Source organism: Loxodonta africana, chromosome 13 (genome assembly GCF_030014295.1).
Source record: "Loxodonta africana isolate mLoxAfr1 chromosome 13, mLoxAfr1.hap2, whole genome shotgun sequence".
Lineage (NCBI taxonomy): Eukaryota > Metazoa > Chordata > Mammalia > Proboscidea > Elephantidae > Loxodonta > Loxodonta africana.
This window is the reverse complement of record NC_087354.1, coordinates 87165047-87237135: the sequence shown is the minus strand read 5'-3', so window position 1 is coordinate 87237135 and position 72089 is coordinate 87165047.

Here is a 72089-nt window from a genome sequence, read left to right as displayed (position 1 = left end):
TAAATAAAACAAAAGATAAGAACCACATGACCTTATCAACTGATGCAGAAAGAGCATTTGGCAACATCTAATACCCATTCCTGATTTAAAAAAAACTCTCAATAAAACAGGAATAGAACGGAAATTCCTCCACATAATAAAGGGCATTTATACAAAGCCAATGGCCAACATCATTCTAAACAGAGAGAGTCTGAAAGCATTCCCCTCAAGAATGAGAACCAGGCAAAGACGCCCTTTATCTCCACTCTTATTCGACATTGTGCTGGAGGTCCTGGCCAGAGCAATTAGGCTAGATAAAGAAATAAAGGGCATCCAAATTGGTAAGGAAGAAGTAAAACTATCCCTATTTGCAGATGATATGATCTTATACACAGAAAACCCCAAAGAATCCACAAGAAAACTACTGCAACTAATAGAAGATTTCAGCAAAATGCAAGAATACAAATAAACATACAATAATCAGTTGGATTCCTCTACATCGACGAAGAGAACTTTGAAAAGGGAACCACCAAATTAATACCATATACACTAGCCCCCAATAAGATAAAGTACTTAGGAATAAATCTAACCAGACATCTAAAAGACCTATACAAAGAAAACTACAAAAGGCTACTGCATGAAATCAAAGAAACCAACATGAGTGGAAAAGCATGCCATGCTCATGGATAGGAAGACTCAACATGTGCAAATGTCAATTCTACCCAAAATGATCTACAGACACAATTCAATCCAAACCCAAATTCCAGCGGCATTTTTTAATGAGATGGAGAAACAAATCACTAACTTCATATGGATCTAATTAGCCATTACAGAAATACAAATCAAAACTACAATAAGATACCATCTCACCCCAACAAGACTGGACCTAATAAAAAAAAAAAACACAAAAGAATAAATGTTGGAGAGGTTGTGGAGAAATTGGAACACTTATGCACTGCTGGTGGGAATGTAAAATGGTATAACCACTTTGGAAAACAATTTAGGCTTCCTTAAAAAGCTAGAAATAGATGTACCATACAATCCAGCAATCCCACTCCTAGGAATATATCCTAGAGAAATAAGAGCCGTCATGTGAATAGACCTATGCACACCCAGGTTCATTGCAGCATTGTTCACAATAGCAAAAAGATGGAAACTTATCAACAGGCAAATGGATAAGCAAACTATGGTACATATGCACAATGGAATACTACACAGTGATAAAGAACAATGATGAATCCATGAAACATCTCACAACATGAATGGATCTGTAGTGAAATTAGTCAGTCACAAAAGGACAAATATATATGAGATCACTATTATAAGAACTCAAGAAAAGGTTTAAACACAGAAAAACATTCTTTGATAGTTATAAGAGTAGGGGAAGAGGGGAAGGGGGATTCACTAACTAGAGAGTAGAAAAAAAAATGATAGTAGACAAGGGTCAAATTCAGTGAAGGGAAGGACAATACACAATACAGGGGAAGCCAATACAACTGGACCAAAACAAAAGCTAAGAAGTTTCCTGGACACATCCAAACACTTTGAGGGACAGAGTAGCTGGGGCTGGAGCTCAGGGACCATAGTTTCAGGGGACATCTAGGTCAACTGGCATAACAAAGTTTATTAAGAAAATGTTCTGCATCCCACTTTGGTGAATGGCATCTGGGGTCTTTAAGGCTTTTGAGCAGCCATCTAAGATGCATCAATTGCTCCCATCCCACTTGGAGCAAAAAGACACAAGGAAATTATTAGCCCAAGAGACTAAAAAACAAAAAACCAAACCCATTGCCATGGAGTCAGTTCTGACTCATAGTGACCCTACAGGACAGGGTAGAACTGCCCCATAGGATTTCCAAGGAACACTTGTGGATTTGAAATGCTGACCTCTTTTGGTTAACAGCCAAACTCTTAACCTCTATGCCACCAGGGTTTCCCAAGAGACTAAAGGAACACATAAACCAGAGACTTCACCAACCTGAGGCCAGAAGAACTAGATGGTGCCCAGCTGCCACCAATGACAGCCCTGACAGGTAAGACAACAGCAAGTCCAGGATGGAGCAGGAGAAATGTGTAGAGCAGAACTTAAACTCATGTAAAAAGACCAGACTTAATGGTCTGACAGACTGGAGGAATCCCTAAAAGTATGGCCCCAGGACACTCTGTTAAACCAGAACTGAAACCATTCCTGAAGCCCACTTTCCAAAAACTAGACAAGACTATAAAGCAAAAAGGAAACCCTAGTTGCCTAGTGGTTAAGTGTTATACCTGCAAACCAAAAGATCAGTAGTTGGAGTCCACCAAATGCTCCTTGGAAAGTCCATGGGGCAGTTCTACTTTGTTCTATAGGGCCACTACGAGTTGGAATCAACTTCAGGGCAACGAGTTTTGTTTATAAAACAAAAAATAATACACGTGAGGAGTGTACTTCTTAGTTCAAGTATCCATTACACGAGACCAAATGGGTGGCTCCTCTCTGGAGGCGGGATGGGAAGGCAGGAAGGGACAAGAGCTGGTTTAATGGGCACAGGAACTCGGCGTGGAAAAGGGGAGTGTGCTGTCACATTGTGGGGATTGCAACTAACTTCATAAAACAATACGTGAATAATTTTTTGAATGAGAAGTTAACTTGAGCTGTAAACTTACACCTAACGCACGATAAAAATAAACAAATAAAGAGGTCTTTTGCAGCAAAAAAAAAGTTACAAAGTAAGTGCCACATAGTTGTTGCTCAACATAATTTGGCTATCGAAAGAGCAAGGCATTGTGGGTACAGCTTGGGACCCTAGGGTCTGATCACCTGGGAAGGAATTAATTCTAGCTCTGCCATCTTTGGAGGAGAATGATCTGAGGCAAGTTACCAACTGAAATATGTGCAATAGCCTCCTTATCTGTCTCGCTGCTTTTCCCTTTTCTCTCCCCTCTACTCGCCCCATAGAGGCTATGAGTCGCCACTGACTCCAAGGTACTGAGTTTGGTTTTTTTCTACTTGCCCCAGGAATCCTTGTTGGTGCAGTGGTTAAGCTGGGCTGCTAACCGAGAGGTTGGCAGTTTGAACCCACCAGCTGTTTTGTGGGAGAAAGATGTGCCACTTTGCTTCCACAAAGATTACAACCATGGCAACTTATGGGGTAGTTCTATTCTTAACTAAATCGCACCTGCGAAGTCCCTAGTACCAAGTAAGGTAGCACATGTGTACGTCCTGGGGATTAGGACATGGGCTTTTGTTTTTTTTTCCAGGAGTGGTTCATCATTAAATCTACTACACTAACACAATGGAGCCTGGGTGGCACAGTGGCAAGAAGTTTGGCTGCTAACCAAAATGTCAGCTGTTCAAATCCACCAGTCGCTCCTTGGAAATCCTGTGGGGCAGTTCTAGCCTGTCCTATAGGGTCGCTATGAATAGATAACTGACGTCTCCTTAGTTTGATCTTCAGCAACTTCCAAAGTGGCTGGAAAATTGTAGATAATAAATAGACGTTGAGTGAATGAAGTCTTCCCTTCTCTGGTGGTACAACCGTTAGCATTATCCCCTGCGATGGAATCCCAGCAGAGAAAGGAATTGGACCAACAAGTGTCCTTATTAGAAGACCCTGCTACGTGAAGAAGAGCTAGATGGAGCTCATATCACAGCAGCCCAACCAAAGTGGCACTCCCTGATATGGAAAGGTAGAACACAATTTATGCAGCCTACCTCAGACTATGAAAAATGATAATAAATATGTTTTTTTTGTTTGTTTTTTGTTTGCCTCAGACTATGAAAAATGATTATAAATATAATGAAACAAGGTAGCAAAAGAAAGGACTATGCAAGCAATCAATTTTCACTTTCCTGGGCATGATTTCTTTATTTAAATTGCTTTATTCTTTTTATGGCAGAAGTTTTGAATTACAGAAATATTAGAATATAGAACCAAGTTTGCTCACCCAAAGAAAACCACATTTTCAATATACAGGAGTATATCCTCCAAGACCAATTCCTTTTATTTATGTTATTTTTCAATATGAATATTAATGATGCTTGTTTAAAATGGAAAAGAGTAGAAAAGTATATAAAGTAAAAATATTGAAGCCCCTTATTTTCCTTTAGACTTCTTTTCACTGTTGTTTTTGTTGTTTGAGGCCATCAAGTTGATTCCAACTCTTACAATAGAACGAAACTCTGCCCCGTCTTGTATCATCCTCACAATCGTTGTTATGTATGAGCTCATTGTTGGAGCCACTGTGTCAGTCCATCTCATTGTGGGTCTTCCTCTTCTTCACTGACCCTCTACTTTATCAAGCATGATGTCCTTCTCCAGGTACTGGACCCTCCTGACAACAATGTCTAAACTATATTAGAAAGAATATCAGCATCCTCACTTCCAAGGAGCACTCTGGCTGTACTTCTTCCAAGGCGGATTCGTTTGTTCTTCTGGCAGTCCAAGGTATATTCAATATTTTTGGCCAATACCAAATAATCCATAATCCAAAGGCTCAACTCTTCTTCTGTGTTCCTTACTCATTGTTCAGCTTTCGCATGCACATGAGATGACTGAAAATATCATGGCTTGGGTCAGGTGCATCTTAGTCCTCAAAGTGACAATTTTGCTTTTGAACACATTAAAGGGGCCTTTTGCTGCAGATTTGCCCAATGCAATACATCCTTTAATTTCCTGTCTTCTGCTTCCCTGAGCATTTACTGTGGATCCAAGTAAACTGAAATCCTTGACACTTCAATCTTTCCTTTGTTTATCGTGATGTTGTTTATTGGTCCAGTTGTGAGGATTTTTGTTTTCTTTATGTTGAGGTGTAATCCATACCGAAGGCTGCAGTCTTTGATCTTCATTAGTAAGTGCTTCAAGTCCTCTTTATTTTTAGCAAGCAAGTTTGTATCATCTGCATATCTCAGGTTATTAATGAATCTTCCACCAACCCTGATATATATAGTCTAGCTTCTTGGATTATTTGCTCAGCATACAGATTGAATTAATATGGTGAAGGAATGCAACCCTGACACACACCTTTCTTGATTTTAAACCATGCAGAATCTCCTTGCTCTGTTTGAGTGGTTGCCTCTTAGTCCATGTACACGTTCCTCATGAGCACAACTAAGTGTTCTGGAATTCCCAATCTTCACAATATTATCCATAATTTGTTAGATCCACACAGTTGAATGCCTTTTGCCTTTGCATAGTCAATAAAATTCAGGTAAACATCTTTCTGGTATTCTCTGCTTTCAGCCAAGGTCCATCTGACTTTCATACATTCCATGTTGTGATTATTAATAGATGTTTGCTGCTGTTTCTTCTTATTTTGAGTCATGCCATACTAGCAAATGAAGATGTTGAAAGCTTGACTCCATCCACGTCATTAAGATCAACTATACTTTGAGGAGACAGCTCTTCCCTAATAGTATTTTGAGCATCTTCCAACCTTAGGGGCTCATCTTCTGTCACTATATCATACAATATTCTGCTGCTATTCACAAGTTTTTCACTGGCTATTTTTTTCAGAAGTAGATTGTCAGGTCCTTCTTCCTAGTCTGGAAGCTCCGCTGAAACCTGTCCACCATGGGTCACCCTGCTGGTATTTGAAATATCAGTGGCCAAGCTTCCAGTATCATAGCAGCATGCAAGCTACCACAGTAGGACAAACTTACAGATGCATGGTGATTTTTTTCACTACCCAGAGAAAAAAACACTTTTAATTATTTGCTGAGTATTCTATAAAATGTTTTCCATGTATATACACAGAACTTTTTAACCTTTCTTTTATAATATAATACATTCTATTTTAAGCCTTTCATTTTGCAATAATCAGTTGATCCTGAATATGTTCCCTCTCTAGGAAACTGAAACTACTTTTTCTATTTAATAGACACATAGAATTGCATTATATGAATAGAGAATGATATACGTTATTAGGTGATTTTGCTTGCCTTTACAATATTCCCTCTTATACTGAATATATTTGCATTACAATAATACACTTTATCATGCATTTTATTTCTTTAATTATCAGAAAGTTTGAACATACGTGTTTGTGTGTGTATGTTGTTCATGTGTGCATGCATACTTTCGGTATAAAATAAATAAATACAGGCATTAAAAACTTATCAATTTTGGTAAGTAATGAGAATGGAATCTTGTGGGAAACATAGTTTGCTGGAAGAAAAAGTGAAATGCTTCACAATAATGCAAATGAGTAATGGATATAGTGACAAAACTGTTTCTGCACTTTGTTGCCTGTTAAGGAATAATTGGGATGATGGTTGTTAGCAGAGGACTGGAAAGTAAAGTTGCGATAAGGAATCTAAATAGTTCCTTTCATTTTTCATCTCTCCTCTAGGAGAGAAGGGAAAGGGCCTGAGAGTTCTCAAAGCTAATGTGGGGCTTTGACTTTCGGAAGCCTAAAAACTGTAGAAGGTTCCATTGTTCTCTGCTTTAAGGCAAGGAGAAATGGTCCAAGAACACCCAAAGTTGGCTTTGGTGGGGCCAAGAACATGAGATGTGTGTTGCTCTCTTCTCTAGATGGAAGGAGAAATCATTCATTCATTCTCAAAGCTGAGCAAGACTTTGGGTAGAGCAGCCTCTATGCTTCTGAAACCTAAGAGGATATGTGTTCTGCTTACTGGCATGAAGACAAACTCTCTGGTCCCCCTGATTTCTCCCTCACCTTCTACCCTGACCTTAACTGCCTTATAGGCCAAGATCTCCCTGTCCCCAAGGGGATACATCATCTGAATATGTTGGGAACTTCAGGGAAACAAGGTATTAGAAATATTATATCTCTGTTGCAGCCCTGGTGGAACAGTGGTTAAGAGCTTGGCTACTAAACAAAAGGTCAGCAGTTCAAATACACCAGCTGCTCCTTGGAAACCCTATGGGGCAGTTCTACTGTGTCCTACAGTGTCACTATGAATCAGAATTGACTCCACAGCAATGTTTCTTGTTTTTTTTTTAATACCTCTGTTGGATACGGACATCCATGTACCTAGTCCCCTGGAGGGAAGGGGTGCTGGGGGTAGTGCTGGCCCAAAGTGCTGAGAGATGTAGGATAGAACCACAGTGGCAAGTGATAGGGCAGAAGGAAAGAGCCCTGGAGCCTTGAACACTCTCCAGACTGGCGATGAAGTGGACTCTGTGCAAGAAGCCAGAGGGGAGAAAAAGAAACAGAATACAAATTCTCCAGCCGTCCTAACCTCTGCTGAAGGCCCGTCCCTGCATTCCCAGACATGCAGCTGAGACGTAACAGGCAGCTGTGCTTTTAATCTTTGAAATGAAAGTTTAACAGCTAAGAGTTTGAGCAAATGTGCATTGAAGAAAAGAGGTTAAAAATGATTTTGTATTATTGTTGTTGCTTCTGCATATGAATGTATATTAAAAAAAATGATGTAGTGTGTCATATGCTTGCAATTCCCCAAGTGCCAAAGGGGACCATACCAATTTGGAAAAGTTACAGATGGATAAGTGTGTTATTAGGATAAACTCCCTGCTGTTTGCCACCAGTAGGTGCATTAGGAATTAGTTTGTGTATCTCTAACCTTTGAGGTTCTGGCAGTCAGAGAGACTGTTGCCTTGTTGACTGCTGGGAATGATGGGTCAGGTCAGTTGGAGAATTCTCACCTTCCATGCAGGAGACCTGGCTTGGATTCTCAAAATGCATCTAATATGCAGCCACTACTTGTCTCTCAGTGGAAACTTATGTGTTGTTATGATGCTGAACAGGTTTCAGCAGAGCTTCCAGACTAAGAAGGACTAGGAAGAAAGGCCTAGAAATCTGAAAATCAGCCAATGAAAACCTTATGAATCACAATGGTTTGATCTGGAACCAATCATGAGGATGATGCAGGACCATTATGCATGGGGTTGCCATGAGGGACCAAGTGGAGGGCAGCTAACAACGACCACTGAAAAGTGAAAATGGTATATAAAGGGAGACAGCATGTAAAGGAAGTCAGCTTCCAGGAACAGGTACTTTTTGGAGCACTTAACAAGGGATTTTGACATGGTTGCTCTTTTGTAAACCAGTTCACAGCCTGCACTGAGCTCTTGTTGAAATCAAATGCCAACCCATAGAGGCCCAGGACCTCCTCGGCCTGAATACCCATTTTTAGATGGGTAAATGTGAATTTTCTGACTGAAAAGGTGGGGAATGATTAAAAAAAAAAAAAATAGCCTTGCTTGCCAGTTGGACTCGTATGTTGAAAAATGCATCATTTTTGTCCCAGCATTTTTACATTAGAATGAGATAACTGTCCCCATGGGAAAAACTTTACCTCCCACTACATTGCCTAGAACAAAACAAAAGCCACTGGCTACCAGGGAGGCTTCATGTCACAGGAAGTGCCTGGGTGGTGCAAATGGATAATGCATTAAGCTGATAACCAAAAGGTTAGAGCTTCAATTTCACCAAGAGAAGCCTACTTCTGAAATATTCATCATTGAATACACAGTTTCTGAGGGAGCACACGGGGTCACCATGAGTCAGAGTGGACTGGAAGGCTACTCTGATCATTTTGAATTTAACTCACTGTTGAGTTGGCCAGAGTTTGCTGAATAGCTCAGTCTACAAGACAGCAGGGGTGGGCCCAGCTCCTACACCTTCATGCAAAACACCTCAAGATGTGCTCTGTACTTCATTCTGGGACAGATGAATTGGTGGACAAACAGGACAAACTGAACCAACTGCTCTCTGGCATTTCCTCTGAAGACAAAGACCAGATGGCATTACTGAGCATGAAATGGGGAACTCAAAGGTGGGGCACCGCAAGGGAGGATTCCTTGGGGACCCCATAAACTTATCCTGCCTGACTAACGTATGTGCCCCTGGGCGGGGGGGAGCAACAATTTTAAACTCTTTGTTTCTATGGGCACCATGTGTGCTCTTTGGTATTGCATTTCTTGTGTGAAAAGTGGACATCAACTTGTCTCTCTTGGAAAAGCACTGAGATTCGTAACTAGGCGTGATCATCAGAAATACCCAAGTGTTTAAGAAAACACCACAGGTAAATCATGGTGCTCTGCACAAATATTCTGTATGCAGTTTAGTCTACAATGGAAGTAATTTCATTAGACTAGCTGATATAAAATTTGTACCAGATTTTAGCTGAAGTGGTCAATGACATCACCTTGGCCACAGAAGGTATTCAGGTAAATCTCAACTCGCTGGTGAGACATGTTATGGATGATACAATTGCCCTAGACTTTGTAGGCCAAAGTGAAGCGTGTACAAATAATATACCCTGTTATACTCAGGCCACGTGGACAAGTCAAATTATTCTAAAATGGATTGTAGTAGTTAATGTAATTTGTTTAGCTACCCAAATCCATAAACCCTGGGGACATGACTGAGGTCAACACCCCATGTTGGTCTCACCCTGCTGCTCCAATAACAGCCTTGGTAAGTGCTGTAAAAGAAATGTGGTCTTAGAGCACGCTGATGAGAATAATCAGATAAGCTAATGGAGTATCGTTGTTGTTTCGTGCCATCCAGTCGGTTCTGACACATAGGGACCTGTGTACAACAGAATGAGACACTGCCTGGTTCTGCTTCATCCTCATGAGAGTTATTATGCCTGAGCCCATTGTTGTAACCACCCTGTCAATCCTTCTCCTTGAGATCTTCCTCTCTTTCACCGGACCTCCAGTTTACTAAGCACGATGTCTTTTTTCAGGGACTCGTCCTTCCCAATAACATGTCCAAAGAACATGAGTTGAAATATCCTCACTTTTTTTTTCCTCTCCCTTTTTTAAATTGCGCTTTAGATGAAGGTTTACAGAACAAGCTAGTTTCTCATTAAGCGATTAGTACACATACTGTTTTATTACTGTAGTTAACAACTCCAAGACATGTCAACAGTCTCCCTTCTCAACATTTGGTTCCCTATTACCAGCTTTCCTGTTCCCTCCGGCCTTCTAGTCCTTGCCTCTGGGCGGATGTGCCCCTTTTAGTCTTGTTTTGTTTTATGGGCCTGTCCAGTCTTTGGCTGATAGGTGAACCTCAGGAGTGACTTCATCACTGAGCTGAAAGGGTATCCAGGGTCCATACTCTCAGGATTTCTCCAGTCTCTGTCAGGCCAGCAAGTCTGGTCTCTCCTTTTGAGTTAGAGTAAGAAGTTTTTTTCTACATTTTTCTCCAACTCTGTCCAGGACCCTCTATTGTGATCCTTGTCAGAGTAGTCAGTGGTGGTAGCCAGGCACCATCTAGTTGTGTTGGACTCAGCCTGGTCCATTAGTCCTTTGGACTAATCTTTCCTTTCTATCTTTAGTTTTCTTCATCCTTTTTTGCTCCTGAAGGGGTGAGACCAATGGACTATCCTGGATGGCTGCTCACAGGCTTTTAAGACCACAGGCACTACTCACCAAAGTAGATTGTAGAACATTTTCTTTATAAACTGTTATGCCAATTGAGCTAGATGTTCCCCAAGACTATGGTCCCGACAGCCCTCACTCAACCCAGTAATCTGGTCCCTCAGGGAGCTTGGATGTGCCTATGGAGCCTCCATAACCTTGCCTTATACAAGTTATTCTGGCTTCCCCAGTATTCTGTACTGTCTTACCCTTCATCAAAGTTACCACGTATCTATTGCCTATTTAGTATTTTTCCATCCCCACCCCTCCGCTCCTTGGTAACCATCAGATTTTTTCTTTTTGTGTGTAAACCTTTTCAGGAGCTTTTAGAGTAATGTTCTCATACAATACCTGTCCTTAGGTGATTGGCTTATTTCACTTGGCATAATGTCCTCCAGATTCATCCATGTTATGAGATGCTTCACAGATTCATCGTTGTTCTTTATCATTGCATAATACTCCATTGTGTGTATGTACCACAGTTTGACTGTCCATTCTTCTCTTGATGGGCGTCTAGGTTGTTTCCACCTTTTTGCTATTGTAAATAATTGCAGATAACGCTGCAACAAACATGGGTGTGCATATGTCTTATTTCTCTAGGATATATTCCTAAGAGTGGGATTGCTGGACCATATGGTATTTGTATTTCTAGCTTTCTAAGGAAGCACTATATTGTTCGACAAAATGGATGTATCATTTTGCATTCCCACCAGCAGTGCATAAGGGTTCCAATCTTGAATGTCTCCTCTGGTGAATCATCTGTTCCTTTCTTTTGCCCATTTTTTGCTTAAATCATTTGTCTTTCCATTATAGAGGTGTTGGATTTTCTTGTAGATTTTAGAGATTACACTATTGTCTGATTGGTAATAGCCCAAAATTTTTTCCCAGTCTGTAGGTTCTTTTTTTACTCTTTTGGTGAAGTATTTTGATGAGCAGAAGTGTTTAATTTTTAGAAGATCCCAGTTATCTAGCTTATCCCCTGCAGCTTGTGTGCTGTTGGTTGTGATTTCAGTCCTGTTAATAATGCTGTGTATTATGGCCTCTAGAGTTGATCCTGTTTTTTCTTCTATGAACTTCATAGTTTTTGGCTTTATATTTAGGTCTTTGATATATCTGGTGTTAGTTTTTTGTATGTGGTGTGAGATAGGGGTCCTGTTTCATTTTTTTTTTTTTTGCAGATGGACATCCAGTTTTGCCAGCACCATTTGTTAAAAAGACTGTCTTTGCCCCATTTGAAGGACTTTGGGCCCTTGTCGAAGATCACGTAACCACAGGTGGATGGATTTACATCTGGGTTCTCAATTCTGTTCCACTGGTCAATGTATCTGTTGTTGTACCAGTACCAGGATGTTTTGACTACCGTAGCTGTATAGTAGGCTCTGAGGTCAGGTAGTGCAAGTCCTCCTCGTTTTTTTCTTCTTCTCCAGTAGTGCTTTTCTTACCTGAGCCCTCTTCCCTTTCCATGTAAAGTTAAAGATAAGTTTTTCCATTTCTTTAAAGAATGTTGGTGGTATTTGTATGGGTATTGCATTGTATTTGTAAATCACTTTGGATAGAATTTTCATTTTTATGAGTCTACCTATCCATAAGCACGGTATATTTTTCCATTTATGTAGATCTCTTCTGGTTTCTTGCAGTAGTGTTTTTTAGTTTTCTTTGTGTAGGTCTTTTGCATCCCTGGTTAGATTTAATTCCAAGTATTTTATATTTTTAGGGACTATTATAAATGGTATTGTTTTCCTGATTTCCTTTTCATCGTTCTCTTTATTGGTGTATAGGAATCCAACTGGTTTTTGTATGTTGATCTTGTATCCTGCTACTCTGCTGAATCTTTCCATTAGTTCCAGTAGTTTTTTGGTGGAGTCTTTTGGGTTTTCTATGTATAGCATAATATCATCGACAAATAGGGAGAGTCTAACTTCTTCATTACCAATTTGGATTCACTTTATTTCTGTTTCTTGCCTTATTGCACTAGCTAAGACTTCTAACCCAATGTTAAATAGGAATGGTGATAAAGGGCATCCTTGTCTTCTTCCTGTTCTCAGGGGAAATGTTTTCAGCCTCTCTCCATTGAGAATGATCTAGGCTTTTGGTTTCACATAGATGCTCTGAATTATGTTGAGAAATTTCCCTTCTATTCCTATTTTATTGAGAGTTTTTATCAGGAATGGGTGTTGGACTTTGTAGAATGCCTTTTCTGCATCAATTGAGATGATCATGTGATTCTTTCTTTTTATTTGTGTGGTGAATTACATTGATTGATTTTCTAATGTGGAACCATCCTTGCATACCTGGTATGGATCCTACTTGGTCATGGTGCATTATTTTTTTGATATGATGCTGAATTCTATTGACTAGAATTTTGTTGAGAATTTTTGCATCATATTCATGAGATATATTGGTTTGTAATTTTCTTCTTTATGGTGTCTTTGCCTGGTTTTAGGATCAGGGTTATGCTGGCTTTATAGAATGAATTCAGATATATTGCTTTCTTTTCCTTGTTCTGAAGTAGTTTTAGTAGTGCTAGTGTAAGCTCTTCTCTGAATGTTTGGTAGAATTCTCCAGTGAAGGCATCTGGGCCAGGGCTTTTTTTGGTTGGGAGTTTTTTTTAATTACCTTTCCAATCTTTTTTCTTGTTATAGATCTGTTCAGATTTTCAATGTCATTATGTGTTAGTTTGGGTAGGTAGTGTGTCTCTAGAAGTTTGCCCATTTCCTCTAGGTTTTCAAATTTGTTGGAGTGTAGTTTTTCATATTACTCTGTTATTATTCTTTTTGTTTCAGTTGGGTCTGTTGTAATGTTCCCCATTTCGTTTCTCATTTGGGTTATTTCGTGTTCTCTTCTGTTTTTCTTTTGTCATTTTGGCCAGTGGTTTGAGATTTTGTCGATTCTTTCAAAGAACCAGCTTTTGGTTTTGTCGATACTTTCTATTGTTTTTCTATTCTCTATTTCATTTGTTTCTGCTCTGATCTTTATTATTACCTTTCTTCTGGTGGCCGTGGACTTCTTTTACTGTTTTGTTTCTATTCGTGTAACTAATGTTTTTGTTTTGTCCCTTTCTTCTTTTTTGACTTGTGCATCTAGTGCTATAAATTGACCACTGAGCACTGCCTTTGCTGTGTCCCAAAGGTTTTGGTTTGATGTGTTTTCATTCTTTTTTGATTCTAGGAACATTTTGAATCCATCTTTGATTTCTTCTATTACCCAGTGGTTTTTAAGCAGGATGTTATTCAGTTTCCATATAATTGATTTTTTTTTTTTCCTTGCTTTTCCCGTTGTTAATTTCTACTTTGATGGCATTGTGGTCAGAGAAGATACTTTTTATTATCTCAACATTTTGGATTTGGTTGAGGGCTGCTCTGTGGTGTAAGATGTGGTCTATTTTGGAGAATGTTCCATGTGCGTTGGAAAAGAATGTGTACTTTACAGCTGTTGGGTGGGGTGTTCTACATATGTCTATAAGGACAAGTTAGCTGATTCTGCTCTTCTGTATCTTTGTTGAGTTTCTTTCTAGATGTTCTGTCCTTTACTGAGAGTGGTGTGCTGAGATCTCTTACTATTACTGTGGAACTGTCAATTTCAGTGCTGCTAGAGTTTATTTTGTGCATTTTTGAGCCTTGTCATTGGGTATGTAGGTGTTTATTATAGTTATGTCTTCATGTTGATGGAGTATCCCTTTAATTATGATATAGTGCCCTTTTTTTACTTTTATGGTAGATTTTGTTTTAAAGTCTATTTTATTTGAGACTAGTATTGCCACTCCTCCTCTTTTTTGGTAATTATTTGCTTGATTTTTTTTTTCCATCTGTTGATTTTTAATAAATTTTCGTCTTTGTTTCTAAGGTGTGTCTCTTGTAGACAGCATATTGATGGATCTTGTTTTTTTTTTTTTTAATCCATTCTGTCACTCTGCATCTCTTTATGGGTGCATTTAGACCAATTACATTCAGTGTAAATATTGATAGGTATGCATTTATTGCTATCATTTTGTAGTACCTTTTTTTTTGTGGTTCTAACATTTTCTTTGTTCTTACTCTCCTGTGTTGAGTTCCTTTTGTTTGTGGATTACTTTTGTTTTTGTAGATTTTGTTTTTATTGAGACTATATTTTTCTTCTTTATTTTGATGAGCAGGCTTGTTAACTTTCTTTGTGGTTACCTCTTCCTCTCTTTGAACCAGACTGTTATTACTTGGTATTGTCTTGCCTTTCTCTCCCTTAGAAAGTTCTATACTTATACCATTTATTCCCACTTTTATCGTTCTGATGTTGTTGTCATTTACATATTAATCTCTCTAGTTCCCTGTTGCGATTGTTTTGGTTTTGGATAGTCCTTGAGAGTTCATTTCCTAGGTTGATATCTGGCTGGTACAATCTTGCATCCTAAATTCAGGCTGTGGTCTGATGTTGTTTATTCTCAGACCAAAGTACTCCGTTTAATAATGCTTGTAAGATTGTTTTGGTTTTTATATAGTCCATTAATTTCTGTTTATTAATGTCATAATTTCACCATCATATTTGAATGAAAGTTTTGTAGCATATATTATTCTTGGTTGGAATTTTTTTTCTTTCAAGGTTTTATGTATGTCATCCGAGGGCCTTCTTGCCTGCATGGTTTCTGCTGAATAATCAGAGCTTAATCTTATTGTTTCCCCTATGTATGTGTCTTTTTGTTTTCCTTTAGCTGTTCGCAGGATTTTTTCTTTGTCTTTGGTTTTAGTAAGTGTGATTATGATACGCCTTGGTGTTTTTCTTTTGGGGTCTATCCTATATGGAGTTTGTTGAGCTTCTTGGTTGGTCAGCTTTTCATCATTCATGATATTAGGGAAGTTTTCTGTCAGCAATTCTTCAATGATCTCTGTGTTTTCTGTTTTCTCTCCTTGTTCTGGAACTCTGATCACTGGCAAATTTTTTCTTTTGACTGTGCCCCACATAATTCTCACTGTTTCTTAATTTTTCTTTCTTCTTTTTTCTGATTTTTCCTCAAACAGAGATTTTCCAAGTGTTTGTTTTCAATTTCGCTGATTCTGTCTTGCATCGTTTCAAACCTGCTCCTCAGCCCTTCTATGACACTGTCCATTTCTGAAATCTTGTTGTTTATCTTTTCAATTTCTAATTGGTGTTTTTGTGTGATTTCTAGTTGTCAGTTTATTTTGGCATTTTGTTCCTGTATTACTTTCCTGAGTCATTGATTTTTTTGTCTGTGTTTTCCATGTATTTGTCTGCCTTTTCCACTACTTTGTCTATTTTTTCCTTAATTTTTCCCCTTTTTGTTTCAACTCTTGGATTACTCCCAATATTAGAGATTTGAATTTCCAGTCAGGTAGTTCTAGTGCCTTTTCTTCTACTGGAAAGTCGCCTGGTGTTTTATTTTGGACGCCTACTGGAGCCATCCTGTCCTTTTTTTTTATGTTTTGATATTGTCTGCTGTCTTCAGGACATTCAGTAGTTATTTTCTTCATTTCTTGTTTGTAGATTTGTTTGTTTCATCCTGTTTTTGTTTTATTTGGTTATGTCTGAGCAGGCGGGCTGTGCATTCTTTGTTGTTTGCTCAGCTATAGTCACAATACTTTTCACCTCCTTGTCCAATGGACAGGTTCAGTCAATTAGCTATGGCGTAGCAAGGAAGTTCGAGCTGAAGGGGAAGCCCTGGGCTGGGTTCTTAGTGGCATGTACTACAGCTGACAGGGCGGACTAGGAATTAGTCCTGGGCAGGTTCCAGGAGGCCGTGCCTATGCTGCTTGGGGGTGTGATGTTCAGTACACTGTACAGGTAGGCAGGAAAGATGGGGGAGGTTGTGACATGTGGAGTTAGTAGAGGCATGGGAAAAGGGAGAGAGAGGAGAGATAAACAGGAGCTAAAAACAAACAAGCAAAGAAAGAAAGAAAAGGAGTGCTAAGCTAGCTTGTCATTGGAGTGGAGAGAAAAGAAACCAAGAAATGGAGAAAAGCAAAAAGGTAAAGAAAAAGGGAAAAAGAAAAAAAAAAAAACTTGATAATAACTTGGAAAAGAAAAAAGAGAAGATAAGCCCCCAGGGTCCTCAAGTCCCTCCAGTGGAGCTTCTAAGACCAGGGAAGTGGCTCCCAGGCTTCACGGTATAGCTTGGCTAGAAGGGGTATAGATGTCACACAGCACCAGGTATTCAGGAGAAAGAAAAGAATGTGAGTGTAGAGAGAGGAGAACTGAAAAATGAGGAAAGACAGAAAGGAAAAAACACAGAGAAAAGAAAAAAAAAAAGAAATAAAAATAGAAATGCCCCAGGGATTCTACCAACTGGGCTGCACAGACTGGGGGAGTGGCTCCTAAGCTGTGCAGTGCAGTCCAGCTAGAAGGAGCTCCCAAGCCGCAAAAAGAAAAAGTAAACAGGGCAAAGCAAAACAAGGCAAAAAAAAAAAAAAAGCCCCAGGGATCCCACCAGTGTGGTGTCCCAGGCCAGGGGAGTGGTTCCCCAGTCCGGTCTGGTTTCACAGCCTTTCAAGAAGCAGCAAAGACAGCACACAGAGCCAGGTGTTCCAGAGAAAAGAGGGGGAGGTGACAGGAGGCACAGAAGAAACCAAAAGAGACAGAAAGAACCAACAGCAGCTCAGGAACCCAGCCAGTGTGGGCAGGGTGAATTCATGCAGCCTGAGGCCAAAGCAGTTGCCTCCTGGCCAACAGACTGTGGCTGGTGGGAAGCAGAGGCCGCCAAAGGTGGGAGAGGAGGGGAAGCCTAGGTAAGTGTATATCGCTCCTTACCAGGTGCTCTGTCTCCCGCTGGGAACTTCATGAAGCTGCTTTCCCATACTCCCTGTGCACCTATCTTTGATGTGGTTGGGGAAGATCCAAGCAGCACGGATGCTGCACTTCCCACCTGGTCAAGCCATTGCAGCCAGCCAGCAAGCTCGGAGGTAGAGCAGTGGGGAGAGAATTGGGGGTGGGAAACGTGTATTGCTGGTTAACAGGTGCTCTGTCTCCTGCTGGGAGTTCCACGAAGCTGCTTTCCCATGCTCCCTGTCTGCTGATCCCCAGCGAGAGTCCAAGATGACAGATCTGTGCTGCATTAGCGATGGGGCCCTCTGCAGGTATCTCTCGTTGCTCTCTGTCCTCTGTCAATTTCTTATTCCTTTTGTTGCTTGGTTGAGTTCTTTATTTCTTCATTTGACACTTTAGGTTCCAGGAATGACGTTTGTCTGTTTTAGTTTTTCAGCTCTTTGCTGTAGAGGGACAACATGGTCCTTCTGCATATGGTGCCATGTTGGCCAGAAGTCTCAATGTTTTGGATTTTGTTAAGGGTTGCTCTGTGGCATAAGATGTGGTCTATTCTGGAGAACGTTCCATGTTCACTGGAAAAGAAGGTACTTTGAAGCCATTGGCTAGAGTGTTCTACGTATGTCTATGAGGTCAAGTTGGCTGATCGTGCCCTTTAGCTCCCCTGTGTCTTTGCTGAGTTTCTTTCTAGATGTTCTGTCCTTTACCAAGACAGGTGTGTTGAAGTCTCCTACTACTACTGCGGAACTACCCGCTTCTCTTTTCAGTGCTGTTAGAGTTTGTTTTATGTATTTTGGAGCCCTGCCATTGGGTGTGTAGATGTTTATTATGGTTATGTCTTCATTATGGAAGACTTATACATATACAGTGCCCTTCTTTGCCTTTTATGGTGGATTTTGTTTTAAAGTCTATTTTATCTCAGATTAGTATTACCACTCCTGCTCTTTTTTAGTAGTTATTTACTTGTTATATATATTTTTTTCATCCTTTGATTTTTAGTAAATTTACGTCTTTGTTCTAAGGTATGTCTCTTGTAGGCAGCATATTGATGGATCCTGTTTTTTCAACCATTTTGTCACTCTCTGCCTCTTTATGGGTACATTTAAGCCATTTGGAAACCCTGGTGGCATAGTGGTCAGCAGTTCAAATCTGCCAGGTGCTCCTTGGAAACTCTACGGGGCAGTTCTACTCTGTCCTATAGGGTTGCTATGAGTCAAAGTGGACTCGACGGTGCTGGGTTTGGTTTGGTTTTTGGTTTTAGGCCATTTACATTCAGTGTAATTATTGATAGGTGTGAGTTTATTGCTATCATTTTGTAGTGCTTTTTTTTTCTTGGTGCTGACATTTTCTTTTTTCCTCATGCTCTCCTGTGCTGAATTCCTTTTGTTTGTGGATTTCTTTTGTTTTTGTAGATTTTGTTTTTATTAGGACTTTAAGTTTTCCTTCTTTGTTTTCAGTAGGTTTGTTAACTTTCTTTGTGGTTACCTTGAAGTTTACGCTTATCTTCCTAGGTTTTGAACCAGTCTATCATTACTTGGTATCGCTTTGCCTTCCTCTGCATTAGAAATTCTATACCTCCACTGTTTATTCCCTCTTATATTGTTCTGATGTTGTTGTTATTTACAGATTAACCTCTCTGGTTCCATGTTGTAGTTCTTTTGGTTTTGGATAATTCTTGAGATTTCATTTCCTAGGCTGGTATCTGGCTGGTACAATCTTGTGTTCTATATTGAAGCTGTGTTCTGATGTCAGTTGTTCTCAGACCAAAGGACTCCCTTTAATAATTCTTGTAAGTTTGTCTTGGTTTTTACGTATTCCCTTAATTTATGTTTATCTGGAACTGTCCTAATTTCGCCATCATATTTGAACTAGAGTTTTGCAGGATATATCATTCTTTGCTGGCAATTTTTTTTTCTTTCAAAGTTTTATATATGTCATCTCATTGCCTTCTTGCCTGCATATTTTCTGCCGAGTAATCAGAGCTTAGCCTTATTGTTTCTCCTTTGTATGTGACTTTTTGTTGTTCTGGAGCTGCTCTCAGGAGTTTGTCTTTGTCTTTGGTTTTAGCAAGTGTGTTTATGATATGCCTTGGTGATTTTTTGGAGAGAAACCCTGGTGGCATAGTGGTTATGTGCTATGGCTGCTAACCAAAAGGTCGACAGTTCAAGTCCATCAGATGCTCCTTGGAAACTCTATGGGGAAGTTCTACTCTGTCCTATAGGGTCGCTATGAGTCAGAATCGACTCGATGGCAGTGGGCTTGGTTTTTATCCTATATGAGGTTCATTGAGCTTCTTTGATGGTCAGCTTTTCATCTTTCATGGTATTAGGGGAGTTTTCTGTCAGCAGTTCTTCAGTGATGCTCTCTATGTTTTCCTTTTTCTCTCCCATTCTGGAACTCTGATCACTCACAAATTTTTGCTTTTGATTGTATCCCATATGATTCTCAGGGTTTTTTCATTTTTCTTAATTCTTTTTTCTGACTTTTCCTCCAACAGTGTTGTGTCCACATGTTTGTCCTCAGTTTTGCTCATCCTGCTTTCCATCATTTCAAACCTGCTCCTCAGGCCTTCTATGACACTGTCCATTTCTGAAATCTTGTTTATCTTCTGTATTTCTAATTGTTATTTTTGTATGATTTCTAGTTGTGAATTTATTTTGGCATTTGTCCCTGTATTATTTTCCTACATTCTTCCGTGTTTTTTGTCTGTATTTTCCATGAAAATTTCTGCGTTTTCCATGAGTTTGTCTATTTGTTCCTCATTTTCATCTGCTTTTTACTTCAACTGTTGGATAGCTCTGATTATTAGGGACTTCAGTTCCCTATCAGGTAGTTCTAGTGCCTTTTCTGCTGCTGGAAAGCCACCTGGTGTTTTATTTTGGATGCCTACTGTAAACATCCTGTACTTTTTAAAAAAACATGTTTTGATATTGTCTGTTCTATTCTGGACATTCAGTAGTTAATTTCTTCATTTATTGATTGTAGATCCATTTGCTCCTGCTTTCTCGTTTTGTTTCGTTGTGTCTGAGCAGGCAGGCTGCGCATCCTTTGTTGTTTACTCATCTGTGGTCACAATACTTTTCACCTCCTTGTCCAATGGCCAGGGCCAGCCATCCAGCTATGAAGCAAGCGGGGCAGGTCCAGCTGAAGGAGAGGGACTGGGATGTGTTGTTTGTGGCACATACTGGGGCTGACAGGTAGGGCCACTACTGGGCAGGTTCCAGCAAGCTGTGACTGTGCTGCTCGGGGGTGTGATGTTCAGCTGATAGTGCAGGTAGGCAGGAAAAAGGGGGAAGGTTGTGATGTGCGGAGATAATGTGGATATGGGAAAGTGGAGAGAAAGGAGAGAGAATGAGAAGACAATAACAAAGAAACAAACAAAAAGAGTACTAAGATAGCTTACCGTTAGAGTGGAGAGACGGGAATTCGAGAAAAACAAAAAGGAAGAGGAAAAAAGGGAAAAGGAGAAAATGTAAGTGGATAAAAATTTAGCAGAAAGAAAGAAAACAAAAGCCCCCTGGGGTCCCACCAGTGTGACTGCAAAAACTAGGGAAGTGGTTACCAGGCTGGGCAATATATCCTGGATAGTGGGTGTATAGATGTCACACACCACCATGTAGTCAGGAGCCAGGAAAAAGATTCTAAGTATAGATAAATGAGAACTTAGAAATGAAGAAAGAAAGGAAAAAAGAGGGGAAATAAAGCAAGCAAAAAAGAAGAAATGCCCCCAGAGATCCCACCTATGTGGCTGTGCAGATTGGGGGAGTGGCTCCTAAGCCATGCAGTGCATCTTGGTAGAAAGGGCTCCCAAGCTGTGAAAAGAAAAAGAAAACATACAAATAAAACAGAAAAAGCCAAACAAAAGTCTCAGGGATCCCACCAGCATGGTGTCGTGGCCCGGGGAGTGGTACCCCAGTTGAGTTGTGCTTCACAGCCTTTGAAGAGGCAGCAACAATGGCACATGGAGCCGGGTGTTCAGGAGAAAGGAGGGGGAGGTGGTGTGAGGCACAGAAGAAACCAAAATAAATGAAAAAAGCAACATCAGCGACAGACAAATCATACTCAGGTAGCTGCCAGTGTGTAGGGGGTGAATCCAAGCCACCCGAAGCAAAAGCAGTTACTCCGTGCTAAGAGACTGTGGCCAGCAGGGAAGCAGAGGAGGCTGGGGAGGCGGAAAAAGGATGGAGAGCTAGGAAAGCATATATCGCTGGTTACCAGGTGCTCTATTTCTTTCTGGGAACTTTGTGAAGCTGTTTTCCCATACTCCCTGTCTGCTGATCTCTGGTGCAGGTGGGGTGAATCCAAGTGGCACAGATGCTGCGCTTTCCAGACAGCCAAGCCACCACTGCCAGCCAGGAAGCATGGGCGTAGAGCAGCAGGAAGAGGATGGGGGTGGGAAAGCACGTATTGCTGGTTACCGGGGGCTCTGTCTCCTGCTGAGAGTTTCATGAAGCTGCTTTCCCATGCTCCCTGTCTGCCAGTCTCCAACAAGAGTCCAAGATGATGAATCTGTGGTGTAAGAGGCAATAAGAGACCTCCACATGTATCTTTCCTCACTTTGTTCTCTCAGTTTATTATCCCATTGGGTGTTTGGCTGAGTTCTTTATCTATTCATTTGACACTTCAGGTCCCAGTACTGGCGTTTGTCTCTGTTTTGCTTAGTTTTTTCAGGTCTTTGCTGTGGAAGGATGGTGTGGTGCTTCTGTCTATGGCGCCATGTTGACTAGAAGTCCTCATCCTCACTTCTAAGGATCATTGTGGCTGTACTTCTTTCAAGGCAGACTTATTCATTCTTTTGGAAATCCATGGTGTACTCAATATTCTTCACCAACACCACAACTCAAAGGCATCAATTCTTCAGTCATCATTATTCATTATCCAGCTTTCATATGCATTCAAGGCTACTGAAAACACCATAGCTTGGGTCGGGAGCACCTTAAGCCTCAAAATGACATCTTTGCTTTTTAACAGTTTCAAAGAAGTCTTTTACAGCAGATATGCCCGATGCAATGTATCTTTTGATTTCTTGACATCTGCTTCCGTGGGTATTGATTGAGAATCCAAGTAAAATGAAATCCTTGACAACTTAAGTCTTTTCTTTATCATGATGTTGCTTATTGGTCCACTTGTGAGGATTTTTGCTTTCTTTATGTTGAGGCGTACTCCTTACCGAAGGTTGTGGTCATTGATCTTCATCAGTAAGTGCTTCAAGTCCTCTTCACTTTCAGAAAGCAAGGTTGTGTCATCTGCATAATACAGGTTGTTAATGAGCCTTCCACCAATTCTGATGCCATGTTCTTCTTATATAGTTAAATTTCTCAGGTTATTTACTGAATTAGATTGAGTAAGTATGGTGAAAGAATACAAGCCTGACACACACCTTTCCTGACTTTAAATCACGTTGTATACCCTTGTTCTGTTTGAATGAATACCTCTTGATCTATGTACAGTCTCCTCATGAGCACAATTAAGTGTTCTGGAATTCCTATTCTTTGCAATGTTGTCTGTAATTTGTTATGATCCAGGCAGTCAAATGCCTTTGCATAGTCAATAAAATACAGGTAAATACATTTTTGTCATTCCCTGCTTTCTGCCATGATCCATCTGACATCAGCAATGATATCCCTAGTTCCACGTCCTCTTCTGAATCCAGCTTGAATTCCTAGCAGTTCCCTGTTGATGTACTGCTGCAGCCCTTTTGAATGACCTTCAGCAAAATTTTTCTTGTAAGTGATATTAATGGTATTGTTCAATAATTTCCACATTCAGTTAGACCACTTTTCTTTGGAATAGGTGAGGTAGCTGTCTTCCAAATTTTGGCATAAGAAGTGACCACTTTCAGCTTTGCATCCATTTGTTGAAACAACTCAATTGGTATTCCATCAATTCCTGGAGCCTTGTTTTTCACCAATGTCTTCTGTGCAGCTTGGATTTCTTCCTTCAGTACCATCGGTCCCTGGTCATATGCTACCTCCTGAAATGGTTGAACATCGACCAATTCTTTTTGGTATAGTGACTGTATGTATTCTTTCCATCTTGTTTTGATGCTTTCTGTGTCATTTAATATTTTCACTGTGGAATCCTTCAATATATAGCAACTTGATGCTTGAATTTTTTCTTCAGTTCTTTCAGCTTGAAAAATGCTGATCGTGTTATTCCCTTTTGGTTTTCTATCTCCAGGTCTTTGCATGTGTCATTATAAAATGTTACTTTGTCTTCTTGAGCCAACCATTGAAATCTTCTATTCAGCTCTTTTACATCATCATTCCTTCCTTTAGCTTTAGCTACTTGACTTTCAAGAGCGAGTTACAGTCTCTTCTGACACCATTTTGGTCTTTTCTTTCTTTCCTGTCTTTTTAATGACCTCTTGCTTTCTTCATGTGTGATGTTCTTGATGTCATTCCACAAGTCGCCTGGTCTTTGGTCATCAGTGTTCAACCCATCAAATCTATTATTATTTTTTTAATTTTCATACAAAAATTTATACGCATATTGTTGTGTGACACTAGTTGAAATACATATAATGTGACAGCAAACTCCCCCTTTCTACCCTGGGGTTTCCCATGTCCCTCCAACCAGGTCATGTCCCTTCCTGCCTCCTCAACCTGCCTCCAGAAGGAAACCTCCCATTTGGTCTCAAGTATCTGCTGAAATTAAGAAGCACACTCTTTGTGAGTATTATTTTTGTTTTATAGTCCAGTCTAATCTTTGTTTAAAGAGCTCCAGGAATAATTTTAGTTATAGGTTAACAGAGAGTCTGGGGGCCATAGCTTGGGGGGTTCCCCCAGTCTCAGTCAGACCATTAAGTTCTGCTCCACACTTTTCTCCTGCTTTGTCAGAGACTCTCTGTTGTGTTCCGTGTCAGGGTGGTCATTTGTTGTAGTTCCTCGGGACTCAGGCTGATGAAGTCTCTAGTTTATGTGGCCCTTTAGTCACTTGGGCTAATATTTTACTTGTGTCTTTGGTGTTCTTCATTCTCCTTTTTCCAAGTGGATTGGGATCCATCTTTGATTATCGTTCACAAGCTTTTAAGACCCCAGACAACACACACCAAAGTGGGGTGCAGAACTTTTTCTTAATAAATTTGTTAGCCAGTTGACCTATATGTCTCCCAAAACCATTGTCCCCAGACTCCAACCCCTGCTACTTTGCCCCTCAAAGTGTTTTGTTGTGTACAGGATACTTCTTTGCTTTTGGCTTAGTCCAGTAGTGCTCACTTCCCCTGTATTGTGTGTTGCCCTACCCTTCACCTAAGACGATTCTTGGCTACTATCTGGTTAGTTAATTCCCCTCTCCCTCCCTCCCCACCCTCTTAACCATCAAAGAGTGCTTTCTTCTGTATTTAAAACTTTTCTAGAGTTTTTTTATAATAGTGGTTCATACAATATTTATCCCTTTACAACTGACAAATTTCACTCAGCATAATGCCTCCCAGATTCATCCATACTGTGAGATGTTCCACAGATTCTTCATTGTTCTTTATCAGTGCATAGTACTCCATTGTGGGTAAGTGCCATAATTTGTTTATCCATTCATCTGTTGATGGGCATCTAGTTTGTTTCCTTCTTTTTGCTATTGTGAACAATGCTGCAATGAGCATGGGAGTGCATGTATCTATTCTTGTGACAACTCTTATTTCTCTAGGATATATTACAAGGAGTGGGATTGCTGGATCATATGGCACTTCTATTTCTAGCTTCTCAAGGAAGCATCAAATTGATTTCCAAAGTGGTTGTACCATGTTACATCCCCACCAGCAGTGCCTAAGTGTTCCGGTCTCTTCACAACCGTTCCAACATTTATTTATTTTTGGAGGTTAGTGCTAGCCTTGTTGGGGTGAGATGGTATCTCATTGCACTTTTGGCTTGCATTTCCCTAATGCCTAATGATCATGAGCGTTTCTTCATGTGTCTGTTAGACATCTGTCATAGATTAAACTATCCGTCCCCCCAAAATGTGTGTATTAACTTGGTTAGGCCATGATTTCCAGTATTCTGTGGCTGTTCTCCATTTTGTGATTGTAATTTTATGTTAAAGAGGATTAGGGTGGAATTGTAACACACTTACCAGGTCATATCCCTCATCCAATATAAAGGGAGTTTCTCTCGGGTGTGGCCTGCGCCACCTTTTATCTCTCAAGAGATAAAAGGAAAGGGAAGTAAGCAGAAAGCTGGGAAACTCATATCACCAAGAAAGCAGCACTGGAAGCAGGGTACGTCCTTTAGACCTGAGGTTCCTGCTCTGAGATGCTCACAGATAAAGGGAAGACTGATGACAAAGATCTTCCTCCAAAACCAACAGAGAGGGAAAGCCTTCTCCTGGAGCTGACACCCTGAATTTGGACTTATAGCCTACTAGACATTGACAGAATAAATTTCTCCTTGTTGAAGCCATCCATTTGTGGCATTTCTGTTATAGCAGCATTAGACGACCAAGACACCTCCTGAATGCCTTCTTTGGTGAAGTGCGTATTCATATTCTTCACCTATTTTTTAATTGGGTTATTTTCTTTTTGTTGTTGAGGTGTTGCTATATCTTGTAAATTTTAGACAGACAGAGCCTTCTGGGCTATGTTGTAGCCAAATTTTTTTTTTCCTAGTCTGTAGGTTGTCTTTTTATTCTATTGGTGAAGTCTTTTGATGAGCATAAGTGTTTGATTTTTAGGAGCTCCCAGTTATATAGTTTCTCTTCTAGTGTTTGTGCACTATTAGTTATGGTTCTGAAATCTATTCTTAAGATGGTGTCTAAAGTCAGGCAGAATATACTCAAGGTCATGCTTTGGCTCTGGGACACTTGATTAATTTTCTTCAGCTTCAACCTGAACTTGCCTATGAGCAATGAGGTCTGTTCTGCATTTGGTCCCAGGCCTTGTTCTGACTGATGATATTGAGCTTTTCCATTGTCCCTTTCCACAGAAGTAGTCATAAATAGACCTTGTCACAGAAGAGATAGGAGCAGGTTTGAAACATTGGAAGATAGGATTGGCAAAACTGAAGACAAACAACTGGATTCTATTTTGTTTGAGAAAAAATCAGAAAAAAAAGAACAAAGAAAAATGAAGAAACTCTCAGTATGATGTTCGAAACAAACAAAAGCAAAAATTTATGAGTGGTCAGGGTTCCCAAACAGGGGGAGAAAGCAGAAAATACAGAGAGGATCATTGAAGAATTGCTGATGGAAAACTTCCCTAATATCATGAATGATGAAAAGCTGACCATCCAAGAAGCTCAACAAACTTCATATAGGATAGGCCCCAAGAGAAAATCACCAAGGCATATCATAATCACACTTGCTAAAACCAAAGACAAAGAAAGAGTCCTGAGAGCAGCTCCAGAAAAACAAAAGTCACATACGGAGGGGAAAAAATAAGACTAAACTCCAATCACTCGGCAGAAACCATGCAGGCAAGAAGGCAATGGGATGACATACATAAAACCTTGAAAGAAAAAAAAAAAAAAACTATCAGCCAAGAGTAATGTATCCTGCAAAACTCTTGTTCAAATATGATGGTGAAATTAGGACATTTCTAGATAAACAGAAATTAAGGGAATATGTAAAAACCAACCCAAATTTAGAAGAATTATCAATGGGAGTTCTTTGGTTTGAGAACAAACAACATCAGATCACAGCCTGAATCTAGGACATAAGAGTGTACCAGCCAGATACCAACCGAGGAAATGAATTCTCAAGGGCTATCCAAAACCAAAAGAATTACAACAGAGAACCAGAGAGGTTAATCTGTAAACGACAAAAGCATCAGAACAATAAAAAAAGGGAATAAACAGTATAGAACTTTCTAATGCAGAAGGAGGCAAGGCGATATCAAGAAATAATAGACTGGTTCAAACCTAGGAAGATAAGGGTAAATTTCAAGGTAACCACAAAGAAACTGATCTACTCATCAAAATGAAGAAGAAAAACAAAGTCTCAGTAAAAACAAGGTCTACAAAAACAACAGAAATGAAGAAGAAATCAGCAAAAAGGGAAATCAGCACAGGAGAGTAAGAGGAAAAAAGATAACTTCAGCACCACCAAAAAAGCACTACAAAATGACAGCCATAAACTCACACCTAATTACACTGAATGTAAATAGCCTAAATCCATACATAAAGAGAAAGAGAGCAACAGAATGGATTAAAACAACAATAACAACAACAACAAAAAAAAAAACAGGATCCATCAATATGCTGTCCACAAGAGACACACTTTAGATATAAATTTATTAAAAATCAAAGTATAGAAAAAATATTTCAAGCAAACAGCTACAAAAAAAGCAGGAGTGGCAATACTAACCTCAGATAAAATGGACTATAAACAAATCCATCATAAAAGACAAAGAAGGGCACTATGTAATCCTTAAAGGGACTATGCATGATGAAGACATAACCATAATAAGTATCTACACACGCAAAGACCAAAAACCAAAACGCAGTGCTGTCTAGTTGATTCTGAGTCACAGTGAACATATAAGACAGAATAAATCTGTCCCAAGTGGTTTCCTATGAGCTCCTGGTGGATTCAAACTGCTGACCTTTTGGTTAGCAGCTGTAGCTCTTAACCACTATGACACCAGCTCCCCCCACCAGTGACAGAGCTCCAAAATATATAAACAGCATTCTAACAGCACTGAAAAGAGAAATTAACAGTTCCACAATAATAGTAGGAGAGTTCAACACATCAGTCTTGGTAAAGGACAGAACACCTAGAAAGAAACAGCAAAGATATGGAAGAACTAAAGGGCACAATCAGCCAACTTAACCTCACAGACATATCTAGAACGCTGCAAAGTACACATTCTTTTGCAATGTACATGAAACATTCTCCAGAATATACAAAGTGTTAGGACACACAGCAATGCTCAACAAATTGAAAACATTGAGATAATACAAAGTATCTTCTCTGACCACAAGATCGTCAAGGTAGAAATTAACAACGGCAAGAGCAAGAAAAAAAAAAAAAATCAATTACTTGTAAACTGAATAACACCCTGCTTAAAAGCCACTACCCAGTAGAAGAAATCAGAGATGGCATCAAAAAATTCCTAGAATCAACCAAGAATGAAAAATTATCATACTAAAACCTTTGGGACATGTCAAAGACAGTGCTCAGAGATCAATGTATACCAATAGATGCACACATCAAAAAAGAAGGGAAAAAATCATAACATTAGCTACACAACTTGAACAGAGAACTGCAAAAAAAAAAAAAAAAAAAAAAAAAAAGCCCAACGCCACCAGAAGGAAGGAAATAATAAAGATCAGAGCAGAAATAAATGAAATAGAGAGTAGAAAAACAATAGAATCAATAAAACCAAAAATTGGTTTTCTGAAAGAATCAACAAAATTGACAAACCATGGCCCAAACTGACCAAAGTGACAAAAGAAAAAACAGGAGAAGATGTAAATAATCCAAATAGAAATGAAATGGGGGACATTAAAAGAGACCCAACTGAAATAAAAGGATCATAACAGAGTACTATAAAAAACTACATTCCAACAAATTTGAAACCCTAGAGGAAATTGACAAATTTCTAGAAACACACTACCTACACAAACTAACACAAAATGATTCTGAAAAGGTAAAACAAAAAACAAAAAGCTCCCAACAAAAAAAAAGCCCTGGCCCAGATGGCTTCACTTGAGAATTCTCCCAAACATTCAGAGAAGAGCCTCCACCAGTAGTACTCAAACTATTTCAGAACATAGAAGAAAAAAGTGATACTTCCGAATTCATTCTATAAAGGCAGCATAACCCTGATACCAAAACCACAAAAAAAGAATATCACAGACGTCATGAATATAGATGCAAAAATTCTAGCCAATAGAATTCAGCATCATGTCAAAAAATAATATACCATGACCAAGTAGGAATCAAACCAGGTACGCAATGATGGTTCAACATTAGAAAATCAATGTAATCCACCACATAAATAAAAGGAAAGAACGGAATCACATGATCATCTCAATAGATGCAAGAGAAGGCATTCGACAAAGTCCAATACCCATTCCTGATTTAAAAAAAAAAAAAACCCTCAGTAAAATAAGTATAGAAGGGAAATTTCTTAACATAATAAAGGGCATCTATGCAAAACCAAAAAGCCAATATCATTCTTAATGGAGAGAGGTTGGAAACATTCCCCTGGAGAACAGGAACAAGACAAGGATGCCCTTTATCACCACTCCTATTTAATATTAAGCTGGAATTCTTAACTAGAGCAATAAGGCAAAAAAGAGAAATAAAGGGCATCCAAATTGGTAATGAAGAAATAAACTGCCCCTATTTCTTTCTTTTTCTCTTTATTTGTGGATGATATGATTCTATACATAGAAAACCCAAAAGACTCCGTGAGAAAACTACGAGAACTAATAAAAAGATTCAGCAGAGCAGCAGGATACAAGATAAACACACAAAAATCAGTTGGGTACATATACACCAATAAAAGGAACAAAAATAAGGATCAGGGAAACAATACCATGTATAATAGCCCCTAAAAATATAAAATACTTAAAAATAAATCTAACCAGGAATGTAAAAGCCCTATACAAAGGAAACTGCAAAACACTACTGCAAGAAACCAAAAGAGATCTACATGAACAAAAAAGCTTACCATGCTCATAAACAGGTAGACTCGACACTGTGAAAATGACAGTTCTACCCAAAGCAATTTACAAATGCAATGCAACCCCGATCCAAATTACAACATTATTTAAAGACATGGAAAAACTAATCATTAACTTTATATGGAAAGGAAAAAGCCCTGGATATGTAAAGCACTACCGAAGAAGAAAAGTAAAGTAGAAGGACTTACACTACCTGACCTCAGAACCTACTTTGCAGCTATGGTAGTCAAAACAGCGTAGTACTGGTACAACAACAGATACACTGACCAGTACAAATCTTAACCACAGAATTGAGAACCCAGATGTAAATCCATCCACCTACAGTCACCTGATCTTCGACAAGTGCCCAAAGTCCATCAAAAGGAGAGAAAACAGTCTTTTTAACAAATGGTGCTGGCAAAACTGAATGACTATCTGTACAAAAATGAAACAGAACCCATACCTCATACCATACACAAAAACTAATTCAAAATGGATCAAAGACCTAAATATATAGCCAAATAGTATAATGTTCATAGAAGAAAAAATAAGATCAACACTACAGGCCCTAATACTCGGCATTAAGAGGATACAAACCACAAGAAACAACACAAAAATTCCAGAAGATAAACTAGAAAACTGGGATCTTCTAAAAATGAAACCCTTATGCTCATCAAAAGAGTAAAAATAGAATCTACAGACGGGGAAAAAAATTTTGGCTAATCTCTAAAATATATGGGAAAATCCAACACCTGTACAAAAAAGACAAATATTCCAATTAAAAAATGAGAACAGGAACTGAACAGGCGCTTCACCAAAGAAGACAAAAAAATGGCCAATAGATATATGGGGAAATGCTTGTGATCACTAGCCATTAGAGAAATGCAAATCTTAAACACAATGAAATAACGTCTCACCACGGCATTACAGGCACCAGTCAAAAAAAAAAAAAAAAAGAAATAGGAAATAGCAAATGTTGGAGAGGCTGTGGAGAGATCAGAACCCTTATGCACTGCTTGTGGAGATGCAAAATGATACAACCATTTTGCAAAATGAAAGGGTGCTTTCTTAGAAAGCTAGAAATAGAAATACCATATGATCCAGCTATCCCACTCCTAGGAATATATCTTAGAGAAATACCAGTCTTCACGTGAATAGACATATGCACACCCATGTTTGTTGCAGCACTGTTCACGATAATAAAAAGATGGAAACAACCTAAATGCCCATCAACAGAAAAATGGATAAAAATATCATGGTACATACACACAAGAGTACTATGAAACAATAAAGAGCAATGATGAACCTGCTAAGCATCTCATAAAGTGGATGAATCTGGAGGGCATTACTGGAATTTGTCCACTACTGTTAAAACTCATGAAAAGGTTTATACACAAAAAGAAATAATCTTTGATGATTATGAGGGAGGGTGGGGCAGGGATGGAAAAACACTAAACAGAAAATAGATAAGTGGTAACTTTGGTGAAGGGTAAGACAGTACACAATACTGGGGAATCCAGCACAACTTGTCCAGAGCAAGGTCATAGACTCTCTATAGTCACATCCAAACTCTCTGAGGGACCAAATTACTGGGCTGAGGGCTGTGGGGACCATGGTCTTGGGAACATCTAGCTCAATTGGCATGACATAGTTTATAAAGAAAATGTTCTACATTCTACTTTGGTGAATAGCATCAGAGGTCTTAAAAGCCTGTGTATGGGGCCTTATATGATACTCCACTCGTCTCACCCCTTTGGGAGCAAGGGAAAATGAAGAAAACTAAAGATACAAGGGAAAGATTAGTCCAAAGGACTAATGGACCACATCTACCATGGAGTCCTCCAAACTGAGTCCAGTATAACTAGGTGGTGCCCAGCTATTACCACAGACTGTTCTGTCAGGAATCACAATAGTGGGCCCTGGAGAGAGCTGGAAAAAAAAAAATGTAGAACAAAATTCTAACTCAATAAAAGAAAGACCAGACTTGCTGGCCTGACAGAGACTGGAGAAACCTAAAGAGTACGGCCCCTGGACACCCTTTAAGCTTAGTAATGAAGTCACTCTCGAGGTTCATCCTTCAGCCAAAGATTAGACAGACCATAAAACAAAACAAGACTAAAAGGTCACACCAGCTCAGGGGCAAGGACTAGAAGGTAGGTGGGGACAGGGAACCCAAGCTTGAGAAGGGAGAGTGTTGACGTCTGTTGACGTTGGGTTGTTAACCAATGTCATAAAACAATATGTGTACTAACAGCTTAATGGGAAACTAGTTTGTTCTGTAAACCTTTACCTAAAGTACAATAAAAAAAAAATTCTAAAAAAGTAATTGTACATGGAACATACAAAGTATAAATCTAGGAAAACTGAAAGTTGTCAAAATTTAAATGAAATGCATGAAGAGCATTACATACTCTCTCACTTATTGACGTGGTTAGGTTCCAAAGACCAGATTTGTGTATGAAATCAGTGTTGTGAAAAAATGGAGGATGACCACAGCAGATCACAAAATGTAGAATGACTACAGGTAGTTCCCAGGGTATGAATGAAATCCCTTTCTTATTGTGTCTGTAAGAATTTGTAGATAAGTCAGAACCAGTGGATATGGTTCTTATTTGGCCTTACTTTAATAAAGGATTCTTGGTGGTACAATGGTTAAGGTACTCCACTGCTAACCAAAGATCAGTGGGTTGAAACCACCAGCAGCTCCACAGGAGTAAGATGTGGCAGTCTGCCTGCATAGAGATTTGCAGCCTTGGAAACTCTATGGGGTTGCTACGAGCTGGAATCAACTCAATGGCAATGGGTTTGGTTTGTTTTTTAGTGCAAGAAAAGGCTCGAAGTCTTTTGAACGATTTAAAACCTGCATATGCGCGTAGCAAGCGAAGGTAATTTTGATGAAGAATTTGTTGACAGTATGAGTTAATTGAATTAAGTCAAAGTGAAGGCAAATCTACATAACATTAAAGGGCAAGTAGGAGTTGTTCATAAGTTGGACGTTCATTACTCGAGGACTGCCTGTACATCATTACATAACTGCCAAATTACATCATTACATAACTGCTAAACTACATCATTTCATAACTGCCAAACTGCTGAGAATTATTGCCCAGTCAAGGTGACAAATAACATTAACAATCACAGCCAGCATTACTCCTGCTTCACCTCAGAGTTCCTTACTGCCAAATGTACAACATAAATGTGCAAGATAGTCAGATAATAGATTATGTACCATTGATGTAAATTCAAAATGTCATCAGTAAGTGAGGAGAAGGCGTAGTAAACTGAAATGGACTGGTTTTGACCATTTTAAATCAACAATCATATGGTCTACTCTGCTGGGAATGACAACTTAAAGAAGAACAGCACGGCATTCATTGTCAAAAAGAATATTTCAAGACTTATCCTTTATTACAACACTGTCAGTGATACCATAATATCCACACACCTACAAGGATGACCAGTTATTATGACTATTATTCAAATATATGCTCCAACCATTAAGGCTAAAGTTGAAGAAATTGAAGATTTTTACCAACTTGTACAGTCTGAAATTGATTACACGCAATCAAGATGCATTAATAATTACTGGTGCTTGGAATGGAAAGCTGGAAACAAAGAAAAAGGATCAGTAGTTGTGAAATATGGCCTTGGTGATAGAAATTATACTGGCGATCACACGACAGAATTTTGCAAGACCAATGACTTATTCATTGGAAATACCTTTCTTTCAATAACATAAATAGGAACTACATTCACGTACCTCACCAGATGGAATACGCAGGAATCAAAATGACTATATCTGTGGAAGGAGACCATAGAGAAGCTCAATATTATCAGTCAGAACAAGGCCAGGGGAAAACTGCAGAACAGACCATCAATTGCTCATATGCAAGCTCAAGTTGAAGCTGAAGAAAATTAAAACAAGCCCATTAGAGCCAAAATGAGACCTTGAGTGTATCGCAACTGAATCTAGAGACCATCTCAAGAATAGACTTGACATATTGAAAACTAGTGACCGAAGACTAGAGGAGTTGTGGGATGACATGAGGACATCATATACAAAGAAAAAAAAAAAAAAAACCCACGCTGTCAAGTCGATTCTGACTCATAGAAACCCCATAGGATTTCTGAGGCTGTACATTCTATAGACAATGTTCCCCCTGTTATTCATAAGGTTTTCACTGGCTAATTCTTTTCAGAAGTAGACTGCCACATCCTTCTGCCTAGTCAGTCTTAGCATGGAAGCTCAGCTGAAACCTGTCTGCTATGGGTGACCCTGTTGGTAGCTGAATACTGGTGGCATAGCTTCCAGCATCACAGAAACGTGCAAGTTCCCACAGTACAATAAATTGACAGACACGTGGGGGTAGAAAACCCCCACTGGAAATAGAAAACTAAAAAGGAAGAACAAGCTCAGCAATTCAAGCCTCCATTTGCAATAGTGAAAGATTCTATGGTAAAAATACTAAATGATGCAGAAAGCATCAAAATTGAAGGAATACTCAGAGTCATTATACCAAAAAGAATTGGTCAGTATTCAACCATTTCAAGAACAAGCATAGATCAGGAACCAATGGTACTGAAGGAAGAAGTCCAAACTGCAGCAAAGGCACTGGTGAAAAACAAGCCTCCAGGAATTGATGGAGTAGCTGAGATGTTTCAACAAACCGATTCAGCACTGGAAGTGCTCACTCATCTATGCCAAGAAATTTCGAAGAGAGCTACCTGGGCAACTGGCTGGAAGAGATCCACATTCATACCTATTCCCAAGAAAGATGTCCAACCAAGTGTGGAAATTATAGAACAATATCATTAATATCACATACAAGCAAAATTTTGCTGAAGATCATTAAAAGAGGCTGCAGCAGTATATCTACAGGGAACTGCCAGAAATTCAGGCTGGATTCAGAAGAGGACATGAAAACACGGATGTCATGGCTGATGTCAAATGGATCCTGGGTGAAAGCAGAGAATGCCAGAAAGATGTCTACTTGTGTTTTATTGACTATGCTAAGGCATTCAACTGTGTGGATCATAACAAATTATGGATAACATTGCAAAGAATGGGAATTTCAGAACACTTAATTGTGCTCATGAAGAACCTGTACATAGATCAAGAGGCAATTGTTCAGACAGAACAAGGGGATAGTGCATGGTTTAAAGTCAGGAATGATGTGCATCAGGGTTGTATCCTTTCACCGTGCCTATTCAATCTGTATGCTGAGCAAATAATCTGAGAAGCTGGACTATCTGAAGAAGAATTGGGCATCAGGATTGGAGGAAGACTCATTAACAACTTGTGTTATGCAGATGACACAACTTTGCTTGCTGAAAGTGAAGAGCACTTGAGGCACTTACTGATGGAGATCAAAGACCACAGCCTTCAGTATGGATTGCACCTCAATGTAAAGAAAACAAAAATCCTCACCACTGGACCAGGAAGCAACGTCATGATAAATAGAGAAAAGATTGAAATTGTCAACAATTTCATTTTGCTTGGATCCACAATCAACAGCCATGGAAGCAGCAATCAAGAAATCAAAAGATGCATTGCATTGGGCAAATCTGCTCCAAAAGACCTCTTTAAAGTGTTGAGAAGCAAAGATGCCACCTTAAAGACTAAGGTGCACCTGACCTAAGCCATGCTATTTTCAATTGCATCATATGCATGTGAAAGCTGGTCAATTAATAAGGAAGACAGAAGAAGAACTGACCCCTTTGAATTGCAGTGTTGGTGAAGAATATTGAGTATACCATGGACTGCCAAAAGAACAAATAAATCTGTCTTGGAAGAAGTACAACCAGAATGCTCCTTAGAAGCAAGAATGGTGAGACTACGCATTACATACCTTGGACATGTTGTCAGGAGAGATCAGTCATTGGAGAAGGGCATCATGCTCGGTAAAGTAGAGGATCAGCGGAAGAGATGGATTGGCACAGTGGCTACAACAATGGGCTGAAGCATCACAATGACTGTGGGCATGGTGCAGAACCAGGCAGTGTATCGTTCTGTTGTACATAGGGTCACTATGAGTCAGAAGTAACTCAATGGCACCTAACAACAACACATCTCTACAGAAGCATATTGCCACATTTTTCTCCTGTGGAGCTGCTGGTGGTTTCAAACCTCAGGTCTTTCAGTTAGCAGTTGATCACTTTAACCACTATACAAAAGGGCTTTTAAGAAGACAGGAAAAAAAGAAAAGGGCAATATCGATTTTCAAAGAGATCTAAACTTGCTCTTGAAAGTAAAATAGCTAAAGCAAATGGAAAAAATTATGAAGTAAAAGAGCTGAACAGAAAATTTCAAGGGCTGGGTTGAGAAAACAAAGTAAAGTATTATAATGAAATATGCAAAGACCTGAATTAGAGAACCAAAAGGGAAGAACATCTTGGCATTTCTTAAGCTGAAAGAACTGTAGAAAAAATTCAAGCCCAGAGTTGCAATATTAAAGGATTCTATGATTCTATTGAACGATGCAGCAAGCATCAAAAGAAGATGGATGGAATACACAGAGTCACTGACCCAAAAAGAACGGGTTGACATTCAACCTTTTCAGGAAGTAAAGCATATGATCAAGAACCAATGGTACTGAAGGAAGAAGTCCAACCTGACGTGAAGAAATTGGCAAAAAACAAGGATCCTTAAATAAATGGAATACCAACTGAGATGTTTCAAAAAATGGATCCAGCACTGGAAGTACTCACTTGTCTATGCCAAGGAATTAGGAAGAAAGCTACCTGACCAACCAACTGAAAGAAATCTATGTTTGTACCCATTCCAAAGAAAGGTGATCTAACCAAATGTGGAAATTGTCAAACAATACCACTAATATCTCAAACAAGTAAAATTTTGCTAAAGATAATTTTAAAACAGTCACAGCAGTACATTGACAGGGAACTATTAGAAATTCAAGCCAGATTCAGAAGAGAATGTAGAAAGAGATGTTGCTGATGTCTGATGGACCCTTGCTGAAAGCAGAGATCAACAGAGAGATGTTTACCTGTGTTTGTTTTATTGACTGTGCAAAGGCAGTTGACTGTGTGGCTCATAACAAATTATGGATAACATTGTGGAGAATGGAGATTCCAGAACATTTAATTGGGCTCATGTGGAACCTGTACATAGACAAAGAGGCAGTTATTTGAACAAAAGAAGGATATACTGCATTGTTTAAAATCAGTAAAGGTGTGTGTCAGGGTTGTAGCTTTTCACCATAATTGTTCAGTTTATATACTGGCCAAATAATCCAAGAAGATGGACTACATGAAGAAAAATGCAGCATCAGGATTGGAGAAAGACTCATTAATAACCTGCAACATGCAGATAACACAACCTTTCTTACTGAAAACAAAGAGGACTTGAAGAACTTACTGATAAAAATCGACAACTATAGCCTTCAGTATAAATTATACCTCAACATTTAAAAAACAAACAAACAAACAAACCCTTGCCATCAAGTTGATTCCAACTTATGGAGACCCTATAGGCAGAGTAGAACTGCCCCAAAGAGTTTCCAAGGAGCATGTGGTAGGTCCAAACTGCCAACATTTTAGTTAGCAGCTTAGCACTTAACCACCACACCACCAGGTTTTTTATACCTCAACATAAAGTACCATATCCCTTAATTGGATAAATAATATCTACAAATCTTAGAGCAAAATTCCATTAAATGGTGGAGTTTTTGAAATTTGCCTCCTGGTATCAGGAATACAACAATGATTCCCTCAATCATCAATTCTATCCAATATTGTATTGGAGGTCCTAGCAAGTCTAATGAAGATAATAAATAAAAATAAAAGGGACACAGATTAGAAAGAATGAAAGAAAACTGTCAAAATTTGCTGAAGACATAAATAGGTTATTTAAAACAACACATCAAATGGATAAAAGCAGAAATTAAACATTTGAAAAAATGAATGATTTCTACACTAAAAATACAATATATTATACAGTAGAATTAAAGAAGGCCTACATAAATGGTGGAGACTGCTATGTCCATGAACTGAAAAACTCAATATTGTAAGAGTTTCAGTTCTTTTCAATCTGGCCTACTGATTCAATGTAATTCAACTCAAAATATCAGCAGGATTTTATTCCTTTAAAAATTGACAGGCTGCTTCTAATATTTAATATATGGAAATGAAGGTGATCTTTCAGAAGAAGATGAATGTGATAGGAAGATTTACATTATTAGATACAAGACTTGTTCAGCTATACAAATTAGACAGTGTGGTATTTGCTCAAGGATAGAAAAATAGATCAAAGGTCTAGAATGGGGGCCAAAGAAAGAAACCCATATATCTGTTGCCACCTGAATTGTTATAAAGGTGACACCGCAGTGCAGTGGACTGGTGCTGGTTCAATAGGATATTCATTTGAAAACAAAAAAAGAGTTTTGATCCCTACTGAACAAAAAAGACAAATGCATACTGTTTCTAGCAGTTATGTATTATTTTTCATAAGCCAAAAAAAGTATTCATGAATATTCAAATGAAGCATCTTATATTGATAAAACAAAATATTATACTGAGCAATGTGTATTAACAGAGTGCAGCCATATGCAACAATGGCTTTCACAGACATACATTGAGTGAAAGAAGCCAGGAACAAAGAGCACATCTCCCTTAATTCCATTTGAATAAGGTTCAAAGCCAAACGAAATTAATTTGTGGTGTTAGAAATTAGGATTGTGGTTACCCTTGGCTGAAAGGAAGAAAAGGTAAAGGTGCTCAGTGTGAGCTTCTGGTATTCAAGTAATTTAGTTTTATTTTGCTTGTTTGTTTTAATATTCTAGATGCTTATTACAAAGCATGTGCAATTGTATGCTCTTGATTTACATACTTTTGTATGTATATACGTTATTCTCTAATAAAATCAAGAATATAGATTTCTTTCATAAAGACTAAAAGAAAAAAATTAATGCAAAGAGAATTACGTTTTAATTTTTAATTAAATGTTTTAATTACATGTTTACTTTTTGAAGCTTGCTCTTGAACATTGAATAGCTAAAGTAAAAGGAAAAAAAAATGATGAAGTAAAAGATCTGAACAGATGATTTCAAAGGCTGGCTTGAGAAGACAAAGTAAAGTGTTATGATGATGTGCACAAAGACCTGGAGATAGAAAACCAAAGGCGGAGGAACACGGTCAGCTTTTCTCAAGCTGAAAGAACTGAAGGAAAATTTCAAATCTTGAGTTGGAACACTGAAGGATTCTACTGGGAAAACATTGAACAACACAGGAAGTATCAAAAGAAGATGGAAGAAATACACAGTCATTATACCACAAAGAATTGGTCAACATTCCACCACTTCAGGAGGTAACATATGATCAGAAACCGATGATACCGAAGGAAGAGTTCCAACCTGCATTGAAGGCATTGGCGAAAAGCAAGGCTCCAGGAATTGACAAAATACCAACTGAGATGTTTCAACAAACAGATGCAACACTGGAGGTGCTCACTCGTCTATGCCAAGATATTTGGAAGACAGCTACCTGGCCAACTGACTGAAAGAGGTCCATATTTATACCTATTCCTGAGAAAGATGATCCAACCGAATGCAGAAACTACAGAACAATGTCTTTAACATCACATGCAAGCTCAATTTTGCTGAAGAGCATTCAAAAGCAGCTGCAGCATTGTATCGACAGAAAACTGCCAAAAATTCAAGCTGGATTTAGAAGATGACGTGGAACTAGGGATATCATGGCTGATGTCAGACAGATCCTGGCTGAAAGCAGAGAACGCCAGAAAGATATCTATTTGTGTTTTATTGACCATGCTAAGGCATTCAACTGTGTGGATCATAACAAATGATGGATAACATTGCACGGAATGGGAATTCTGTGACACTTAACTGTGCTCATGAGGAATTTGTACACGGATCAAGAGGCAGTCGTTTGAACAGAGCCAAGGGATACTGCATTGTCTAAAGTCAGGAAAGGTTGCGTCAAAGTTGTATTCTTTCACCATACCTATTCAATTTGTATGCTGAGCAAATAATGTGAGAAGCTGGGGTATATGAAGAAGAATGAGGTATCAGGATTGAAGGAATACTAACAACCTGCATTATCCAGATGACACAACCTTGCTTGCTAAAAGTGAAGAGACTTGAAGCACTTACTGATGAAGATCAAATACCGCAACGCTCGGTATGGATTACACTTCAACATAAAGAAAACAAAAATCCTCACAACTGGATCAATAAGCAACATTATGATAAACAGAAAAAAGATTGGTGTTGTCAAGGATTTCATTTTACTTGGATCCACAATCAACACCCATGGAAGCAGCAGACAAGAAATCAAAGGATGCACTGCATTAGGCAAATCGACTGCAAAGGACCTCTTTAAAGTGTTGAAAAGCAAAAATGTCACCTTGACGACTAAGGTATGCTTGATCCAAGCCATGGTGTTTTCAATTGCATCATATGCATGCAAAAGCTGGACAATGAATAAGGAAGACCGAAGAAGAATTAACCCCTTTGAATTGTGGTGTTGGCAAAGAATACTGAGTATACCATGCACTGCCAGAAGAACAAACAAATCTGTTTTGGAAGAAGTACAACCAGAATGCTCCTTAGAAGCAAGGACGGTAAGACTATGTCTCACATACTTTGGACATGTTACCAGGAGGGATCAGTCCCTGAAGAAGGAAATCGTCCTTGGTAAAGCACAGGATCGGTTAAAAGAGGAAGGCCCCAATTGAAGTAGAGAAAATACATTTTCTCTAGTGTTTTAATATTAAAGTAGAGGGAATATATTTTCTAGTTTCTTTTAGTATAGCTGTATAAGCTGTGATTAATCTCTAGTCTTTAGAATATGGCGCAGGTTCTGTTCAAGATATGGCTGAGCAGCCTGTTCCACTCTTAACGTAACAAAGGTCCTAATACCTTACAACATGTTTTCTCCTATTCACAATGGTGATTTAGAGCTTGACGTAACTAACGCCATAATGATGCTTTAAATAATCTGTAAACATTTTTTTTTTTTTTTTTTTTTTTGTGCCAGGTGCACTGGACTCTTCCAAAGGGGTGCGGAGCTCTCTCAGCTCCTGTGGCCTTGGTCTCTCTTCTGCAGAACAGCAGAAAGGCTGCCTGACATTTTTAATTTGCAACTTTCTTTCTTGCTCCTATCTCAGCCAAAGTGGACTTGGCAGAACAGTTCCACTAGCAGACAGATTCTTATGTGAGTTTTTTTCAGCCTGTTACAAACATACCGATTAGAGTACAGTTGTCTGACATACATATCTTTAGTTTAATGAAGAGTTTCTTGTAGTTGTTTTGTGGTGTATAAGGCCATCTGTGGGCTACGTGCTCAAAAACATTAGGTACCCCGACCTTCGCCCTATAAAACCCTCCTGCTAGCTCTTTAGAGTTACACAGAATTTGAGAGAAATTTAACCCCCTCTATCTCTTGAATATCGGTGTTCAAAAAAGCCCTCCTGCTGCTTACCTCCTCCTGTCTTGATATTGGCTTTGCAGCAGGCAGCTCGAATACCTGATTTGTGGTAACACAATCAGATTGATTGACACAGTGACTGAAACAATGGGCTCAAGCATAGGAACAATTGTGAAGATGGCCTGAATCAGGCAGTTTTTAGTTCTGTTGTGCATAGTGTCGCTAAGAGTCGGTACTAACTTGACAACACCTAACAACACCTTTTGAAACAGTCCCATTTTTAGTTTTAATTTTTACCTAACAACTGTTTCTGATAATTATCATTCAATAAAATCTTGAACATTCATGGAATTTTATAGGTTGTAAGACTGGCAGTACGCCGGCCATGTTGAATAAACAAGGGGCCAAGTCCGCCATCTTCAGTAACACAGAAAGCTAATCTCCAGCACATAAGCTAGCCCATTATTGGGCAATATAGCAACTAACCTCTGTTTCTGGAGTACTTTCTTATTTAGGTATACTTCTGGTTCTGACTCGGTTAAAGAAAACGAGAGTTTGGGGTCTTCAGTCCAGCTAAAACTGGCCTTGGACCAGCTCAGGACCCTGTGAACTGCACAGCGCTCACAACCTTGCCCTCAGATGACTTACTGGTCAGAGGCTGAAAAACACATCCTCGTCTATGCCCAGATGTGGGCAAAATGCCATCTTTGTGGCCTCCCTTTCAGATTGAACAGGTGCGGAAGACTGGACCACCCTGAGAATGCCCTTTCAGGTCAAACCAATCAGCAAGCTGGCCCCACCCTGGGATATTCCTGGGGGCCCCAGACTAGATTTTCTTCACCCATGTAAAGCACTTGGACTATTGTTCTGGAGGATGCCTTGGTGACCTGAGTCCTGGTGCTCTCCTTTACATGGCCAACTAAATAAAGATTCTTCTTTCACTTCCATCCACTCTGTGTATCTTCCTAGCCACATCAGGCAGAACTGAAGTGTCAGGGTACAGCAACGCCATCTAGTGAAATCAATAAGTACGATTAATTGTGAAGTGACTATCTCATTAAGCAGCTTTGAAAGAGCAAAAAAGCATTCCTGAATCAGTTTTTTTGAAAAAGATGGCTCTGTTATATTCTCATGGTTGTTTGAAGCTTTTTTTTAAATCTCATAAAAAGTACAAACATTTTATAAATTGCTGTAATATGTAGAGTATTTAGTAGTGAGGTTACTAGAAAATAGGTTCAAATGGGATAAAAACAAGCTCAACGGATGTAAAGCCAGTACTTAAAAACTGTTGTTGTTGTTGTTATTAGGTGCCCTCATGTTGTTTCCGACTCATAGCTACCCTATGTGCAACAGAACGAAACACTGCCCAGTCCTAAGCCATCCTTACAATCGTCATGCTTGAGCTCATTATTGCAACTACTGTGTCAATCCACCTCGTTGAGGGTCTTCCTCTTTTCCCCTAACCCTGTACTCTGCCAAGCATGATGACCTTCTCCAGGGACTGATGCCTCCTGACAAAGTATGTAAGACGCAGTCTTGCCATCCTCGCTTCTAAGGAGAATTCTGGTTGTACTTCTTCTAAGACAGATTTGTTCATTCATTTGGAAGTCCACGGTATCTTCAATATTCTTTGCCAACACCACAATTCAAAGGGGTTAATTCTTCTTCGGTCTTCCTTATTCATTGTCCAGCTTTTGCATGCATATGATGCGATTGAAATTACCATGGCTTGGATCAGGGGCACCTTAGTCTTCAAGGTGACATCTTTGCTCTTCAACACTTTAAAGAGGTCCTTTGCAGCAGATTTACCCAATGCAATGCATCTTTTGATTTCTTGTCTGCTGCTTCCACGGGTGTTAATTGTGGATCCAAGTAAAATGAAATCCTTGAAAACTTCAATCTTTTCTCTGTTTATCATGATATTGCTCATTAGTTCATCTGTGAGGATTTTTGCTTTCTTTACATTGAGGTGCAACCCATACTAAAGGTTGTGGTAAGTGCTTCAAGTCTTCTTCACTTTCAGCAAGCAAGGTTGTGTCATCTGCATAACGCAGGTTGTTAATGAGTCTTCCTCCAATCCTGATGCCCCGTTCTTCTTCATATAGTCCAGCTTCTCAGAGTATTTGTTCAGCATACAGATTAAATAGGTATGGTGAAAGAATACAACCCTGATGCACACCTTTCCTGACTTTAAACCAATCAGTATCCCCTTGTTCTGTCTGAACACCTGCCTCTTGACCTATGTAAAGGTTCCTCATGAGCTCAAGTAAGTGTTCTGGAATTCCCATTCTTTGCAATGTTATCCATAATTTGTTATGATCCACAAAGTCAAATGCCTTTGCATAGTCAATAAAACACAGGTAAACATCCTTCTGGTAGTCTCTGCTTTCAGCCAGGATCCATCTGACATCAGCAATGATACCCCTGGTTCCACATCCTCTTCTGAAACCAGCCTGAATTTCTCGCAGTTCCTCGTCAATATACTGCTGTAGCCATTTTTGATCTTCAGCAAAATTTTGCTTGTGTGTGATATTAAGGATATTGTTTTATAATTTTCACATTCGATTGGATCACCTTTCTTGGGGATAGGCATAAATACGGATCTCTCCCAGTCAGCTGGCCAGGAAGCTGTCTTCCATATTTCTTGGCATAGACGTTTGAGCACCTTCAGCAATGCATCTGTTTGTTGAAACATCTCAGTTGATATTCCATCAATTTCTGGAGCCTTGTTTTTCTCCAATGCCTTCAGAGCAGCTTGGACTTCTTCCTTCAGTACCATCGGTTTCTGATCATATGCCACCACTTGAAATGGTTGAACATCGACTAGTTCTTTTTGGTATAATGACTCTGTGTATTCCTTCCATCTTCTTTTGATGCTTCCTGCTTCGTTTAATATTTTCCCCATGGAATCCTTCACTATTACAACTCGAGACCTGAATTTTTTCTTCAGTTCTTTCAGCTTGAGAAATGCCAAGTGTGTTCTTCCTTTTTTGTTTTCCATCTCCAGCTCTTTGCACATGTCATTATAATACTTTACTTTGTCTTCTCAAGAGGCCCTTTGAAATTTTCTGTACAGTTCTTTTACTTCATCAATTCTTCCTTTTGCTTTAGCTGCTTGACGTTTGAGAGCAAGTTTCAGAGTCTCCTCTGACATCCGTTTGGGTCTTTTCTTTCTTTCTTGTCTTTTCAATGATCTCTTGCTCTCTTCATGGATGATGTCCTTGATGTCATTCCACAACTTGTCTGGTCTTTGGTCACTAGTGTTCAATGAATCAAATCTATTCTTCAGAATGTCTCTAAATTCGGGTGGGATATACTCAAGGTCATATTTTGGCTCTTGTGGACTTGCTTTGATTTTCTTCAGTTTCAGGTTGAATTTGCATATGAACAATTGATGGTCTGTTCCACAGTTGGCCCCTGACCTTATTCTGACTGATGATATTGAGCTTTTCCATAGTCTCTTTCCACAGTTGTAGTCAATTTGATTTCAGTGTGCTCCACCTGGTGAGGCCCCCCATGTGTCTGTCAGTTTGTCGTACTGTGGGGGCTTGTGTGTTGCTGTGTTGCTGGAAGCTATGCTACCAGTATTCAGATACCAGCAGGGTCACCTATAGAGGACAAGTTTCAACTAAGCTTCCAGACTAAGGTCGACTAGGAAGAAGGACCCAGAGTCTACTTCTGAAAAGCATTAACTAGTGGAAACCTTATGAATAGCAGTGGAACATTGTCTGATATAGTGCTGAAAGATGAACCCCCCAGGTTGGAAGGCACTCAAAAGATGACTGGAGAAGAGCTGCCTCCTCAAAGTAGAGTCAACTTTAATGACGTAGATGGAGTAAAGCTTTCGAGACCTTCATTTGCTCATGTGGCACGACTCAAAATGAGAAGAAACAGCTGCAAACATCCATTAATAATTGGAATATAGGATGTACAAAGTATGAATCTAGTAAAATTGGAAATCGTCAAAAATCAAATGGAACTCAGAAACATCAATATCCTCGCCATTAATGAGCTGAAATGGACTGGTATTGGCCATTTTGAATTGGGCAATCATATAGTCTACTATGCTAGGAATGACAGCTTGAAGAGGCATGGTGTTGTATTCATCATCAAAAAGAGTGTTCCAAGATCTATCCTGAAGTACTACGCTGTCAGTGATAGGATAATATCCATATGCCTACAAGGAAGACCAGTTAATATGACTATTATTTAAATTTACACACCAACCACTAGGGCCAAAGATGAAGAAATAGAAGATTTTTATCAGCTGCTGCAGTCTGAAATTGATCGAACATTCAATCAAGATGCATTGATAATTATTGGTGATTGGAATGTGAAAGTTGGAAACAAAGAAGAAGGATCAGTAGCTGGAAAATATGGCCTTGGTGATAGAAACAATGCTGGAGATTGAATGATAGAATTTTGCAAAACCAACAACTTCCTCATTGCAAATACCTTCTTTCACCAACACAAATGGCAACTATACACATGGACCTTGCCAGATGGAACACACTTAAAAATTAGATGCACAAAAACAGCCATCAAATCTACTTACACATTCTGGAATTATTATTTGGGAATTACGATGATGGCTCTGATTCTGTTCACCATTATGGAGGTCTAGCAAAAGATATTGGGAGTGTATCACAATAGCTGATCAAACACAGTAGAAAAGGGGCACAAAATTCAGGCCAGCTGGACTTCAGTGTTTGGGTCTGGTGAATGTCTCTAATTCTCAAGAGGAAGGATGAGACCTACAAACAACAAAGCGTTTATAAAGGAGTTTAAGGTGGCGAATGCAATGAAAACTTCAGGAAAAATGGCAAAGTAAATGGGAAACTAAATCTAGCAAACTAACAAAGGCTTTTTTTTTTTTTTAAGAATTAGATGGGTCCCAAATTCTGAGAAACATTTTTCCCTAGATGTGGTAGTTATGTGGCTCGAACAGTGGAGGCTAGAGGCGTGGAGCCCTGGTGGCACAGTGCTTAAGGGTTCAGCTGCTAACAAAAAGGTCAGCAGTTAGAATCCATCAGGCCCTCCTTGGAAACCCTATGGGGCAGTTCTACTCTGTCCTGTAGGGTCTCTATGAGTTGGAATCAGCTAGACAGCAATGGTTTGGTTGGTTGGTTTTTTAGAAGGATGTGGGTATAGGATGGAGTGGTACATAGAGATTTAGGCAAATCGTTGCATAGACTTAGGATTACTTCTTGACCAGATGCCTTACTCTACTGAGAACACAGTCCTCTTTCACCAAATGCCAGTTGCAGGGATGGGTTAGTTAACTTCGTAATCTTTCTGAATACCATAGTCTTTCTTTTTACTTTCTGTATGGTTATATCAGAAGTTTCTTAATTTAAACCTAGTTTTTTTTTTTATATAAGACATAAAGACAGTCTACCTCTGAATGCTTTTATGAAGTCAGATTTTATCATATAGTATTTAATAAGTCGTTAATGATCAAAAAACTGGTGATATTAAAACAGACAAACACAAAACAGCTACACATCTGATGAAAGAAGATACGCATTAATTTTTCATATTCATAGATATAAACTACATAACTGGCTTATATGTTGAATTAATCAATTTTATCTTCACTTCAAGGATCGTGTATTTGCTAAAATTCCATAGCCAATTTATTTGAGAATAATTTCAATTACAATATTAATTTTTTTTGTCAATTATATTGACAAAAAAAAAATCTCATAGTAGTATTGGTTAGCAATCATTGTAATTGTGAATATTTTCTTCAGTGAGCTTGGCTTCAAATGCACAAGGAAGTAAAATACATTCTTTATCCTATAGCCCAATGCAAAACTGAGCTCACCTGACTGATTTTAAGATTAAATCAGTATATCTACTTACAAGCAACACTGCCAGAACATTCATCTGATAATAAATAATGTAGTTCGTACTAGAAGGCCATGGAAGTTTCCTTTTGCAACATCTTGCAAGTACAATTTTCTCAGTCATCTAGGGAATGTGATGAGTAAGTTGCTCAGGTGAAAAAATAGTGAGGTAAAATGGAAGTAAAATTGAACAGGTATTTCACATATTTATCAGTGTCTTCTTTAATTTGACACCTGAGAATACTTTTATGTAGTCTTTGTAATCAGTAAATTTTCTGAATTAAAAATATTGTAAAAATACAAACTACTTCCTAAAGTATGAACACTGCATTTGGAAGCTGGAACAAGGAAAAAATAATAGTACTCTTTTATTGAACATCTACTGTGATTCAGAATTGGCTAGATGGTAGCAAACAACAACAGCAGCATGTATAAGGCACGGAGAAAGATTTTATGTACAATAACTCTTTTAATACTTATATGGGTAGCTGAATTCTGCGGTAATCCTCTGTGACTCATGCCTCACCTTGAGCATGAATGGCACTGTGAATAAGATGGACACCACACCCATGTTTATGCTACATTTTGTGGCAAAAGAGATTTTCCAAGTGTAATTAAAGTTCCCAGTTGGCTTTGAGCTGAGTAAAGAAAGATTATACTGGGTGAACATGACTTCACAAGCAACAAGAAGCAGCAACACTTTCCTGCCAGCTTGGGAGAAAGCAAACAACTGTGTTGTATACTAACTTCTAGGGACTGAGAGTGACTCCCAACTGATAGCCAGCAAGGAGACAGACACCTCAGGCCTACAAACCCAAGGAACTAATTTCTGCCCCAAACCTGAACAAGCATGAAAGAGAACCTTGAGCTCCAGATTCAAATTGCAGACTTGGCTTGCTTCCAGCTTTGTGAAACGTCAGAACTGAGAACCTGCTAAACCATGCCTGGTCTTCTGACCCACAGAATAAGATGATGTTTTAGTTGGTGGTAATTTGTTATACAGCAATAAAAACTAATACACATCCAACCATCCTTGGAAAGCAGGTATTAACCCTCATTTTAGGATAATAAAGGAACTGGCTGTGTGGGATTAAATGAAAGAGCTGGGGTTAGTACAAAGGTTGGTTTCACCTAAGTAAGTACATAAATGCTTCTACTCACTCCACAATCATATTGTTAAATATCTTGCAAGATTTTATTTCATGGGTAACGTGCATTATCATCGTACTACAATCATGTATGGGGCCCTTGTGGGGCAATGGTTCAGAGTTTGGCTGCTGACCAAAAGGTTGGCGGTTCCAATCTACCAGCCACTCCTTAGAAACCCTTATGGGGCTGTTTTACCCATAGGGTTGCTGTGATACAATCCAGTATATTGTAAGAGAACAAAAGAAAAAGAAGGCAACGAAGACACCTCTTTCATTCTAGGAGACAGGGCTAACCCTTGAAAGACATTTTAAATATGGGAACATTTATTTGGTTTGATTTCTTATTTAGCTTGTTGCAATTGTGTTTTTCAGCTGCCATTTAATGATCATTTGCTACGTGCCAACATGTTGCTAATCATTTTTCAAGCATAATGCATTTAACATTTGTAACACTATGTGATAGCTTTTATCCATATTTATCAAATGTGGAACTTGAGGTACAAATAATTTAACTCATTTGTTCAAGGCCATATATTTAGTAAGTGGTAACTTTGAAAAGTAGTGTTTTTAAAGTTAGTGTACTTGCACATAATCATTTTACTTTAAGAATTCCTGCTTATCTTTAACATTCTGTATCTTCCTCTTTTGCCTTTACATTTTATCCCTCTTCTGCCTCTTCACAAATTCTCCATCTTCTTAAATTCATAGTTCTCACACATTATAACCCTGCCTTAGCACATTGTGGAGCCCTGGTGTCACTGTGGTTAAGCACTACGACTACTAACCAAAAGGTCAGCAGTTCAAATTCACCAGCTGCTCATTGGAAATACTATGGGGCAGTTCTGCTCTGTTCTATAGGGTCCCCATGCATCAGAATCAACTCGATGGCACCGGGTTTTAGTTAGTGCATTGTACATTCATGATGCCTTTGCTTTTGGAAGTCCAGTGGCTTTAAGCAATGAATAAAACAAAGTCTATGCCTTCAGTGAGTTAAATCTTGTAGAAGGAACATTTATAATAAGTAAAATATGACATCACTGTGTAGTAAAGTATTATTCAGAAAATAAAGCTATGAACATGGATAGGGAATAAAGGGAAGAGTTACTGTTTATATAGAGTATAGGAGAAAGATTTCAGTGATAAGGCGATATTGGAAGAGAGACATGAAAAGCTGGGAGACAGAGGGACAGAAAATAGCATTTGTTATAAAGTGAAAATGCAAAGGAAATGAGAGTATGCTTGTCATAATCAGGGAACTTCAAGGAAATCAGTGTGGCTAGAATACGGTGACCAGTGGTGAGGGAAGTAAAAACACTGAGGTCAGGGAAGGAGTGAGGGTTCATAAAATGCAGGCCTTTGATTTTTATTTTGAATGAAATAGAATAGACGCCACTGGAGGGATCTGAGGCACCAGTGAGGCATATAGTGACATAATTTGTTTAGATTTTTAAAGGTCCACTTTTACTGCTGTGTTAAAAACGACTTGTAGGAAAGGGAAGGAGAAGCAGGGAAACCAATTAGAAAGGTAGTACTTCAGGGAAGAGATGACAGGGACTTAAACCAGGATGAAAGAGGATTGGATAAAAAGGTTTCAGGCTCTGGGATATTTTAAAGGTACCATCACCAGTAGACAGATTAAATGAGGGATATTATCAAAAAAAAAAAAAAAAAAAAAAAAAACCCCATAGCCATTGAGTTGATTACAACTCATAGCAACCCTATAAGGACAGAGTAAAATTGCCCCATACTGTTTCCAAGAAGCATCTGGCAGATTTGAACTGTCAACCTTTTGGTTAGCAGATGCAGCTATTAACCACTATGCCACCAGGGTTTCCTGAGGGGTATGAGAAAAGTTTATATTATATATCTCTCACTTGCTTGGCCTGAGCAACTGGAGGGATTAAGTGTCCCTTTCCTGAGGTAAGATTATGGGAGGGACATATTTTCATGTAGAAATAAAAAAAAAAAATTAGCTTGAGGACTTAAGTTAGGGGTGCCTACTAAAAGTAGGGATATCAAGAAAGCATCTGAAGTTGAGGGGAGATGTCCTGCTTGTAGATATTTTGTGTAAGTCATCAACACAAAGATGATATGTAAAGCTGAAGAACTGGATAAATTCACAATGTATAAGTGAAGAGAGAGGAGAGGACATCAGAATTCTGAGTCTTGAGAGAACGAGACAAATGAAGTAAAGAAACCAAAAAAAAAAAAAGAATGGGCAGTCTTTGTGGTAGGTGACTAAGAGAGAATACCTGTCATCGTCAAGTCGATTCTGACACATAGAGACCCAATAGGGCAGAGTAGAACTGTCGCATAATGTTTCCAAGGAGTGGCTGATGGATTCGAACTGCCAACCTTTTAGTTAGCAGCCGAAGTCTTAACCACTGTGCCACCAGGGCTCCATGAAAGTAGTTTCCCAAAAGCCACTTGAGAAAGGGTTTCAGGAAGGACAGAGAGATTAACTTTGTCCACTAATGCTGACAAATCAAGATGAGGACTAATAATTGTCCGCTGGATTTAGCACCATGTGTGGTCTTGGCAGGAGCTGAGAGGCCATAGGAGAGAACGCTGGCTGTCAGGGCTCAGAAAGAAATGGCAGAGATAGTGAGCTCAGACAACACTTTCAAGAAGTTCTTCTCTTAATGGTGGAGAATCATAAGTTAACACCTAGGAAAGATGCAAATTCTACGGTGGTTTTAGTTTAGTTTTACTTTTTCTAAAAGAAACATCAGAATATTTGTATTCTGATGGGAATGATCAATAGAAAAGGAAGAATTCATGATAGGATAAAGAGAAGGGATTATTGTTAATTATTGTTGAAATAATGTTCTTAAATAGATAAAAAGTGATGAGACCTAGAATTCAGGTGGAGAAGTTGGCCCCAGGTTGGATTATAAACTTCTGTCTCATTAATACATGAGATACGACTGAGTATTTTGAACAAAGCTTTATCGTTTGAAACACTAATTGTAGACGTATGGAAAATTCTCTTCGGACTGTTTCTGTTTTCTTAGGGATAGGAAATAAAGTCATCACTAGATACTGAGGGTATGGGAAAGGGGATGTTGAAATTTTACAAGACATTTTAGGTTTGAAAGCATCATCCACATGACTAGATTAAAAAATATGGCAAAAGTAACAAAGAAGCATAGAGCTCATTTTATGTAATGAGTTGTTAATCTAAATTGAGTCCTCTGTGTGTGTGTGCATGAGAATCATGCAGATAGTAAAGTTGCAGAATAGATGAAGGTTTGGATTTAGCCAGGGTAAGAGGTTTGTTCTGCAATGATTTGGGCTGACAGGTGAGTGAAGGATTAAAGGTCGTAATATCTATTTTAATGATGATAGACTTTGAGTTACAGACAATTGGAAACATTTTGAAAGAAGGAAGTGGACATTGGCTTCTGTAAACTGAATATTAATTAGCATCTTTTTCTCTTTCCTGGTGGTACAGTGGTTGCTAACCGAAAGGGCAGTTCCAATGCATCAGCTGCTCAGCAGGAGAAAGAGGTAGCAGTCTGCTTCTATAAAGATTTACAGCCTTGGAAACCCCGTGGAGCAGTTCTACTCTGTCCTACAGGGTCACTAAGAGAACCTACTTTAAGGCAGTCGGTTTGGTTTATAACAGCATGTCAATTTCAGTTACAATTTATTCTCCAATTCTTTTAAGCTTTACTTGATTCAGAACCTTCCTTCATTTGTCCAGAACCAAACACAATTATCTCAAAGTTACAAATATTTTAACATGATCTGTCAGGTTAGTGGGATGGAGCCTCTGAGAGTGGGTGCTGGAGAGTAAGATGAAGTGGAAGATGTAAAGGCAAGTAACACTGAGGTGTTATATTTTCTAAAAAATAAATTGTTTCTGCATTGTTGTTGAGTTGTGTCTTAATATTTACCAATGCTGTTACTTCCATCTTTGTTTTTTACATTTGAAAAATAGAATTTTATTTTCTAGCACTTATAACTCTGAATTCTGAAGACTTTATATAGAAATATGGTTGATTAAACTCTGGCTTAATTTAGTGATTCAATTATATTATCTGATCTCCATGAGTTGTGACTTTAAGGTCTAACATTCTGATTCAATTTAGTAGTCTATTTGGAATGGAAATCCGCGTTGATTACTTTTGATGGATTATCTGAGGATGAACTGAAGGCTGTCTCAAAATCTAAGAAAACAAGTTCTTTTTCATCTTATACTCCCAATTTGATCACTGATCCTTTGAAAACAAAGCAAAATCTAATAACAATTTTTTTTAATGCAGTCAAAAAAAGAAGCTGAAAAAAAAATGCAGTCACATAAAACACCTGGTTCAAATGGTGGAACATATATTTACATCTATACTATGATCAAACACATATTTATTTGAACTTTGAAGTAAGATTATGAATTCCTAAAATATTAAAAGACCTATCTGTACTCATGTAGGGTAATTTTCTAAAGTAATACCTTTATATCTTCCCATGAAGTTGATATTTACCTTAAAAAATGTGGTTGTTACCTACTAACATGAAAAAAAGAGAATGTTTTTAGCATAGTATTGACCTGAAATAAGAAATTCAGGTCAAGTCTTAGATCTGCCACAAATGTATGCTACTCTCCTGAATGATTCACTTAACCTATAATTTTAAAAATAATTGAGCACGTCATTGCCAATGCCTAAAGGTGTATACATGAATGAGTAAAGTATTTGCTATTTTAAATCAACTGCAGTTTATAAATACAGTCTAGTGAGTTAAAAACTGAAGTCATATGTATTTCACAAGTTTATGCAATTGTAAATAACAAATCATATTAAATGTATCCTCTAAAAATGTACAAATATAGGTAGAGGCGTGAGCTAAGACATCCCATGGCAGTACACCCTGTGTTTAGGTGAGGGCTGTACCTCTTTTCAACCGCACTAATCATTTACTAGACTAGTCATATATGCTCATGGGATTATCTAAATGAGCTTTCCTCATCTAAGTGTTTAAACTTTGTCATTTTCTCTCACAATAATAAAACCTCTAACTCACTAGAGCGAGTTATACATTCTCAGCTGAAGAAAACTTGTCGGCCACATTACATGCAATTTTGGAAACCACCATGGTCTCTCAGCCATTATTATCATCCTTGCCTATCAAACTCTTTTAAAAAACTTTACTGGAAATTTCAAACATATACAAAATAAACCAAATAGTATAATACAACTTCATGTACCCAACACCTTGCTTCAAAACGGTCTGAAATCTACAATTTTTTCCTTCATCAATATCTGTATCAACTCCAAGTTCCCTTACTTATTACATCTTGTAGTTTGTTTTTTTTTTTTAGGTAAAATTAATGTATGTTGAATCACACAAATCTAAACTATAATTTGAACAAATGGATATACCTATTAAATATACCATGGAGTGCCAGAAGAATGAACAAATCTGCCTTGGAAGAAGTACAACTGGAATGCTCCTTAGAAGCAAGGGTGGTGAGATTTCATCTCACATACTTTGGACATGTTTTCAGGAGGGATGAGTCCCTGGAGAAGGACATCAAGCTTAGTAAAATACAGGGTCAGCAAAAAAGAGGAAGATCCTCAAGCAGATGGGTTAACACAGTGGCTGCAACAATGGGCCCAAGCTTAACAATTGTGAGGATGGCGCAAGACAGGGCAATGATTCATTCTGCTCTACATAGGGTTGCTATGAGTCAGAACCAAATCCATGGCACCTAACAGCAACAGCAACACCAGGAGTGCATAAGAATTCCACATATACCACAGTTTATCCATTTTCACATTGATGGGCATTTGGATTGTTTGAAATGTTGGTCTCTTATGAATAAAGCACCTATGAACATCCTCGTGTAAGTTTTTGTTTGTTTTGTTTATTGTAAAAAATATGTTTTTATCTCCCTTGGATTAAAATATATAAAAGTGGAATTGCTTGGTTAAATGGTAAATTGATGTTTAATAATTGGAATTTCCAAAACTTTTTCCAAAGTGTTTTTATTTTTTCATGTTCCTATCAACAATGTGTGACATTTCTCTTTGCTCTATATCTTAGCCAACATTTGGTGTTTGTTGATCTTTTTTATTTAAGCAGTTTTAGTAGATGTGGCTGAAGCAAACAATTTAGCTCCCAACTACTAGCTGAAAGATTAGCTGTTATCCACTCAGATAATTCAGAAGACAGGGCTGGCAATCTGCTTTAGTAAGGTCACAGCCTTAAAACCCTACACAGCAGTTTTATTCTGCACATGTGGGGTTGCCATGATTTGGAATTGACTTGACCTACAATAACAACAACAGCATTTGTTGCTGTTAGATGTTAATTTGCTTCCGACTCATAGCAAGCCTATGGACAACAGAACTGTCCTGTCTTATGCCATGCTCCAATCGTTGCTATGTTTGAGCCCATTGTTGCAGCCACTGTGTCAGTCCATCTCATAGGGGGTCTTCCTCTTTTTCAATGACCTTCTGCTTTATCAAGCATGATGTCCTTCTCCAAGGACTGGTCCCTCCTGATAATATGTCCAAAGTTTGTGAGATGCTATAAAATTCACCCAAAGTGTACAAATCAATGGTTTCCTTAATTTACAGAGTAATATACTAAAAGTATGCACAGTATACTGTGCTTAATAAAGAGAAAAATTTCACTTTTGATGTATGCCTGCTGATACCCTTCAAGGCCTATTCCTCTCCCTTCCTCTTTTGACCCACATTTGAGCAAGTGAATAAGAAAGCCTTTATCATCCCTCCTTGGGCACTGATTCGAAGTTCAAACCATGCAAACCCTGGCTGATGAGCAGTACCCCTCACTCTGGCCCCACCTCCTACATGTTATAAAAGCCAAAGTCTCTTCTCTGGCTTTGCTCTTGGCATCTGGATTGACTTGCGCATGACTGCTTTCCCTAGAGGGTCCTATTATGTGAGTAATAAACCTTTTCCTATCTCCCTGGTATGTATGGCATCACTAGTTTTAACACACGAAACAATGCTGCATAGAAGGTTGTTCCTGCCCTCCACAAGGGTACCACAAAACATTGTGTAACTATCACCATAGTCCAATTTTAGAAGATTTTCACCCCCTCAAAAAAAAACCTCAAAATTTTTACCATTCACACCTCATCTGCTGCCATTAGGCAATCACTAATCTACTTTCTGTCTATAGATTTGCCTATTCTTCTATTCTGGACTATTCATATACATAGAATTATACCTTAGGTGGTCTTTTGTGATTTGTGGTAGGGTGTGTCAGTATTTCCTTCTTTGTTATTGCATTTAATATTATATTGTGTGGATACACCACATTTTGTTTAATCACACATCTGTTGATGAGTATCATGGATTGAATTATGTCCCCCCAAAAATGTGCGTATCAACTTGGCTAGGCTGTATGTGGTTGTCCTCCATTTTGTGATTTTAATTTTATGTTGAGATGATTAGAATGGGATTGTAACACCACCCTTACTCAGGTCACCTCCCCGATCCAAGGTAAAGTGAGTTTCCCTGTGGTGTGGCCTGCACCACCTTTTATCTCTCAAGAGATAAAAGGAAAGGGAAGCAAGCAGAGAGTTGAGGACCTCATACCAACAAGAACGCAGCACCAGGAGCACAGCACGTCCTTTGGGCCCAGGGTCCCTGTGCCTGAGAAGCTCCCTGACCATGGGAAGCTTAAGGTCAAGGACGTTTTCCCAGAGCCGACAAAGAGAGAAAGCCTTCCCCTGGAGCTGACACCCTGAATTTGGATTTGTAAACTACTAGACTGTGAGAAAATGAATTTATCTTTATTAAAGCCATCCGCTTGTGGTATTTCTGTTATGGCAGCACTAGATGACTAAGACAATGGGCATTTAGGTTGTTTTCAGTTTTTAGGAATAATGTTATAAATATTCTTGTACAAGTCTTTGCGTAGAGATATATTTTTATTGACCAAAACCTAGGAGTGGCATTGTTAGGTCAAATGATAATTCTATCTTTAACATTTTGAAGAACTACCAAACTGTTTTGCACATTATTTACACCAGTTTACATTCCCACCAGCAATATTTGAGAGTTCAAATTTCACCACTTCCTCACCAACACTTATTATTGTTAGCCTTTTTGATTACAACTTTATTTTTGATAATTTTTAATCTCTATTTGCATCTAAGATTTCCAACAAACTGTTTACTAAACATACCTTATGTATCCAATGTTTTTATTTCTTTCACATTAGTAGGAAATCCAAGGGCACAAAAATTAACACAGTCATTTTAGTAGATTTAATATGGCTGTATGTAGTCCATCACTCTTTGTTAATAACTTGCACATTTAACAGCTAATGATAAGAAGACACTAAAAATCCCATTCAACAACAAAAATAATACCTAGGAAGAGAGGAATTACACAGTAAGCAAGGTAAGCACCTGCTTATAGCATCAACAAAACAGGGTCACCAGTTGTTGAAAACAAAGACTCATAGATGCCAAGAAGACAGGATACAAGGAAAAAGGAACACTGCAGTGGAACAGAACTGACAGGGAGCTAAATGAAATTTATACCAGCTCCGGTGCATGAGAATGTGCTGATCAGGAATTATGTTCACTTTGGCTCACAAGGGTGCCCACATTCGAAGTTAAGTGATGAGGCCCCTACCGCTTCAACAACTTCCTTGATATCAATCTCCTACGGTGCCCCCTCCATCCCCCCCCAATAATTGCAAATTCTTATCTCTGTGAGTCTTTTGGGAGTACGTTGTTGTTGCTGTTAGGTGCCATCGAGTCAGTTCCAACTCATAGCAACCCTATGCACAACAGAACAAAACACTGCCCAGCCCTGCGCCATTCTCACAATTGTTGCTATGCTTGAGCCCATTGTTTTAGCCACCATGTCAATCCACCTCAATGAGGGTCTTCCTCTTTTTCACTGACCCTCTACTTTACTAAGCAAGATGTCCTTCTCCAGGGACTGATCTCTCCTGGTAACATGTCCAAAGTATGTGAGATATAATCTCACCATCCTTGCGTCTAAGGAGCATTCCGCTTGTACTTCTTTCAAGAGAGATTTGTTCTTTATGCATTCCATTTCATTTTTTATAATTTCCAATTTTCCTAGGTTCATACTTCGTGTATTCTCAGTTCCAATTATTAATGGATGCTTGTAGCTGTTTCTTCTCATTTTGAGTTGTGCCACATCAGCAAACGAAGGTCCTGAAAGCTTGGCTCCATCCACGTCATTAAGATTGACCCTACTTTGAGGAGGCAGCTCTTCCCCAGTCATCTTTTGAATGTCTTCCAACCTGGGGGGCTCATCTTCCAGCACTATATCAGACAATGTTCCACTGCTATTCATAAGGTTTTCACTGGCTAATTCTTTTCAGAAGTAGACTGCTGGGTCCTTCTTCCTATTTCTTTCTAATAAACAAGAGGTAGGGATGGGCTGTTGAATCTAACTCTTGCTACATTCACCTAATATGCAACTGAATCCAACATGAGTAGGTACTTGGCAAGAATGAATTATATTAATTGGTAACAGATCTCTGATCAATTTTGAGAGAACCGTCTTGTTCATCTATGTCTGCTGATCCAGCAACTCCAGCTGGGGGGGCCAGCAATGACCTTTGCCATGATACAAACGAAACTGTATGCTCTTGCACACATCCTGGTAAACAACCAATGGGAACTCCAATTCCAGAAGACCCGCAAAAGCAAGGGAACTCAAATAAGTGGACCATCGTAATGAATTCAGTCAAGATACGTTGTAACTGTATGACATTTATGTACAGAGTTATTCCCTATGTTTCGTAAACAAAATTGATGAAAGTCAATTTTTCATTGTTAGCAGAGCAACAGAATTGTACATTGACTGTTGAAGCAACTAATTTCAATAATTTATTTTCTTTGTTGTGGGATATTCTTTTTGTAGAAAATGTGGTATATAGTAAAAATCTGAGTACCCAGCATCCACTAAAAATTTTATAATCAAGTACATCTCATTTCTGTTAAAATAGTATATGCCATTTTTACATTCAACACCATTTTTAAATCTAAATAATATTATATTTGTATTTAAAAAGAACTTACATCATGGATAGCTAACACATATATAACACACACATACACACATATATATATGGATCCCTGGTTGGACAGTGGTTAAGAACTCAGCTGCTAGTCAGAATGTCAGCAGTTTGAATTCACTGGCTTCTTCTTGGAAACCCTATGGGGCAGTTCTACTCTGTCCTATAGGCTCACTATGAGTCAGAATTGATTAGACAGAAATTTTTTTTTAATTTTATATAAATATATATATAAAACAACACACACGTATATAACTCACATATCCGTTGAAATGCGTGAGTAGGCAGAGGAGAGATCACCACAGATTATCAGCGTTTAGGGCCCTTACATGCCTTAATCCAGCCCCGTTTCCAGGTGTGAACAAAAAATGTCTTGGAAAGAAGGAATTAAGAACAAATTTTTGTTCTCAGGAAGCACTCAAAAGAATTTTAAAGGCAGCAATAAAAATCAAGTTGGCAGTTAAAAACGCCTTAGCTCTCCTTTCAATAAATTAAGTAAAGCAAGACATCACATCATTTTCACCTTGTCAATTTCCGGTTAGTACCTAAGTCATTCTGAATCACCAGTGTCTGCGTAAATCTCTAGAAAAAAGGTGGAAAAAAGATAACTATGAGTCTTTAACAGCATTTGGCAAAAAAAATTAGGGCAATCACTAAAAATCTTTTTTTTTTTCCTTCTAAGAAATAAAGCAAAATTATAATACACTGGGACAAAATAATCTTTGTAAATATTATTTTCTGAAGCAAAATCCCCAAGGCAGATATTCAACTGGTAATCCAATGGCTAATAGGCTATATCTAATCCTTAAACTGTTCTCAATCATTTGCTTAGATTATTACACCACAAATACCCATGTGTTTCTTTCTTTCTTTGCTTTTTTTTTTTTTTTTTTAAGGTCAAGAGACCAGGCCTTTTTATTTTTTTTTAACCTCAAATGCCCACAGTTGGGTTAATCATACTCCTGAGTTTAAAACAAAATAGCTTTGTTTTGTTTTAAACATTTTATTGTCTTTTAGGGTGAAAGTTTACATAGCAAATTAGTTTTCAAATCAATAATTCATACATGAATCATTCCCTGACATTGGTTGCAATCTCCAAAATGTGTCAGCTATCCCCACTTCCTCCCTGGGTTCCTATTTTCATTTGTCTGGTTTTTCTGTCCCTCTCTGCCTTCTCATCTTTGGTTTTGGGCAAATGTTCCCCTTTTGGTGTCTTACAGTTGATGGTTCTAAGAAGCACATTCTTCATGGGTGTTATTGCGTATTTTACAGCCGCATCTATTATTTGCCTGATAGGTGGCCTCCCATAGTGTCTTCAGTTTTAGGTTAGAAGGCTGTCTTACGGCAATAATCTCAGAAGTTCCTCCAAGTCCCTTTCAGACCAGTAAGGCTGGTCTTTTTTCTTTTTAATTTGAATTTCATTCTACATTTTTACCTATTCTAACTGGAATCTTCTATTGTAGTCTCACATCCATGTGTTTCTAATCAAACGAACAGATAAAATTATATAAACAAAGCATCTAGATTCTGTGTTTCATTTTTTAACCAAGGTATTCTATGCTGTATATACACCCTAGATGCAGTAGGGAAATATTATGTCCCCATATTTTATATATATTATTATATTTTAAGTTTTGTGTAATCTTATATGTATATAAAAAAAATCTTATACGTATACTTTATGCAATTAATTAAACTTTAAATTAAAATATGTCTCCATGAGATTGTAAGTCAGTTAAAATGTTGAAGTGTTTATATAGATGAAAAAATTATTTGAAATGTAACTAAATTACTTTCTAGTTTTAAATATTTTAGGACGTTATTATTTTGCTCTCCAATGTACCTAACTTTACTCCTGGAAGTGCCTTAAAAATGGAGGAGACTTATATTTAATAATCTGACATAATAATCAGAGCCTGAGGTTTAGGTCAAAAAAAAAAAAAGTAGAGGCAGGGCAAGACTAGGTAGAAGCTACTTCGGATCCCTCTTCCAACAAAGACTAGGAAAAAACAAGTGAATCGACCACATACATGACAATCTACTAACACTGACCATCAACCATAGATCTAAAGAGTTGACCTGAGTGACAGAGACTTGGAAGGAGCAACCACGAGGAAGCAACAACTGTTTTTGGAGCCTGGAGCCAGCGTCCCAGTCAGAAAACCTTGGTGCTGGGCTTTGGACTGGGCACAAGGGGCTGAGCACGGCTTCCTGAGACTGCACAAACACGGGACGCAGCCTTAGCCCCCAGAAGTGACCTCAGGGGAAGCCCAGCCAGTGCATGCAGGCAGGGCAGCGATGCGGCTGACAGGAGAAGTCACCGGGAGGCAGCGACTGGTTTTAGAGCCTGGAGTGCGGCGTTCCAGCCGGGGAGCCTTGGCGCTGGGCTTTGGACTGGGAGTGGAGGAACCAACCACGACTTCTGAGACAGAACAAGCACAGGATGCGGGCCTGACCCTCAGGGTCAATCTTGACCCAGCCAACACACACAGGCTACACACCCCTCGGGAATCTCAGATAAAACAGTCATCGCCAAGCAAGATAAGTAACTTCATCTATATTCCGGGGTGCTACTCTCTCCTATCTATTGGATCCCTCCCCTCCCCCTCCCAGGAGGCTTCATTAACATTGGAATTTCCTGAGCCAGAGAGTGAAGTGCTCTGTTTTTTTGTTGTTGTTGTTTTTGTTTTTGTCTTTTCCTAACACATTCTCCTGGCCTGAGAGAAGCAGTTAAAAAAAAAAAAAAAAAAAAAACAGGGACCAAAAATCCTTCCCTGACATCCTGAAATTGGACTAAAAATACAGAACCAGCTCCAGCCAAGCATATGAGATCCACAGCCTTGGGCTTTCAAACTACATGGAACAAGGTGGCTATTATAATGCAAAGGCATTTCTGATAGGGATCTGACTGTAATTGTTTTAGCAGATTACTGGAAAGACAAGTTTCCCAGGTCTGATATCTCTACCTATTAAACAGAACACTCACTGACCCACAAAGGGAAACTGAGAGATGAAAGTCCACCCAAACCACCTAGCCTCCTGCCATAGGGGTCTGAGGATAGTGACATCTACCAATCTGTAGAGGTACATGCATTGGGTTCCTAAGGTATAGCTGCAGAGCCCACCCACCAAAGTGCTTTAGGAATAGAGACACACCTACCTCACTGGCACTTGGGGGAAGCCTGTCAGCATCCTGCCTCCCCTGGAGTGTGACCCCCTGCTGCCACTAGAACCTGGTGCCCACAACTATCACCACTACTCCTCTAACTGAATAGGTGACAGTCTACACCACACACTTGGTAACCCAAAATCAGATTCTACTCAAGAATAGCGAATGGACTCTTAGGCTAATATATCTGGTAACAGCCCAAACCACCTGGTAATAGGACATAAGTGATTCAAAGGCTACAACAATCAACACAGCACAATCTAGCAGCCCATCTACGTATAGTGGATGAAAACAAAACAAGATAAGGCTCAGTGAGTGAATATAAAATAAATCATTACAATGTCTTATAGATGGCTCGGAGACAGCAGTCGATATCAAACCACATAAAGAAGCAGACCATGATTGCTTCTACAACTCCCCAAATTAAAGAATCAAAATCTTTCCCAAATGAAGATACAATCCTGGAATTGCCAGATGCAGAAAATAAAAAAAAACTAATTTATAGAATGCTTCAAGACATCAGGGATGACCTCATAAATGACATACGGCAATCTACACAAAAAGCCAAGGAACACAGATAAAGCAGTTGAAGAAACCAAAAAGATTATTCAAGAACATAGTGGAAAAATTAATAAGCTGCAAGAATCCATAGAGAGACAGCATTCAGAAATACAAAAGATTAACAGTAAAATTACAGAATTAGACAACTTAATAGGAAGTCAGAGGAGCAGGTTCGAGCAATTGGAATGCAGAGTGGGGAAGTTGGAGGATAAGGTAATTGACAACATACTTGAAGAGAAATCAGATAAAAACTAAAAAAAAATGAAGAAACCCTAAGAATCTTGTGGGACTCTATCAAGAATAACTTGCGTGTGATTGGAGTTCCAGAACAGGGAGGGATAACAGAAAATACCGAGAGAATAGTCAAAGATCTGTTGGCAGAAAACTTCCCTGACATCCTGAAAGATGATAGATATCTATCCAATCCATATAAGATTAATCCAAAAAGAAAATCACCAAGACATATTATCATCAAACTTGCCAAAACCAAAGATAAAGAGAAAATTTTAAAAGCAGCCAGGGAGAAAAGAAAGGTCTCCTACAAAGGAGAGTCAATAGAATAAGTTCAGACTACTCAGCATACCATGCAGTCAAGAAGGCAATGGGATGACATATATAGAGCACTGAAGAAGAAAAACTGCCAGCCAAGGATCATTTATCCAGCAAAACTCTCTCTAAAATATGAAGGTGAAATTAAAATATTTACAGATAAACACAAGCTTAGAGAATTTGCAAAAATCAAACCAAAGCTACAAGAATTACTAAAGGAAATTGGTCAGAAAATCAATAATATCAGATACTAAAACAACACAAGGTCAGAGAACAGAGCATCCTGATATCATTTCAAATAGGGAAATCACAAAAACAAACTAAGATTAATTTTAAAAAGAAAAAAATGCTCAAAACAGGGAATGATTGAAGTCATTATGTAAAAGACCACAATAATCAAAAAGAGGGACTAAATACAGGAGGCATAGATCTTCCATATGGAGAGGAAAACAAGGCGATATAGGATGATACGAGTTAGGTTTTTACTTAAAAAAATAGGGGTAAAAATTAAGGTAACCACAAAGAGGTCTAACAATTCCATAACTCAAAATAAAAACCAAGAAAAACATAAGAACTCAGCAAACATAAAGTCAAATACTATGAAAACGAGGAACACACAATTTACAAAGAAAAACGTCTCGACACAAAAAAGTAGGTGGAAAAATGGAATTGTCAACAACACACACATAAACACATCAAAATGACAGCACTAAACACATACTTATCTATAATTATGCTGAATGTAAATGGACTAAAAGCACTAATAAAGAGACAGAGAGTCTCAAACTGGATAAAGACACACGATCCGTCTATATGCTGCCTACAAGAGACACACCTTAGACTTAGAGAAACAAACAAACTTAAACTCAAAGGATGGAAAAAAGATAAATCAAGCAATCAACAATCAAAAAAGAGGAGGAATGGCAATATTAATTTCTGACAAAACAGACTTTAAAGTTAAATCCATCAGAAAGGATAAGGAAGGACACTACATAATGATTAAAGGGACAATTGACCAGGAAGATATAACCATATTAAATATTTATGCACCCAATGACAGGGCTGCAAGATACATACAACCAACTTTAACAGAACTGGAAAGTGAGATAAAAACCTCCACAATTATAGTAGGAGACTTCAACACACCACTTTCGGAGAAGAATAGGATTTCCAGTAAGAAGCTCAATAGAGACACGGAAGACCTAATTGCTACAATCAACCAACTTGACCTCATAGATTTATACAAAACACCCCACTCAACAGCTCCAAAGTATACTTTCTTTTCTACTGCACATGAAACATTCTCTAGAATAGATCACATATTAGGTCATAAAACAAACATTTGCAGAATCCAAAACATCGAAATATTACACAGCAACTTCTCAGACCACAAAGCCATAAAAATGGTAATCAATAACAGAAAAATCAGGTAAAAGAAATCAAATACTTGGAAACTGAAAAACACCCTGCTCAAAAAAGACTGGGTTATAGAAGACATTAAGGCGGGAATAAAGAAATTCATAAAATGCAATGAGAATGAAAACACTTCCTATCAAAACCTCTGGGACACAGCAAAAGCAGTGCTCAGAGGTCAATTTATATTGATAAATGCACACATACATAAAGAAGAAAGAGCCAAAATGAGAGAACTGTCCCGACAACTTGAACAAATAGAAAGTGAGCAACAAAAGAATCCATCAGGCACCAGAAGAAAACAAGTAATAAAAATTAGAGCTGAACTAAATGAATTAGAGAACAGAAAAACAATTGAAAGAGTTAACAAGACCAAAATGTGCTTCTTTGAAAAAATTAACAAAATTGATAAACCATTGGCCAGACTGACTAAAGAAATACAGGAAAGAAAACAAATAACCCGAATAAGAAATGGGATGGGCCATATCACAACAGATCCAACTGAAATTAAAAGAATCATATCAGATTATTAAGAAAAATTGTACTGTAACAAATTTGCAAACCTAGAAGAAATGGATGAATTTCCAGGAAAATACCACCTACCTAAACTAACACAATCAGAAGTAGAACAACTAAATAGACCCATAACAAAAAAAGAGATTGAAAAGGTAATTAAAAACCTCCCAACAAAAAAAAGCCCTGGCCTGGACGGCTTCGCTGCAGAGTCCTACCAAACTTTCAGAGAAGAGTTAACACCACTACTACTAAAGGTGTTTCAGAGCATAGAAAATGACGGAATACTACCTAACTCATTCTGTGAAGCCACCATATCCTTGACACCAAAAAGAGGTAAAGACACCACAAAAAAAGAAAATTACAGACCTGTATCCCTCATGAACACAGATGCAAAAATTCTCAACAAAATTCTAGCCAATAGAATTCAACAACATATCAAAAAAATAATGCACCACTACCAAGTGGGATTTATACCAGGTATTTTTTTTAATGCAAGGTTGGTTTAATATTAGAAAAACCATTACTGTAATCCACCATATAAATAAAACAAAAGACAAAAACCACATGATCTTATCAATTGATGCAGAAAACGCATTTGACAAAGTCCAAAACCCATTCAGGATAAAAACTCTCACCAAAATAGGAATTGAAGGAAAATTCCTCAACATAATAAAGGGCATCTATACACAGCCAACAGCCAACATCACTCTAAATGCAGACAGCCTGAAAGCATTTCCCTTGAGAATGGGAACCAGACAAGGATGCCCTTTATCACCGCTCTTATTCAACATTGTGCTAGAAGTCCGAGCCAGAGCAATTAGGCTAGACAAAGAAATAAAGGGCATCCGGATTGGCAAGGAAGAAGTAAAACTATCTCTATTTGCAGATGACATGATCTTATACACAGAAAACCCCAAGGAATCCTCCAGAAAACTACTGAAACTAATAGAAGAGTTTGGCAGAGTCTCAGGTTATAAGATAAACATACAAAAATCACTTGGATTCCTCTACATCAACAAAAAGAACATCAAAGAGGAAATCACCAAATCAATACCATTCACACTAGCCCCTAAGATGATAAAATACTTAGGAATAAACCTTACCAAAGATGTAAAAGACGTATACAAAGAAAACTACAAAGCACTAGTACAAGAAACTAAAAGGGACCTACATAAGTGGAAAAACATACCTTGCCCATGGATAGGAAGACTTAACATAGTAAAAATGTCTATTCTACCAAAAGACATCTATACATACAATGTACTTCCGATCCAAATTCCAGTGACATTTTTTAATGTGATGGAAAAACAAATCACCAACTTCGTATGGAAGGGAAAGAAGCCCCAGATAAGTAAAGCATTACTGAAAAAGAAGAAGAGGTGGGAGGCCTCACTCTACCTGATTTTAGAACCTATTATACAGCCACAGTAGCCAAAACAGGCTGGTACTGGTACAACAACAGGCACATAGACCAATGGAACAGAATTGAGAACCCAGATATAAATCCACCTACATAGGAGCAGCTGATATTTGACAAAGGCCCAGTGTCAGTTAATTGGGGAAAAGATAGTCTTTTTAACAAATGGTGCAGGCATAACTGGATATCCATTTGCAAAAAAAAGAAACAGGACCCATACCTCACGCTATGCACAAAAACTAACTCCAAGTGGATCAAAGACCTAAACATAAAGACTAAAACGAAAAGATCAGGGAAGAAAAAATAGGGACAAAATTAGGAGCCCTAACACAAGGCATAAACAGAATACAAAACATTACCAAAAATGACAAAGAGAAACCAGATAACTGGGGGCTCCTAAAAATCAAACACCTATGCTCATCTAAAGACTTCACCAGAAGAGTAAAAAAACCACCTACAGATTGGGAAAAAATTTTCAGCTATGACATCTCTGACCAGCGCCTGATCTCTAAAATCTATATGATTCTGTTAAAACTCGATCACAAAAAGACAAACAACCCAATCAAAAAGTGGGGAAAGGATATGAACACGCCCTTCACTAAAGAAGATATTCAGGCAGCTAACAGACACAGGAGAAAATGCTCTCGATCATTAGCCATCAGAGAAATGCAAATTAAAACGGCGATGTGATTCCATCTCACTCCAACAAGGCTGGCATTAATCTAAAAAACACAAAATAATAAATGTTGGAGAGGCTGCGGAGAGATTGGAACTCTTATACACTGCTGGTGGGAATGTCAAATGGTACAACCACTTTGGAAATCTATCTGGTGTTTTCTTAAAAAGTTAGAAATAGAACTACCATACAACCCAGAAATCCCACTCCTCGGAATATACCCTGGAGAAATAAGAGCCTTTACACCAACAGGTATATGCACACCCATGTTTATTGCAGCTCTGTTTACAATAGTAAAAAGCTGGAAGCAACCAAGGTGTCCATCAACAGATGAATGGTTGAATAAATTATGGTATATTCACACAATGGAATACTACACATCTATAAAGAACAGTGACAAATCTGTGAAACATTTCATAACATGGAGGAACCTGGAAGGCATTATGGTGAGTGAAAGTAGTCAGACGCAAGAGGACAAATATCGTATAAGACCACTATTATAAGATCTTGAGAAACAGTTTACATTGAGAAGAACACATTCTTTTGTGGTTACGAGCGGGGGAGGAAGGGAGGGTGGGAGAGGGCTATTTACTGATTAGTTAGTTGATAAGAACTACTTTAGGTGAAGGGAAGGGCAATACTCAATACACGGAAGGTCAGCTCAACGGGACTGGACCAAAAGCAAAGAAGTTTCTGGGATAAACTGAATGCTTCAAAGGTCAGCAGAGCAAGGGCAGTGGTTTGGGGATGATGGCTTAAGGGAACTTCTAAGTCAATTGGCAAAATAAATTCTATTATGAAAACATTCTGCAACCCACTTTGAAGTGTGGTGTCTGGGGTCTTAAATGCTAACAAGTGGCCATCTAAGATGCATCAATTGGTCTCAACCCACCTGGAGCAAAGGAGAATGAAGAACACCGAGGTCACACGATACCTATGAGCCCAAGAGACAGAAAGGGCCACATGAACTAGAGACTTACATCATCCAGAGACCAGAAGAACTAGATGGTGCCCGGCCACAACCAATGACTGCCCTGACATGGAGCACAACAGAGAACCCCTGAGGGAGCGGGAGAGCAGTGGGATGCAGACCCCAAACTCTCATAAACTTAACGGTCTGACTGAGACTAGAGGAATCCCGGCAGTCATGGTCCCCAAACCTGTTGGCCCAGGACAGGAACCAGTCCCGAAGACATCTCAGCAGACACAGATTGGACTGGACAATGGGTTGAAGAGAGATGCTGATGAAGACTGAGCTTCTGGTGTCAGGTGGACACTTGAGACTGTGTTGGCATCTCCTGTCTAGAGGGGAGATGGGAGGGTAGAGAGGGTTAGAAACTGGCAAAATGGTCGTGAAAGGAGATACTGGAAGGAGGGAGTGGGCTGACTCATTAGGGGGAGAGTAAATGGGAGTATGTAGTAAGGTGTATATAAGCTTATATATGACAGACTGACTTGATTTGTAAACTTTCACTTACAATTTCACAATACAAGTTATAAAAAAAAGAAAGAAGAAAATGTATCATTCTTGAGGACAAAGGTCTTGTATTGGTACGTATTACAGAATCCAGGCAAAGAGGAATGGACACAGAGCAGATAAATAAAAAATATTTATGAATCAGAAAAAAAGTAAGTTATTACATTTGATACATTTATTATAGTACCTAAGTAATTTTTCAAGAAAAGTGCTGTTATATATCAATGTTAGGTGATTTTATTGTGCATCACTTATGTGGTAAGTAACATTTGTTAACATAATATAATTAAAAATTTTATAGAACAATGAATACTACCACATTTATTTGATTTTCAAATCATTTAATTTTTTCATAGTGTATGACATCTGTTTACCCATGAACAGCAATTTGATATTTTAAATTAAAATTACAACTGTGTATATCTGTGCTTCTTTTATATAAACACATACAGTGCACAATGAAAGGAGAATTTTTCTTTCATTTTTGTCATAATGAAGATGTAAATCAAACCTGATGGACACTCCAATGATACACTTCCCTTCAAAGGATGCGAAATACTCTGATCAGATGAGACTTGATCGAAGTCTAGGCTGGCTTAAAAAATAAATTAGATTCAAGTGCTTTTCTTTTCATTTCTCCTTGAGGTGGCCCTTTGATGATCCACTTTATTAAAGAAAAAGGGAGGCAATTAACGCTGTAACACAGAGAGTGAGGTTCTGGAAGTGCCATGTGGGTGATGTTTCATTACGGGAAGATTTATTGTGACACTGAAACATCAGCATTTCTGACTGATCTAAAGACATGTGTTCCTTTCAGATGTCACAGTTGTTTCATTTTTGCAGTCAGGAAATTCACTTTTTTATGGTTGAATTTTATTGCTGTTTAGTGCTTGTTTGATTTGAGAATATCTTAAATTTAAATGAGCATATCAGCACTAAAGCAGTCAGAAAAGATTGAGTTTATTCCTAGATGGAATGGCAAAATATCATATCAAAGTGCAGACCACAGCTTTCAGCAGCTCTCTATCAACTCACAAAATAACTAAAAACAAGAATGATCCTAAAATGTCTTTGCTAATGTTATGTTGCATTTCTGTGTCATTAGCAATCCAAATGCTGTTAATAGTACAGCGTCCACTGATCTACTGTTATAAAGTGAGCCCGTATTGGATTTAGAAAATACTTTATTCAAGTTTTATTTCTTGCTGTCAAAATATCATCTTACCATCTTCTCTTAAAGAGAAATATGCATCTTTAATGGTGTAGTATATATTACGGAGTGAAGAATAATCCTTGGAAATGAGATAGAGATAAGGAAAGTACTAGTAGCATCTTAAAAACAGAGTGCTCAAATACAGGTATTTCCAGGACTATATTTGACTCATGTTCTCCTAAATGATAGAAGTGACATATATGGCTTTGCTATGTTGAAGAATAGATAATTATATACTGCCTTGGTCGTCCGTCTAGTGCTGCTATAACAGAAATACCACAACTGGATGGCTTTATTTCTTCACAGTAAAGTAGGCTAGAAGTCCAAATTCAGGGCATCAGCTTCAGGCCAAGGCTTTTTCTCTCTCTTGGCCTTCTCATTACTCTTCTCCTGGACTAGGAGTTTCTCTGTGCAGGGATGCTGGATCCAAAGGATGCACTCTGTTCCTGGAACTGCTTTCTTGGTGGTGTGACGTCACTCTTCTCTTTGCTAGCTTCCCTTTCCTTTTATCTCTTGTAAGATAAAAGGTGGTGCAGGCTACACCCCAGGGAAACTCCCTTTACATTGGATCATGGATGTGACCTTAGTAAGGGTGTTACAATCCCACCCTAATCCTCTTTAACGTAAAATTACTATCACAAAATGGAGGACAACCACACAATACCGGGAATCATGGCCTAACCTAGTTAACACATATTTTGGGGGGACACAATTCAATCCATGACACACATTGTATCTATACAGTTTTTAGAACAAATAAAGAAAATATTAACCACTTCTAAAGGTGATGGAATCCTTCAACATATCTTTACCTTCCCACTTAACAAGTTTTCTGTGTCTGTGTGTGCTCAGTTGCATAATCTACTCTTCATGACCAAATTATTGCTAACAATTCTAGCTCCCAACTACTGAACTGCTTCTCTCTCTCAGGCACAGCCTTAGGCACTTTAGAAGCATTTGCAAAATCTTTATATCAGTGTTTGAAAGTAAGTTTTAATACTTTAATTTTTCAGGTGAGAAAACTGAAGCTTAAAATATTTAGTTAATTTGCCCAAAAAAAGGGTGAAAATTTAATATTATGTTGCGTGATTCCAAAGTCTGAGCTCTTTCAACTATAAAATACCGGGAATCAGTGGTTTGGCTGATTAAAGTCTCATATAGTTAATTTTAGAATATACTCAAGACTTTAAATTAGCATTTTTAACGTCTTCATTTTGTTGTCAACATTTAAGTACACATTAGTGAGTGTGGGAAGAATGACTCAGTTAGTGCTAAAACGTCTAAAAAAGACTGTTTGCGTTCTAATAATCCTTGAAGCCTAAAGCTTATATTGAGCCTCCATGCCACCAAAACCAAACCAAACCCATTGTGGTCAAGTCAATTTTGACTTAAATCATCTGTACATGAAACAGCATTCCTCCTCATCCTCAGAGCCATTAAGACTGAAATATGTTATATTACTTAGTACTGTTTCCCTATTTAGTAAAATCATACTAACACTGTGTTGAGAGAAGACATATAGGAATGCAGATTTGGTAAAGAATTTGACACAAATGATAAGAAGAGCATACAATCAATAAACTGGGAGCCCTCATGGTGTAATGGTTAAGAGCTTGCTTGCAAACCAAAAGGCTGACTAGAATTAAATCACTCTAAGAAAATTAAACACTGTATGTTATATTTTTTGGAATTTATTTACTATTGTGTAGACATCAATGCAAAACCTGGAGCAGTTTTAAAAAAATTAAAATAATCTTGGAAAGATCTTACTATTTTTTTTCTTATTGTGTTAATGTTTGCTTGTGGTCTCTGCTGTTTTCTGCTATTAATTGGATTTTGAGTAAAAAGAATATTTGTCAATTACTAATGAAGTATTTTTATATATTCCCGCATATCCTATATAAAAGTATCAAAAGACCTTCCAAAAAAAAAAATGGTAATTCAAAATCCTTTACCCAAATCTCATGGATCTGGATGTGTTTCAGGATCCATTAGTTTTCTAAAGTTAAAACAGGAGGCGTAGCCAACATGGAACCCTAGACAGATGGACCATGCTGTTCCCCTGCAGCAAGGACTAGAGAAGCTAAGCAATACAGATAGAGTCATCAATCCTGGAAACCTGAGCATCAAACAGAGATAAAGAAATAGATCAATCACCGAATGAAAGAAGAAACTGATAGGAAACAGAGAACAGGAAAGATAAAGAGTTGAGGTCCCATGCCAAGTAACACCACACTGCATTGCTCTCTTAAAACACAGCCAGCGACAACTGCTGACAGGGAGTAGGGGAAGGCAACTCCACAGAACTCCCAACAGAAGACGGCGCCTGGTAACCAGAGAAACACGCTTTCCCATCATGCACCCTTCTGAAGTGTAGAAGCAGGAAACCCCCCAACCCAGAAGGCTCCACCACTGGGATTCTCAGTACCAGCCTCCGCCCTCACCCCATGCCCCTCCTCATGTACAGCTTTTTCCCCCTTTTTCTTTTTTTTTTTTTTTGTAATATTTCTTCCTTTTCTTTCTCCCTCTCACCTAGCCCAGTACACCACTTTACTAACTTCCTGCCAGCTTCCAGCCTGGTGCCATTTTTTTGTTTTTTCTTTCTCCCTACCACCTAGTCCTGTACACCACTTCTCGTCCCCACCAGCCTCCGGGTCCACCCCGCCGGTAATCACCAGCCCCCACTGTGCAACCAATATATATATATTTTTTCTTCCTTTTCTTTCTCGCTCTCACCTAGCCCCGTATGCCACCTCTCCCCTTCCGGCAAGCCCCTGTCACACCACCGTGGCTAGAGAACCACAGGCCCGTCCCTGCACCAGGTTCACCCATTTCGCACCTGCCAGCTTCCTCCATGCTGCCATTTCATTCCTTTATTTTATTTTTCTTTTCTTTCAAACTCCTTCTAGACCAATATACCAGCTCTCTCTCCTGCCCACCAGTCCCTGGGTCTGCCTCTCCACCACTTGCTGGCCCCAACCATGCTGCCATACTACTTTTT